This window comes from Galeopterus variegatus, unplaced genomic scaffold (genome assembly GCF_000696425.1).
Source record: "Galeopterus variegatus unplaced genomic scaffold, G_variegatus-3.0.2 Scaffold25, whole genome shotgun sequence".
Lineage (NCBI taxonomy): Eukaryota > Metazoa > Chordata > Mammalia > Dermoptera > Cynocephalidae > Galeopterus > Galeopterus variegatus.
In genome coordinates, this window is record NW_007726136.1 from 1,455,815 (window position 1) to 1,527,903 (window position 72,089).

General features: G+C 39.6%; 4 protein-coding genes across 4 annotated transcripts; 2 read left to right on the forward strand and 2 right to left on the reverse strand.

Annotated features, from left to right (window-relative positions):
• Window positions 1-4,094: 4,094 nt before the first annotated feature.
• Window positions 4,095-5,042, reverse strand: LOC103587471 (olfactory receptor 3A1). The gene has a single exon (XM_008568935.1). It carries the CDS (start codon window positions 5,040-5,042, stop codon window positions 4,095-4,097), a length of 948 nt encoding a protein of 315 aa, XP_008567157.1.
• Window positions 5,043-26,711: 21,669 nt separating this feature from the next.
• LOC103587479 (olfactory receptor 3A1-like) lies at window positions 26,712-27,741 on the reverse strand. The gene has a single exon (XM_008568947.1). The coding sequence runs from the start codon at window positions 27,654-27,656 to the stop codon at window positions 26,721-26,723; it is 936 nt and encodes a 311-aa protein (XP_008567169.1). The 5' UTR covers window positions 27,657-27,741; the 3' UTR covers window positions 26,712-26,720.
• An 18,797-nt stretch (window positions 27,742-46,538) lies between these two features.
• LOC103587573 (putative olfactory receptor 3A4) lies at window positions 46,539-47,483 on the forward strand. The gene has a single exon (XM_008569072.1). It carries the CDS (start codon window positions 46,539-46,541, stop codon window positions 47,481-47,483), a length of 945 nt encoding a protein of 314 aa, XP_008567294.1.
• Window positions 47,484-62,795: 15,312 nt separating this feature from the next.
• On the forward strand, window positions 62,796-63,743 carry LOC103587486 (olfactory receptor 139). Its single transcript, XM_008568961.1, has one exon. The coding sequence runs from the start codon at window positions 62,796-62,798 to the stop codon at window positions 63,741-63,743; it is 948 nt and encodes a 315-aa protein (XP_008567183.1).
• Window positions 63,744-72,089: the final 8,346 nt, after the last annotated feature.

The window sequence follows — 72,089 nt, forward strand, 5'->3', positions numbered from 1 at the left end:
AATAGAAAGGCAGAATACTTAACAAATTTTAACTTTGCTTTTGTATTTCCTTGTACACACGTAAACACACAAATTACTTTCATGAATTTAACCAGTGGAAGCAATTTCAGATAAATGGAAAGATATACAAATGTTCATCTCAGTATTATTAGCAATTGCAAAAATAAGAAGTAACTTAAATTACATCAATAAGGGCTTGGTAAGGTGGATTATAGTTTATACATAAATTGGAATATTATACAGACTTTAAAATGAACAAGATAGATTTGTAGGTAGACATGTAAAGAATTATAGTGCATAATGTAGACAGAGAAAAAGCAAATTACAAAAAGTTTGATGTTTTGAATATGTGTGTGTGTGTGTGTTCACTTCCCTGGAAAGCTAAAAACCAAACTATTAAAAATAGTTACTTTTAGGGCTGGCCTGGTGGCGCACTCGGTAGAGTGCAGTGCTTGGGAGTGTGGCGGCGCTCCCGCCGAGGGTTTGGATCCCATATAGAGACTCGTTGAGCGCGGTGCGGGCGCGACACCGATGGTTGCGATCCCGTTATCAGTCACGAAAAAAGACAAAAAAAAAAAAAAGGAAAAAAAAATAGTTACTTTTAAATAATGGTATATTGTAGGGCTGGTGTAGAAGGGTGGTGATGACATATTATACTGCTTGGACTTTTACAACATTATGCATTACATGTATAACAAAATGTTTAAGTAGTGAAGAGATTTACAGTTTGGAATAAAAAATAGGAGATATATTTCAAAGGAAAAGGAACCTCCCAAATTGTTGAAACCATGTGGTCCTGGAGGGTAGACAGGGAGCTGGGAATCAGTGTCCTTGGTCCTTCTCTATGATGCTGAACCCAGTTGCTCTGTTCAGTCCTAGTGACAATGCTGAGACAACACCATTCCTTGAAGCTTGAGATGAATGGTCAGAAGGAAGAAATGTCTGAGTCACAGGGATCTTTGGAGGCAAATGGGTAGCTCTGTTTTACTGCAGTGTTAAATGTTGGTGGGTAAAAGAAGCGATGATGGGAGATGTGGAAACTCTCCCAGGGTAAACAGTGCGACAGCCCCTCTGTTCTTATAGACTGGTAGAATGAGGGAACATTAGCAGTGCAAGAACCTTGGTGGTTGCCTTGTGTCTTCTGTCTGCTACAGGATCAGAGAAGGTAAAGAACTTACTCAAGGCACGAACATTAAGGGTGAGAGAGGTGATGAGGTGAGAACCACAGCACAGGTTCTTCCCAATAGTTCTTTTATATTTTTGGTGGCTGGCCACAGGAATAGAACCCGAGACGCTGGTGGTGTCAGCACCATGCTCTAGCCACCTGTGCTAACTGGCCAGCCCACCTAACAGTTTTCTTGAGCCTTGGAGGAAGCTCATTCCTCATATGCCTGAAGTTTGTGTGGTGGCTCAAAAAGAATCAGAAAGCAGCCATCTTTTCCCAATGTCTATTGACACTGTTAGCAGGCATGACCTAAAAGACAGGAATGTAAGCTGGGCACAGAGTTAGTCACAACCTTTGATAACATCTTAGTAACGTAGCTAGATAGAATAACCAGCACTCTTTTTCTCCTGTATTTTCCCATCTGGTAAACCTTTCTCCTGTCATTCCAAGAGAACCTCTGTTTAGAGAAATGGAAAACACCTCCCTTGTGCACTTTTTAGCACTTTAGCAAAACTTAAAATATTATTTTCTTCTTAGTAGAGAGGATGAACTACAATAAAGGTGTCAGAGCAGCCAGAACTAGTGATTGCCAAGCAACATTGAATGGGCAGCCCATCCCCTGTCCCTCACACTCTAATCTCATTGCCCACTTTCTTTCTCTGATCTTTTAACAGTCTCAAGGCATCTTACCCAACTCTTCCCGTATTTGTCATCTCCCACACTATCTCTGTACCCTATTTGGTCCTCTCCAATATCTCCATTTAAAAGGAATCTTAGCCAGAGAATGGCCATCTTTGGGGTGACTAAGACAAAGAAGAAAATTTCAGTTAGCCATTAACTTGAGAACCAACAATTTTTATCAGCACCACACTCTCCTGAGAACCAACAATTTTTAATTCCTAAGGTTAGTAGAGGAAATAAGAAACTAACCATGTGGCTGAAATTGCCCTGAGATGAAATCATGGCCCAAAAAGATCCTTCTCAAAGGTTTATTTCTGTTTAATTCATATTACACTCTCTTATGTTGATTTACTTTAGATTTCCACACCTACAATTAAGGATTGAAAGTAAGTCGTCTTTTTTTTTCTAACCTCCCTCAATCAATTGCCAACAGAGGAAATACAAGAGAGAGGCAAACTACCCTAGCTGATTATTCACTCACCTTGTTGCTTAAAGGAAATTTGCATCTGCATTAGTTACAGGTATGAGTCAGGTATTCTTATGTTCTGGTGATGCTTGACTGAGGTTAGTGTCTTTGAGCTCTCCCTAGGAGATAAGGATTCCAACCCTGAAATAACATCAAGGGTTTGAAGCTGACCGGTCCACCAACTGCAGACTCCATGACGCCAAAGCACCCAATCCATCATGGGACCCCGACATCTGACTCAGACCTTCTACTGATCCCATGACCAGCCATTTTTTCTGCAGGACAAAACCCTTACCTCACTTTTTCGCCTCTTCCCCTTTATAAACTCCAGAACAGGCATCAGAAGGTGGGATGATTTTAACCTGGTTTGTCAGCCTCCAGATGCTAGGTATGTGAATAAATCTTCCAATCCTTGCACCAGCTCTTGGAATTTCAGATCATTTGTTCAGTGCAAGGGGGAAGCCAAGCCTAGCTGCCGGTACTCCTAACTCCTCAGTACTAATTTTCTGCATTAGTCTGTTTTTGTGTTTCTATAACAGAATACCTGAAACCGGATAACTTATAAAGAAAAGAAGTTTATTTGGTTCATGACTGTGGGACAGCTACATCTGGTGTGGGCCTCATTGTCAGGCAGCTGGCAGGTGCAAGATCACATAGTGAGTAAAAGCAAGAAAGAAGGAGGGAAGAGCGGTGGCAGGGTCCTTTAAACACTCATGGGAACTAACAGAGTGAGAACTCACTACCTCCCCTCACCCCAGAGAGAGCATTGATCTATGCATGAAGGATTCACACCCATGACCCAAACACCTCCCAACACTGCCACATAGGGGATAAGAGTTCAACATGGGCTTTGAAGAGGGGACAACATATTTAGACTACATTAGCAGGCATCATGGGAAAAATAAAATAATTCTGCTCTGTATACCTATGTTTTATAAAGAAATTAATCATACCTAAACTTGAGGAAAAAATATGACCCTGGGTGGTGTGAGTTTGGGGGTACTTCTAGGAACCCGGATGATACGGATTAAGTGTGTCCACCAAAATTCATGTATTAGAAACTTAATCCCCACTGTGACAGTGTTAAGAGGATGGGAAATCTTATTATGGTAATTGAAAGGTGGGACCATTAAAAGGTAATTAGAATGTGAGGACCATGCCCTAGTGAGTGGATTGACCCACCCATGGAGTAATAAGTTGATGGTTTAATGGATGGTAATAGGCATGGCTCTGATACGGAGAGTGAGTGACCAGGTTAGCTATCTCTTGCTCAGCCATTTTTGCCATGTGATACCTGCATCGCTGTAGAGCCACCACCGAGAACAAGGCCCATACCAGATGTGTTCCCTGGACTTTGGACTTCTCAGCCACTAAAACTGTAAGAAATAAATTCTATTATTTTATAAATTACCCAGTTTCAGACATTCTGTTATAAGCAACAGAAATGGACTAATACAGCAGGCTACATGCAACTAAAGAGTCATTCCCTCTGGGACATGAACCTGTAAGCATTCACAGCTTCCTAGATTTCACCTCTACCCAGAAAAGGGAGGACACAGAAGTTGTAATTTGTCAAAGGGGCTGTCCGAGCAGAACCTATATACCCATTGCCTATATAAGGAGAGCTTCTTTGGGAAACAATAACTCTTCTCCCCCACAGAGAGTCATTATGTTCAGAGAGAGAGATAGAGAGCAGTTCTGAACCATTTGTCCTAGTCCCTAACTTTAGAGGATATTTTCTTTAGTCCAAAAAGACACAGAGAGGAAGGGACACTTAAGAACTCAAGACACTGACCGCCTCCCTGTGAGAAACCTCCAGAGGGCGCCGTGCACATCAGGGTTCCTGAGGCTGTAGATGATAGGATTCAGCATGGGGTTGATGACAGTGTTAAAAATTCCAACAGCTTTGTCCTTATCTGAAAGCTTCACTGAACCTAGTCGCATGTAGTTAAAGATACCTGAACCATAGATAATGGTGACCACAGTGAGGTGGGAGCCACAAGTGGAAAAGGCTTTCTTCCTTCCCTCCACAGAGCGGATTCGTACAACTGCAGCTGCCACGTGGGCATAAGAGATGATAACAAGAGCCATGGGGGTACCTGCCATGATGAAACCCACAGCAAAGAGCAGCAGTTCATTGAGTTGGGTGCTGGAGCAGGAGAGCTGGAAGAGCTGTGGGAGGTCACAGTAGAAGTGATTGATCACATTGGGACCACAAAAGTGGAGTGTGTATATGGCCACAGTGTGGGTGAGTGCATTAGTGAAGGCACAAGCCCAAGACACAGCCACCAATATCCTCTGGACTGTCTGGCTCATGCGAATGCTGTAGGTGAGGGGCCGGCAGATGGCCAGGAATCGGTCATAGGCCATGGCTGTCAACAGAAAGCAGTCCACCCCAACCAGCAGATGGAAGAAGAAGAGCTGGGAGAGGCAGGCTCCATAGGGAACTGTATGCTTGTGGGATAAGAGACGACCCAACATTGGAGGAACAGTGACACTGATGCACCCAACATCCAGCACTGATAGGTTCCCCAGGAAGAAGTACATGGGGGTGTTGAGTTTGGGCTCTACCAGGATGGCTGCCAGGATGCTGAGGTTGCCCCCTACTGTGACCAGGTAGGCTAAGAGGAAGAGCACAAAGGCAACTGGCCACAGCTCTGGTGACTCCACCAAGCCCAGCAGGATGAACTCAGTAATGGCTGTTCCATTGGCCCCAGATTTTGGCTTCATGAGTTCCTGCAAGGTAACATCCAGGGAGGAAAAGAATCAGTTCTTTCAATTCATTTATTTATTCAAGAAGAAAAAAGAGAAGAAATAGACCTCCTTCTACATGCCCAGCCTTCTGCTAAGTTCTCTTTGTCCAAGAATTTTCCCATTCCCTAGGCCACACTGCACCTGTTAACTCTCTCACTACATTTACCTCAGTACCTTTACTTTACTCTTAGGTACAAGGACAGGTGACATTACCATTGCGGACCTCCCTCCCTCCCCTAGATGAAAGAACCTATTTGTAAAGATTATGGAGGACAGCACCCTTGAGGAAAATAAGCAAGAAGTGTACTTCTGGCTTGAACAGAGCAGACTAAATCTGGAACTTTCTCTTCTCAGAACTCATTCCTTCTCAAAACAAGCAAAATAATAAACATATAGATTCGATATTCAAGAAAACTAGTAAATGTCTAAAATCCCAATTTACAAACTAGATTGGACAGTGGAGATAAAATAGGAGAATGGCAAGAAGCAAAGAGAAAAAATCCATGGCTATAGAAGAGCTAGACAAGTACAATTCTCTAACAAAAAAGGGAAGCTGGTAAGGAACAAAATCAAGAGCACTAGCTTGCAATAATGGGAGTAGGATGCAAAGTATGGCACCACGATCTTCTGTGATCCTGAGATGGATTCAAGAAGCAGGGCTCCTTGGGCTAAAAGAGGAATCAAATACACTGGCAAGTTTTATTTGCAGGCTATAGATAAGGCATGAGATTAGGGATGAGAGATAAGGAAAAGACACCACAGCAGCTCTACAGTTACCTATTGACATTGACTACAGGCAAGTAAAGGGTAAAATAACTTTCTTACAATTTTGAATCACAAGATAAGTTCCTGCTAGCCTGAAACATAATCTCAGCCTCTTTTGATACAAGTATCTTGCAAATGTCTTATTCAGCAAACATTTGCTTTATTCAAGGATTCATGAACAAACGAACACAGAATCTATACAAAGGTTGCATAAGAAAAAGGAAGGAAAGAAACAAGAAAAACAGATGGAAGATAAAATTCACTCCAAAGGAGAAGACTGCCATGGAACAGATAAAAATTGTGGCAAAGGATTACAACCAATCTAAAAAAAAAATAAGAAAACATTTCTCTCTACAAAATAGGAAGGAAGAGTATAAATATAAGAGGTAAGGAAGAAGAACATGAAATATGAGCTGGAAGATGACAGGAAAAAATGTTAAAGAAATCTAAAGTTACTACAGAATGAAAAGACGGCATGATGGGAAAAACTCAGATAGGTACAGAAACAGTATTTGAAAGGATACAAGATGAAATGGAAAAAGAGGAAGAATAATAGATATGGGACAAAGAAGATATAACATATGTACAATTGGAGTCACCAAAGAAGGATATAAAAATAATGGGAAAGAACAATTATTTAAAAGTAAATGTTAATAAAAAATTTCCAGAAACAAGAGAGTATTTGAATCTACAAATTGAAAGGGTGTACTTTGTCCCAGGAAGAACTTGTACAGAGTTCCAGCACTGTTATATATCAATGTCATGTTATTGGATTTCAGTGAAAAAAATAGCCTGTCATTTCTCCAAAGTAGTATTCAAAGCTGAAATATAATGGAAAAATGCCTACAATGCCTCAAAGGAAAGAAAATGAGACCCCAAAATATTATAACTATCCAGACTATTGTTCAAGTATAAAGTTAATTTGGCAATGAAAAAATTGAAGAAATATTGTTAACATCAGCCATTGGTAAAAACAGAGGCTTAAAAAAGAAAACAGACTTCAGTCAACAGAGAGAAAAATGGAAAATATACAGTATATGAGCTGATGATTAGTTTTAAATTTATTTTACCATAGAGGTAAAACTAAAACATTTAGAGAAATTATAGGTATAAAATAAAGCATAAATGTTTATAAAATCTGAAAAGGTTAAATGGTTATAATTAACAGAAAGGAAGAGAGGACATTGGAGGAAGTATAAATGTGCTGATTTCCCCATCTTCTGTAGCTGAGTGTTAAAGGATAACATTTGAACCTGATAAATTGTGTAATAGAGGTGTAAGTACATAATGAGTATAAAGGAAAAGATTAAGATAATGAAGTCAATAAATCACATGGTACAGGAGAGAGTGGAAAACGTGGAAGAAAAGAAAATATACTAATTTTATCATTGATTATACTAGGGAATTAGTAGATATTGTCCCAAAACATAGAGTTTTAGAACTCCAATTTATGTAGTTATTAAGTTATCCCTAGAACAAATCTTCCAAATTATGAGAGGAAACACACATGTAAAACAAAGTAAAAGAAACAGAACTTACAGTAATAGAATTTTTAAATAATAAAAGTAAAAAGTGTAACATGAAATCATACAGTAAAATTAGCATCAAATATATGTATAACAATAAAGTTGAATGGTTTAAACTCATGTAATAAAATAAAAGAATTTCAGATTGAATCTAAAAAATCCAACTCTAGGCTGATGCCAAAACAAAATTAATTAGAAAGGTTGAAAGGTCAAGGAATACCAGTCAAATGTAAACAAAAGTAAAGCAGGGATCATGATGTTAACATAAGATCAATTTCAATTCAAAAAAGGCAGTAAATGAGAAAAAAAGAAGAGCACTCTGTAATCATAAAGGGTGCAAGATACAACAGTTATGACAATGAATGCCCCAAATATATAGCATTGGTACATAAAGCAAAAAGTACAGGATGTTCAAGGAGAAATAGCCAGAAACAGTATAACAGTGGCTTTCAGTCCATAAAGAGTTAAGTTGACAGAATAAAGTAAGGCCTTTAAAATATCCTCAGTATAATTATTCAAGAGGTAAAACTAATTGATAATATACACCTTTCCCAAGTGCCAACAAAACATTCATCCCTTAAAAGAGAATATATAAAACCAGAAATTCAGCAATTTTCAAAATAATAAATAAGATAGACAATATTTGATCACAACCCAATTAAAAATAAATAAAAAAAAAATAAAACCTAATATTTAAAAAAACCCTTAAGAAACAGTTGGACCAAACAGAATGAAAACAAAAAACTAAAGAATATCTGGAGGAGAGGAAAAGGGAGATAGTGAAATCAACACACATTAGAACATAGGGATTAAATCAGTGTTCAGAAGAACAAAATCTCATTCCCTGTAATGTTCCAATTTAGGGTTGGCTGCAAAGGGAGTTTGCATGATAGTTTTAAGGAGTAAGTGAAGCAGCAGCCCTTATGCCCTGGAGTTTGGAGGTGGAGAGGAACAGCAAGGACACAGGAGTGTTGCAGGTCCAGTTTGTTCTTTCTTTTTCTTGCTCTGTTTAGAGCTCCCCTTCCTAACTGCCGCCCTGCTGATCAAGAGTGGCCAGATATTTTTTCTTTGCTGTAAACTCTCAGAGGTGGTAGCCATGAAGAGTCAATACCCTCCAGATTTCCACACAGCCCCCTTCACAGTTCCAGTCCACCAGCCGGATTTGCCCACTTTCCTGCAACTTGCAACTCCTGCACCCACACCAGAGCTGGGTAGTGATCTTCTTTCCTCTTTTTCAGATTATTTCCCCAGCTCCTTTCACTTCAAATGTAGTTTAAAGTCGAATTCCTATAATAAATTGTTCTAAATACTCATAGTGTTTCTACTTCCTCAATGGAACTCTAATTAATGTACATAATTGATATAAGCATAACCAAAAGACAGCAAATTTGGAAAAAATATTTGCAACCAATACCAAAGACAATGAGCCAATTTCTCTAATAAATAAAGAGCTACCTCTCATTTATATAGAACAACAACTCAATAGAAAACTGGGCAAATGATATTGACAACATTTTGAATATTTAATACAATATTCAAATATCTCTTAAATCAAGAAAATATGATCATGTTTGCTCTAAATTAGAGAAATGAAAATTAAACTACAACACAATACCATTTTTCTCCTATCATATGGAAAAGACCAAAAACTCTCTGATAAGTAAGGTTTAACTTGTCCATGACTGATGCTGTGCAGACTGGCCTTCTGCAAAGTTCTATGGAAATTGCCTGTACCTGAGTCTTAAGGTCCATGATCCTGTTTCCATGCTGAAGTGGAGTTCATGTCAGAGGTTCTGCCATATTGCAAAGCTGCAGCTCCAAGGCTTGGACCCAAGCCCTCTGACTACACCAGGGAGAGGCTGGTATTTTCCCAATCATGCAGTCTAAGAAGAGTGGGGTGATGTTCCAGAATGTAATGGGCATGGGGGACCTGCATTCTTGATACCACTCCTGTCTCTGTGAGTTTTCTCCCAATAAATGCTGTTCTAGCAGGTCTGGTATACATGTCATTGAGCCATTCTCCTTTATTTGTTTGACAGGATGTGGGTAAACAGGCCCTCTCAGAGGTCATCAGTGGAATACAAGTTGATATAACTTCAAAGGAAAAAGGGCAATTTGGCAATATCTTTTAAAATTATGGATTTGTTTCTCATTTTACCTGGCAATTCTACTTCTGGGGATTTATTCAATAGATATAGGGTTACATACAAGAAATGACATACTATGAGGTTATTTGTTGCAGCATGGTCTGTCATAACTAATAATTTAAAATAATCTAATATTCATCATTAGAGGGCTGGTTAAATTAATTATGATATATTATTAAACAGAAATACCATGCAGCAATGGGGAGAAACAAGGCAGCTCTGTCTAGGTGGATTTAAAATATCTCAAAGCTTTATTATTAAATGTAAGATACAACTTATATAATGAATATGGTATGCTTTGGTTTGCATTAAAAAGGAGGGAAAGGCACACATAGACATATATACACACAGACAGACACACACACACATCTATTTTCCTGTAAATATATATCCAGAAGGACACTCAAGAAACTAGAAATATTAATTTTCTCTGGAAAAGATTGCATGGGTGAGGAACAGAGTGATAGAATAAATGAATGAGTAATAAATCAGAAAAATGGAAGAAATATTAAATAAATTAATTTAAATGAGCAAATAGACTGAAACCTAGGCAACTACAGATATAAACAAGAAAATGCATGAATACAAACAATTAGGAACTAGGAGGAATGAAGAGCCAAAGATGCAAAGGAAGAAAATTAAATTTTAAGAGAATATTCCCTATAACAGTATACTATTTAAATGGAAATTTTTAATAAAATAGGTACAATTATAGGAAAATACAAATTAAAATATTTCAAAAACAATACAAAAACACAAATAAACCAGAAATGGGGAGAAAGTGAGGAAAAAAGTTGTCAAAGAAATAATTATGGGGCCGGCCCGGTGGCGCACTGGATAAGTGCGCCGCTTGGGAAGCGTGGCGGCGCTCCCGCCCGAGGGTTCGGATCCCACATACAGACCGGTTCCCGCTCACTGGCTGAGCGAGGCGAGTGGACAGTGGAACGTGGGCTGCACCGGGGGCAGGGCTGGGATGATCCACGGGTGTGTGTGCTGCTTGTTCCTGCCACACACATCAGGAGGGGGGTGGGCTCAGGAGGTGTTTGTCCTGCACCTGTGCAGCCTTGCTCTCTGGAGGCTTCGCTCTCGTGTGGTTTCCCCATCACCCTCCCTCCTTCAGATCCACTCTCAGGTCTCTCATTCAGACCCTCCCGTGTAAACTGGCTTTGCAGCAGCTGCATTTTTCATGGGTATCAAAGCTTTAGGCTAAGGTTGGTGTATTGGGCACCAGCTGGTGGAGCAGGGCTCTGGAAATCATACCATATTGGCTCTTTCCCTTCTCAAGGACCGCGGCCCCAGATGGGATTCCCCCTTCCTTTACCGCAGCTTTCATAAGCCGCTTACATTGGAGCCTACTGCTGCATCAGTCCGGCAGCGTGGGGATGGCATATCCCTCGGGTGCAGAGGCCTGCATTGGCTCAGGATGAAGGAGGAGGTGATCACATGGTCGGCGCACTTGGGGTGATCACCGTTTAATGGAGGAAGCAGGAGGCAGGAAATCGCCCAGGGTCATGCAGGATGACCCATGTAAATGTGCAGGTTTACTCCATGTGGGGGCTAATTATGGAGGGTTAGTGCTTAATCTGCTCACTGCCTCCTGCATTCTGGGTCATTCCCTCCTGCTGCTAGGATGCTCAGGAAATGGGAGCTAGTTCAGTTATTAATCTCAGCCTAAGCCAAACTGAATTACACATATGAATATGAATTACAGATATGCTGGGATCTTCCTCCCCCAGTGCAGAGTGTAATTCCCACCAGGACCAAAGGGCTGTGGTTTACATGTGCTGCCAGTCACTTTTACTGGTTTGGGTAATTGCAAATTGTCTGTACAGACCTTGCTGTCTGCATATATACACTGTATGTCTGTACACATCATGTCTTACCACGGTGACTGGAACCAAGACTGGCAGGGCTGGAAAGGCTTCCTGAAGGATGAAGTTCTTGTGGAAAGCACAGTTTGAATGCCAGCTCAGCCACTAAGTGATGTGTAACCCTGGTAATTATACTAAACAATCCCATTCTCAATAGCTACAAGAAAACCCAACTTAGAAATAAGTTTAACTAAAGGGGTGAAAGATCTGTACACTGAAAACTACAAAACTTTGATGAAAAAATTGACACAAATAAATGGGAAGATATTCCGTGTTTAGGGATTGGAAGAGTTAATATTGTTAAAATGTTTACACTACCAAAGAAATCTGCAGATTCAATGCAATGTTTATCAAAATTCCAATGTCATTTTTCACAAAAATAGAAAAAAACAATTTAAAAATTCATATGGAACCACAAAAAAACTCATATATTCAATAAAGCAATCTTGAGCAAAAAGAACAAAGCTGGAGTCATCACACTACCTGACTTCAAATTATACTACAAAACTATATGAAAACAACATGGTACTGACATAAAAACAGGCACATAGACCAATGGAAAAGAATAGAGAGCCCAGAAATAAATCCATGTATTTATGGCTAATTGTTTTTTGACAAAGTTGCCAAAAAGCACACAATGGGGAAAGGGCAGTCTCAATAAAAGTTGTTGGGACAAGTGGATATCTTCATTAGACCCTTATCTCTCATCACATACAATAATGAACTAAAAATGGATAAAAGACTTAAATGTAAGACCTGAAACTGTAAAACCACTAGAAGAAAACATAGGGGAAAATCTCCATGACATTGGTCTGGATATGACCAGTCTTGGCTATGACCCTGAAAGCACTGGCAATAAAAGCCAAATTAAACAAATGGGATTGTATCAAAATAAAAAGCTTTTGCACAGCAAAGGAAGCAATTAATAGAGTAAAGAGACAGCCCATGGATAGGGAAAAAATATCTGCAGGCCATACATCTAGTAAGGGGCTAATATTTACATGCATAAGGAGCTCAAACAACTCAACAGCAATGAAACAACCCAGTTTAAAAAATGGGCCACAATAATCAACCACATTGTATATTGATAAAATGAAATAAAATTTAAAATTTAAAAAAATGGGCAAAAGACCTATATAGTCATTTCTTGAAAGAAGACATACAAATGGCTAATAGGTACCTAAAAGAATTCTCATCATCAGGGAAATGCACATTAGAACCACAATGAGATATCATCTCACACCTGTTAGAATAGCTGTTATCAAAAAGATGAAGATAACAAATGTTGATGGGAGTGTGGAGAAAAAAGAATCCCTTGCACTGTTGGTGGGAATGTAAATTAATGCAGCTATTATGGAAAATAGTACAAAGGTGTCTCAAAAATTTAAAAACAGAATTACCATATGATCCAGCAATACCACTTCTGAGTATATATCCAAGGAACTAAAACCATTCTGCTGAAGAGATATTTGCACTCCCATATTCATTGCAGCATCATTCTCAATAGCTAAGATACAAAAGAAACTTAGGTGTTCATCATCAGATGAATCGGTAAAAAGACTACAACAGATGCCCACTCTCACCACTCCTATTTAACACAGTATTGGAAGTACTAGCCAGAGCAATCAGGCAAGAGAAAGAAATAAAGGACATCCAGATCAGAGAGGACAAAGTCAAACTGTCTGTGTTTGGTGATGACATGATCTTATATGCAGAAAAACCTTTAGACTCTACCAAAAAACTCTTACAGCTGATTAACAATTTCAGTAAGGTTGCAGGATATAAAATTAACACCCCAAAATCAATAGTGTTTTTATGCTCCAATTACAAACTAGCAGAACATGAAATCAAGAAAGCAAGTCCATTTACAATAGTTGCCAAAAAAAAAAAATAAATAAATAAAAATAAAGTACCTAGGTATCAATTTAACCAAGGGGGTGAAAGTCTCTACAGTGAGAACTACAAAACACTACTGAAAGAAATTAAAGAGGACACAAAAAGGTGGAAAGACATACTATGCTCTCAGATGGGAAGTATTAACAGTGAAAATGTCAATTCTACCCAAAGCAATCTACAGATTCAATGCAATACCCCTCAAAATACCAATGACATTCTTCATAGAAACAGAAAAAGTAATCCAAACATTCATATGGAACAATGAAAGACCCCAAATAGCCAAAGCAAACCTGAGCAATAAATAAATAAATAAAATAAAATAAAGCTGGAGGCATAACACTACCTGACTTCAAATTATATTACAAAGCTACCACCAAACAGTGTGGTACTGGTATAATAACAGACACTCAGATCAATGGAACAGAATAGAAAACTGAGGAATCAACCCACATATATACAGCCAACTGATCTTTGACAAAGGTACCAAGAACATACATTGGAGAAAAGATTGCCTCTTTAATAGATGGTGCTGGGAAAACTGGACATCCATATGCAGAAAAATGAAACTGGACCTGTACCTCTCACCATATACCAAAATAAACTCAAAATGGATTAAAGACTTAAATATAAGACATGAACCCATAAAATTACTAAAAGAAAATATGGGGGAAACACTACAGGTAATAGGACTGGGCAAAGACTTTACGAATAAGACCCCAAACGCACAAGCAACAAAAGAAAATAAATGGGATTATATCAAACTAAAAAGCTTCTGCACAGCAGAGGAAACAATCAACAGAGTGGAAAGACAACCTACAGAATGGGAGAATATATTTGCAAACTATACATCTGACAAGGGATTAATATACATAATATGCAAAGAACTCAGACAACTATACAGTAAAAAAGGAAATAATCCAATTTAAAAATGGGCAAAGGAGATGAATAGACACTTTTCAAAGGAAGACATAGAAATGGCCAACAGGTACACGAAAAATGCTCAGCATCATTAGTCATCAGAGAAATGCAAATCAAAACCACATTGAGATATAACCTCACCCCAGTGAGACTAGCCATTATGAAAAAGACCGAGAATAACAAATACTAGCAAGGATGTGGGGAAAGGGGAACTCTTCTACACTGTTGGTGGGACTGTAAATTAGCACAGCCATTATGGAAAACAGTATGGAGGTTTCTCGAACAAATACAGATAGAAATACCATATGATCCAGCAATCCCACTACTGGGTATATATCCAAAGGAATGGAAATCATCATGTCAGAGTCATGACTGCACTCCCATGTTCATTGCAACTCTATTTACAATGGCCAAAATATGGAACCAACCTAAGTGTCCACTGATGGACAACTGGATAAAGAAAATGTGGTATATGTACACAATGGAGTATGAGCCATAAAAAAGAATGAAATTCTGCCATTTGCAGCAACATGGATGAGTCTGGAGAAAATTATGTTAAGTGAAATAAGTCAAACTAAGTAAGAGAAATACCACATGTTCTCACTCATAACTGCGTGCTAAGAAAGAAGGAAAGAAAGAAAGAGTGAGAGAGAGAAAGAAAGAAAGAAAAGACAACAATTCATTGAGCTTTCAGAAAGAGAGAACAAACCTAAATTCACTAGAGATGGGGAGGAGGGAGGGAGGGAGTTTGGGGAGGGACAGGTTGGGTAAATGGCATAAAGAAAAATCATCATTCATAAGAATGAATATGCTAATAATTATTTTTAAAAAAGAAAAATAACCTTGTCAACTGAAATGGATAGTATCTTAACTAATACAACTAAAATTATAATAAACATTAAAAAATGTGGTATATAAATAAAACGGAATACTATTCTGCCTTTAAAAAGCAAGAAATCCTGTCATTTGTGACAACATGGATGAACCTGGAGGACATTATGCAAGGTTAAATAAGCCAGGCACAGAGAGACAAATACTGCATGATCTCACTTACATGTGGAATCTAAAAAAGTCAAACTCATAGAAGTGGAGAGTGGATTGGTGGTTACCAGAGGCTGGGGGGGTGGGGGGCAGATGCTGATCAAAAGGTACAAAATTTCAACTAGACTGGAGAAATAAGCTTTAGTGATCTATGGCACAGAATGGTGACTATAATAAACAATAACGCTCTGTATATTTCAAAATTGCTAAAAGAGTAGGTTTTAAATGTTTTCACTATAAAAATGATAAGTATGTGAGGTGATAAACTTGATTTAATCATTCTACAATGTAAACTTGTATCAAAATATCACCTTGTACCTCATAAATACATAAAATTGTTATTTGTTGATTAAATATAAAATAAGTAAATAATTATCCTAGTAGCAATCTCTGTGCTCATAAAGCTGTTGAGAAAGGTTTTGCTTAAACTTTAATAAATAGGATATTCTCATGCTCTATAAACTGGCCTGTAGCACAGGAAAAGATATAAGAAGCCCAATACTTTTCATAAAGTTAGCATACAGATGACACTAAAATCTAAAAATTTTGGGTAGAAAAAATATCACTGAAGAACATTAGTTATGACTGTAGAAACAAAATATGAAATATAACTACAGGAAAATTTAAAAATCAGAATATTTAACAGAATAATTTAACCATTATTTAGTTACAACTCTTATAAGAAATTGGGGATGATTTAATATGTCAGCATATTTATATAATACATTAGATAAATTGCCTAAAACATACTTTTAGAGTTCAAGATCCATTCTTTATTCAGAAGAAAAAAACAGTTGTTATCTAAGAATAGAAGGATACTACAACATTCTTCCTAAAGAGAAGAGCAAATTATCCCATGAAAATCAGGAGCACAGACGGACACCCCCAATTACATTCATTTTTTAAAAATAGCTGTTTTAGAGTCATTAGCAAAGTTAATGCCAAAAATATAAAAATAAAGTTTATATGTTGGAAAGAAGAGAAAAGGGCTACTGGATTGTCTATAAGAAAAGAGTTACTAAAACAAGAGAAGCAAGATAAAAGCAAATACTCATATACAAAAATCCTAATCTCCTTATATACCATCAGTATATGTTGATGGGAGACATAATAAAAAATCCATTCAAAAAACACATTTTTTAAAAAGTGAAATTCTTATGATATAATGTTACATGATTAAAGCAGGGTGCAAAATTATAAAACATGGCTTTTATTACCAAACACATGCACACACAGAAATAATACTAGAATGAAACACCAAAATTTATCAGTAGTTTTAGTAGCAATAAAGGTGGTTATTATTGTCTCCGTTCAACGCTTCTCTACTTCCCAAATTGTATACGATTAATGCTGATTATTTTTTATGATATTTAGTACCATCTCCCGGGGGCTGACCATGACACACCTACTAAATACATCACAATAAACTGACTGGACAAAAGAGAAACCAGAAATCCCTTTCCCTACAAAATTCACCATTTAGGCTGCCCCAATGTCTTTGATACTGACACAGTTTCCTTGGGGAATTCCCTGATAACACTCACAGCTAACCATTACTGGGACATTTCCTCTGAGCTAGGGACCATGCACACTGTTCTAAATGCTTTACATGTATTAGCTTACTTATTCCTCCAACGTCCCCATGAGATGAATATCATTTTTAATCCCTATTTTACAGAAAGAAGATCATAGATTACATAGAGCAGGTGGCACAGGCAGGATTTCAGCTCAGGCAGTCTGACTGCAGGGGCCCTGCTTGTAACCACTACACATACTACCACTCCAGGTGACCCAAGGCATCTGAAGGATCATAAAGCCACACCCTTCTCCTTCAACTCTCTGATTCTATCTGTGACACACTCTCATGATTCAAAGATCACTCCCACAGTCTCTATGGCTGTGCCAAGGTCTTGCTTTGCAGGCTACAGTAGCTCAAGGAGCACCTTGGGTGGGTAATGGCCATCAGCAGCTGCCCCCTGAGTTCCGTCTTTAATTTAACCCATGTCATCAGGTTGCAAATGCTGTGATTTCCTATATCCCCATCTTTGATTATACTATTTTCTCTACATAGAGTGTCCTTCCCATGTCACATGGTCAAGGTCTTCAAGACTCAGCTTAAATACTACTTCCTCCAGAAATATATCCCTGATCTGTACCTATTTTAAAGTGATAGTTATGTCTTCGACATTTCCAATGCACTTTCATTATATTCTACATGGCCCTTATCACTGTACCTCCTAGCACAATCATTTAGCTCTTTAGCCTAATCCATTTAGTTCAATTTAAGGACAAGATTCATGTCTGATTCATCTTTAGGAACTAATATGCATAAACCCATTTTACTTATGCTCGATTCCATAAATAATGAATGACTACAGTGGTTGACAAATAGGATTTCTGACAAACAGGACATCACTGTGGCCAATAGAAATGAGGGAAGGGTTTCTGAACAAGTTGGAATTTGTGCTAGACTTTGAAGGAATAATGATTTGGAGGAGGAAAAGAGCCTAGTGAAAGGCATAGGTTTCTACTACGGTGATGACTCCTCCCTTTGTCTAGACGGGGCATGCAGTTGTAGCATTCCACCCACTCACATGCAGCTTTTTATATAAACATCGTAAATATTTTTTACACTCAGAAGAAATATTTTCTAAAAACAAGCAAACCATGCCAGAATGGTATGCTCCCATAGTAGCTGCTGTCTGGCCCTCAATCAACAGGAGACAAAGCTTATGTAAGATCTGCACAATTCTGGATTGCCCATGGGACTATCCATCCAGGATGTCTGTGGCAGATGAGATCACACAAGTGATCATTGATGAGGAGGTCCTTCTAGATTACCACTCTTGGGAGGCCACATGAGCCCCGGGCTTCCCTCATGATGCTGTGTCCACTCCTTGCTCTGAAGCTCCAACAGGTCCTTTATGCATCAGGGCTGGTCTTGGGGATCTGGTCCAGCTGTCCTGGAAGGATTGAACTCTGTGCAGGGAAGCTGAACACTACGTCTCCTTCCCCTCACCCCTAACAGAATCTGAAAACAAACTTCACCTAAAAAAGAGGTGATTGTAAAGGTGCCTGGAAAAGGAGCCTCAACCCCCAGTATGGTGTCAGCTCTTCTGCTCACTTGATATGTCATCCTGAGCAAATCTTTTATTTTGGCTTTTGAGACTTCGATTGCACAACAGTAAAAAACCAGGAGGTTTGCCTCACTGAGCAGCAGCAAAAGTCCCTTCCTGTTACACAGGAGCAGAGGGAGGGCCGTGAAAGAACTCACCTTGTTAGGACACAGAGGCCAGTGGGGTTTCCTGCAAAAGGATGAAGAAGGTAAGAAGCCACACAGGCTCAATCAGCCACTCCAAAAGCGAACAAAGGGGCCATTTATATGGAAATGAGATAAAGAGAGGCTGACACCATTTATGTCATGGGGCTTTTCCACCACTGTGTTATCCTCTTGGGACCTCAAAAGTAGTCCCAAGAAGGCAGAGGAGGGTGTGGGGAGAGCCGAAGACAGGTGAATAATACAAGCCCTAACAAACACTGCAGTGGCGAAGCAGTGGGGCCTCAGCTCTGTGGCGATTTAGAATTTCTGCAAGGTCTTCATCTCCATCCCCTATATTAGCCTGCGGGCATAGTTCAGGGAGATATTCTAACAACTCCATTTAACATATGGGGACACAGAGAGCTGTCTGCCTTCCCAAAGTCACTCAGGGAACCAGAGGTGGATCCAGGACCAAATCTGGGTCCCCAGATTGAGGGATTTGCTCTCCCAGATGCCTACTCCAAACAAGACCTGGGGGCAGAGATAGGCTGACTCCTAAACCTGAGGATGAGGAGGAAAACTGCCTTAGATCCAAGGATGAGGGGAAACCTAAGAAGCGAGGCAAAAACTGGAGAAGCCCTTTCAAACTTCAAATTCCTAATGAGACCTCCAGAACAAAGTACGTTCCCACCCAGGACCTTATTAGTGAGGGCCGCAGGGACTGTGTCCAGGGAGTCCCATCATGATCTTGGGAGAGGTGGCAGAAGTGCTGTGCTGTGCAAGGAGGAGCTGGGGCAGGGGGCTGGGAAGTTGCCCCCCACTATCATTTTCTGGGCCAGGCACTTAGAAGCTGAGATCTACTGATAGAGATGATGAAAGAGGAAATTGGAGTGGTTGTGTAGAGCAACCTTCAGACACCCTCCTCAAACAATTAGCCATTCACCCAGCCCCATGTGATAGCATACGCCCTGTAGGAAGCCTTTGTAGATGGAGAGAACTGCTCTTCCATTTATCAGCGACTGTTAACCCCCTTTGGGCCTCAGTTTCCACAACTGTGAAATGAGAGTTATATCCCTCTTAGGTTTGCTGGGAGAATTAAATAAAGTAACACACATAAAGTTCCTAGTAGAGGACTGCCAGTGATGTTATTAACATAATATCAACTGGTAACATTTATCATGTGTTTAATATGTACACGACACTATACCATGAGCTTTATCTACATTAAATGCCATTCAACAATTATAGCAATTTTATGAGGCAGGTACCTTTGTTATTCCCAATTTATAGGTAAACAAATTGAGGTTCAGAGTGATTCAGTAACTTGCCTAAAGCCACACAGAAATTTGAGGAGCAGGGGTTCACAATTGCATTTGTCTGATTCTAAGGTACCTAATCTTAACTATGCTATGTGACTTACTCTCCCATTCTCTTCCAATTAGCCCCTTTTCCCCAAATAATATACTTTTAGCTTCTGATGTTTGTGATAACTACTGTTTCCAATATAACATGGACTATGTCCTAGGATTGATCTTAGGACATCCATATCTCAGTAATAGCAATCTCTGCTCTTTCCCTAATAGTCCAGTCCATAGGGATAAAATGGACTTCCAGCTGCTGCCTCCAGTGCAACTCTCTTGATCTCCCATTATATCTGCCACTTACTCTCACTGTAAAGAATTATAACCCTGACCCTGTGGGGAGCTGACCACCCCCTTATTAGGCTCACATTGTTGGCTCCAGGGATCCCACTTAAGGATGTCATATATAAATATTGAGGCTTTTCATTGTTTAGTGACATTTTTCTAAATATAAAACTATTCAAGTACTATAAGTAAAAAATTATAAATGATAGCAGAAGATAAAATATCAGCACAATTCACAGGGAAATTAAATATACTTTCCTAAGTAATTCTTAGGAAAAAGAGGAAAACTACTGCAGTATTGCACTAATGGAATAACAGGGAGATCAAGGCAAATCAGCCTTTATATGGATTTTCAACCTAGGTGCTCATTAACTTTGTGGTCACATCTTTAAGCCTTGAACCAGTTTAAAGTTGTATTAGATAGGTAATGCCACCAGATACCAGGCAGAAGCAAATCCTCTCTGGTAGAAGTAAATGATCTTTCGAAGAAGATAACTTCATCCTAGATGTAAAATTATTCATATAAATAACTTTTCACCAGCACATAACCTATTAGCATATAGTCAAAGAAAACCAGGTGTACTCGTAACCAAGGGCTACCATAACAAAGTAGCACGAACTGGGATTAAAACAACAGATATTCATTGTCTCACAGTTCTGGAAGCTGGAAGTCTGAAATTAATGTGTCAGTAGGGCCATGCTCTCTCTGGAACCTATATGGAAATCCTTCCTTGCTTCCTCCTAGCCCTGGTGGTTTGCTGGCAATCTTTGGTGCTCCTTGACTTGCAGATGCATCACCCCAATCTCTGCCATCTTCAGCACGTCTTCACATGATCATTTTCCTACAAAGACACTGGTCATATTGGTTCAGGGGCCCACCCTACTCCAGTTCTACCTCATTTTAACATAACTAATTACATGTGCATTGACCCTATTTCTAAATAAAGTCACATTCTGAAATACTGAGGGTTAGGAATTCAATATATCTTCTTTTGGGGGGGGGGGAATACAGTTCAACCCATAATAGTCACACAAAGAAACGAAGTATCTTGGTCAAGAATCATAGAAAAGAGTCAATGGAACAGATCCACAAATACTTTATATATTTAATTGTTCAAATAATAAGTGGCTATGCTGACTCTTTTTAAAGTAATAAAAACAAACTCACAAATATCTGTAAACAAAAACTATAAAAAGTGACTTAAAATAAAATTCTAAAATCAATAGAACTTTTATAAGTGGAAAAAATACAATAACTTAAAAATGCAATGAACAGTTTTAGCAGGAGAGTAGACAGAGAAGAAGATCAGAGTATAGACTAGAATAACTCATCCAGAATGTAGCACCGAGATATGTAAAAACAAAAGATGGGAAAGGAAGGCTGTCAGAAACATTAAGAATAGAATGATAGAGACTGATAAAGGCAACATTTAACTGGAGCTGTAAAAGTTGTTCAGAGGCCATGGGGAAAAGATAATGCTTGAAGAGATAATGACTGAAATGCCACAGTCATTGTCTCAAGACATTTGCCAGATTTTGAAACTGCATGGTGTGGGGGTCTGGAAAGCTGGGCTGGGGACCTTAGAAAGACAGCTATACTTCCTGCTATCTTTGGGGGCTGAGCATCTCAATTAAAAGCCCAGGAGAGGCATGCTCAAGGAACAGCAGAGACAGAGTTTTACTAAGACTGTAATCCTCCAGGTCAATCCCAGCTCAATCCCTGCTGAATCACAGTGATTTACCCTTCATTTTGTCAATCTAACAGAAGAAAGGGGGAACCTTGTCAGGTGGAATACAACATCATCTACAGTTCCTACAATTATTAGATAAACAAAGTATAGTATACAATATAAAATTACTAGACATACAAAGAAGCAAGAAATTATCATCAATATTCAAGAGGAAAAAGCAGGCAACAGAAACAAACTTACAGCTGATCCAGCTACTGGTTTAAGAAGACAAAGATTTTTAAACAACTATGATTAACATGTTAAGAAAATAGAAGAAAAGATAAACAAATAAACAGAAGGATAAATGATTTTACCAGTGGACTGGAATATTTAAAAAAGAAACACATGGGCATTTTGGGACTGAAAAACCTAATATATGGATTTAACAGTTTAATGAATGGGCTTAACAAGCAAGAGATTGGTTCATGAACTGGAAAATAGGTCAATAGGAAATATTCACAGTGAAGTTTGGGGAAAAAGAAATGTGTAAGAAAAAAGAGTGTAAGGACATGACATGCTAAAAAGGCCTAATACGCATATAATGAAAGTCCCCAAACAAGAGAAGACAAAGAATTGAGGTAGGAGCCATTGGAAGGGGCAAACCTAATAATTTCCCCAAATTGATAAAATTCATTCATTGACAGACTCAAGAAGCACTGCAAACTCCAAGCAATATTAGCAGATAGAACTACACCTAGGCACATCTTAATCAAATGGTAAAAACCAAAGGCAAAGAGAATATCTTAAAATTAGCCAGAAGAAAAAAAGATACGTTATCTCCAAAGAAGCAATAAATAATGTTGACTAGAAGACAACTGAATAACATCCTTAAAATGCTGAAAGCAAATAATTGCCAATCTAAAATCCCATACCCAATGAAGACATCTTTCACAGTAAATGAAAGAATGTGTTACCTGCTTGTACTAAAAGAACATCTAAAGGAAGTTTCTTGGGGTGGAAGTGGGAATGCCTGAAAGGAAATGAAAATGGAAAGAAGAAAAAAGAGCATCAGATAAAAATGCAGGAAGAAAAAATGAGCTAGAAAAGTGTAAACACATGGGTACATATCAATAAATATTGACTGTATAAGAAACAATTGTCACATCTTGCATAGTTTAAAATATATGTAGGACAAAATGTATGAAAACAATAATTCAAAAGACAGGAATTTAAGTCCAATTCTAGGAGTATCAAGGAAGTGGTAAACATAAGAATTTTATTAAGCCATAATAAGTCAAGGATAACTGTTTCCTCTCTAGACTAACCACTAGAAGAATCATGAAATAATATGAGGGTACCTCAGAAACTTCTTGGAAAAATAGAATTAAGAGATAATACAAATCTTCCCGTGAACTTTTTGAAGTACCCTCATATATAACAATTAAAAAGAAGGAAAGATGAAATAGTAATAATTATTAATTAGTCCAAAAGAAGGCAGGAAAGAAGGAGGGAAACATGCAAAACAGAACGACAAAAACCAGAATGACCACAGAGGAAATTAACAGTAATATGATAGATAGAAGCCTAATTGTGTAAGTAATTATATTAGATACATGAACTAAATAATTGAAGTAAACTTTTCTTGAAAGTCAGTTTTTAAGAAGAAAAAAAGAAGCCTACCTAATGCTGCTTACAAGAGACACTTGAAGATGTAAATATAGAAAGACTAAAAGTGAAAGGATGGAAAAACTATAACATGCAAATACTAACAGAAAAACAGGCCAAAGTAGTACACTAAATATCAGACAAAGCACACTTTAAGGCAAGTCAATTACTAGAGATAAAGAAAGGCATTTCATTTTGATAAAAGTCAATCCAATAGGAAAATATCACAATAATATTGTTTCAAAGTATACTGATCAAAATTGACAATTCTAAAAAAAGGAATAGACAAATCAGCATTTGAGGACAGCTTAATGGATGCTATTATTATAGTGGGAGAATTTAACTCACTTTCTCAAAAAAAGAGTAAGGATATAGACTATCTTAAGACAGCTAACAAAATTGACCTAAATGATCTATATTAAATACTGTGCCCAACGATAACAGCATTCAAGATTTTATTTTCTTGACATTCTACACAACAGTATACTAATCCACTGTTAATGACATCATGCTGATTGTATTTGATGAGTAGATATCAGCAAAAATTTCAGGTGCCAAAAAATTTTTGCTTCCTCACCCTGCAATTGTGAGCACTGCTAGTTTCTACTGCTTGGTTCCCAAGGGAGAAATGCTTGCATTCAGGGATACAATAATATGCATGTTAGACTGGAATTTGAAACTGCCACCTAGCTATTTTGGGTTCTTCATGCCACTGAACTAACAGTAAAAGAAGAGAGTAACTAGTAAATTCCAATTGCATTTAGTTGGACATTAATAAGAAACATAAATTCAGAGGAAAATAAAAATAAATATTCTTAATATTAGCATGGGGAAGACATTTTCTTATAAGTTTGACACAAAGTCCATGACCTTATAAAAAGAATATATTTGAAGACATAAAAATATAAAACTTCCAATTGATGGAAGATACCAAAAATAAAGATGAAAGAAAAATGGCAAATTGGGTGAAATGTGGAATTACTTGCAAAATGTATGTCAAAAGGTTAATATCAGCAATGTATAAAGAGTTTCTACAAATCGATAAGAAAAATATTAACAGTTAAGTGGAAAAAGGGGCAAAGGACATGAAAAGACAATTCTCAGTAAAGAAATACAAATGAATTGTATTAGTCAGCTCAGGCTGCCATAACAATATGCCATGGATTGATTGATGTAAACAACAGAAATTTATTGTCTCACAATTCTGGAGGCTGGGAGTTTGAGATCAGGGTGCCAGCATGGCCAGGTTCTGATAAGGGCTCTCTTCCTGGCTTACAGATGGCCATCTTTCACTATGTCTTCTTATAACAAGGAGAGAGGCAGAGAGGGAGAGAGAGAGAGAGAGAATCTTTTTCTTCTTCTTATTATAAGGTCATAGTCCTATTGACTTAGGGCCCTGCCATATGACTTCATTTAACTTTACTCCCTAAAGAACATATTTCAAATACAGTCACATTGGGAGTGAGGGCTTCTACATATGAATTTTGGGAGAAACACAATTCAGTTCATATGTTGGATAATAAGCATTTGAAAATATATTCAGCCTTATGCAAACACGAAAGAAAAACATATTAAAATAATAAATAGTGATTTTCAACTATTATATTGTCAAAATTAGAAGAATTTACTTATAACAGCCATGGCTGTCAGAGGTTTGGGGAACAAGCAGTTTCATTCACCATTGGAATAATAAAATAGTGCAAAATTTTCATAGGATAAGAGGAAAACATATATTGATAATCTAAATTTTTATTTAATTCAACTCAGGAATCTTCTTATCAGAACTTCTCTTATGGATATATTTTCAGAATAATAGAAACACACCTCTAAAGAACATTCTTTATGTTATTTATTATAATTGCAGTAAATCTAGAAATAATCTAAGCTCCATCAAAAGAAATATGATTAAATAAATTATGGTTTACTTATAAATTAATGCTAGTTAGCCATTAAAATGGGTAAGGTAAGTTTTAAGTATCTGACAGGTAAAAGAATCTACCACTTACTATGTAAACAAACATGACATAACAAATCCCTACTGATATGAAACATACATACACATGTTTATATACGTATTGAAAAACTACAAGGGTAAGTACCAAAATCTTAAAAATGACTTTTGGAGAACTGAATTTTCAAGAGCGGGGACAGAGAGGGTAAATATTTTGTCTTTAACTTTCTACTGGTAAAATTTCATTTTGTTTTCATTTTTATAAGCATAATTTCTAATGAAAAATTTTATTTTTGATTATATTTTTTATTGGTTATGAATATTCATGAGATGCAAAGCTGATTGTCAACACTTGTGCCAAAGATGTGATGCCCAGATCCATACTGGCAGCATGCCCATTACCACAAATTGCAATTATACCCCGTTATCCAATTATCCCCGAACTCCCTCACCATCCCCTTTCCCTACACTCCACTTTGTATCCCTCTGCAAGTCCAACACACCACTGTGGTCTTTCTTTCCTTCCTTCTTTCTCTCTTAGCTTCTACTTATGAGTGAGGACATGTGGGATTTATCCCTCTGTGCTTTGCTTATTTCACTCAATGTAAATTTCTCCAGGCTCATCCATGTTGTTGTAAATGGGAGAATTTCATTCTTTTTTACAGCAGAGTAGTAGTCCATGGTATATATATAGATATACCACATTTTCCTTATTCAATTGTCCATCGATGGACATTTAATATCGTGAATATTTCCATTTTGGAAAAAAAAGAAGAAATCCAAAAGGAAATATAAATATCTACTGTTAAATATCCTAGAATCTTGCAATGTAGACAGGGTACTGGAAATCAGTGCCTCAAATTATACTGTACAAGTTCTGTATCCTTAGGTGGGATCCTGTGTAGAAACAGGTGGGGGAGCTGCTTTCAGGAGAAACCTGTTTGCAGGATGTGCTAATACTGGGCACCAGGCTGTGACTTTCTTTATTCCAATTTGGAAAGAATCTTTGCTGGTATTTGGGGGAATCCTGACAGGAAAATAAACCAAGGATCCTTCCTGTAGGACCATGAGCCTCCCAGGATACAGAGCCTCCAGGGTTCTACCTCCATCTGGATTGGGAAGAGTTCCTAGGACCAAATGATGACTAGCGAAGGGTTCTGTTCTAGAAAATCTGCACACCTATTATCTGGTAGAGTCTCCTTGATGAAAAAGAGTCTTACTTACTAATAAAAGTCATCTTGCTCAAAGGGACCACTTGCCCTGGTTTCTACCTTCCTAAGACACCCCTTATGCCAACGCTCACTTCCCTGTGAGCACCCTCCGCAGGGCACCCTGCACATCAGGGTTCCTAAGGCTGTAGATGAGTGGATTCAGCATGGGGCTGATGACAGTGTTGAGGACACCAATCCCCTTATCCTTGTCTGAAGCCCCCGCTGAACGCAGACGCATGTAGCTGAAGATGCCTGTCCCATAGAAGATGCCCACCACAGTGAGGTGGGAGCCACATGTGGAGAAGGCTTTCTTCCTGCCCTTGGCAGAGTGGATTCGCAGGACTGCAGCTGCCACATGGATATAGGAGGTGACGATGAGAATCACAGGTGCACCTGCCATGAGGATACCCAGACTAAAGAGCAGCAGCTCATTGAGTTGGGTGCTGGAGCAGGAGAGCTGGAAGAGCTGTGGGAGGTCACAGTAGAAGTGGTTGATCACATTGGGGCCACAAAAGTTGAGTGTGGATATGGCCACAGTGTGGGTGAGTGCATTGGTGAAGGCACAAGCCCAAGACACAGCCACCAATATCCTCTGGACTGTCTGGCTCATGCGAGTGCTGTAGGTGAGGGGCCGGCAGATGGCCAGGAATCGGTCATAGGCCATGGCTGTCAACAGGAAGCAGTCCATCCCAGCCAGGAGATGGAAGAAGAAGAGCTGGGAGAGGCAGGCTCCATAGGGAACTGTATGCTTGTGGGACAGGAGACGACCCAACATGGAGGGAACAGTGACACTGATGCACCCAACATCCAGCACTGATAGGTTCCCCAGGAAGAAGTACATGGGGGTGTGGAGCTTGGGCTCCACCAGGATAGCTGCCAGGATGCTGAGGTTTCCCCCTACTGTGACCAGGTAGGCTAAGAGGAAGAGCACAAAGACAACTGGCTGAAGTCCCGGTATCTCCACCAAGCCCACCAGGATGAACTCAGTAACGTCTGTTCCATTGGACCCAGATTCTAGCTCCATGAGTCCCTGTAACAAGGCATCAAAGAGGGGAAGGGATCAGACTTCCCATTTTAGTTATTCAATCAAAATATATCTACCCACGTTCATATGCCAAGCCCTGGGTAAATTCCCAAGGGTCCTATGGGTATTTTCTCAATCCTCAGGCCACACCTCACCTATTAACTCTGTCTCTGCCTTCACCTCAGTGTCCTTACCCAACTCCCACATGGGATGTCTGGTGCCATGACTACCTTGGACTTCCCCCCTTTCCTTGTGAAAGGTACATAAATCCATTCTTCCTTTGTTTCCTAGAATGAACAAATGAGGTCGTCCTAGCAAAGAACTATATGAGGAGATTTGGGGAAAAAATAAACACTAAAAGTAAAAATGAATAGAAAGTTCACTGTAAAGGAACACAGCAATTGATTGTAAGTCCTTACAAATCTACTACAAAGAAACGGGTATGTGAAGGATTGTTCAACATCACTAATCGTTGAAGGAATGCAAATTGAAACCACAGTGAGATATCACCTCACTCCTGTCTCAATCGCTAATATCAAAAAGACAAACAGTTAACAAGTGTTGGTGAGGATATGGAGAAAAGGGAACCCTTGCACCCTGTTGGTGGGAATGTGAATTAGTACAGCCATTATGGAAAACTGTATGGAAGTTTCTCAAAAAACTAAAAATGGAACTACCATATGATCCAGCAATATCACTTCTGGGTATTTACCCAAAAGATTTTACATCAATTTTCAAAGAGACGTCTGCACGTTCACCTTCATTGCAGCCCTATTTGCAATAGCCAAGTTACAGAATCAACCTAAGTGCCCATCACGGATGAATGGATAGAGAAAAGGTGGTTTATAGACACAATGGAGTGGAGTACTAGTCGGATTTAAAAAAAGAAAGAAATTTTGTCATGTGCAACAACATGGATAGAATTGAAGAACATTATGCTAAGCGAAACAAGCCAGGCACAGAAAGACAAATACTGCATGTTCTCACTTACGTGTAGAGTCTAAAACAATCCAACTCAAGGAAGCAGAGAATAGAATGGTGGTTAGCAGAGGTGGGGGTGAGGGTGGGTATGGGAAGATGATGGTTAAATGTGGTTAAAGGATACAAAGCCTCAATTAGACAGGAGTAGACAGGAGGAATAAGTTATTTTTTCTCTGAGATACATTGCACAGTGTGGTTCATAAAGTAAATAATAATGTATTGCACATTTCAAAATTACTAAGAGAGTAAATTTTTTAAATGTTCTTGCCACAAAAAATAAGTATTTGATGTGATGGATACGTTAATTAGCTTGCTTTAACTATTTCACATTGTATTCATAAATCATCACATCACTTTGTATGCCATAAATATATACAACTATAATTTGCCAATTTACATTTAAAAATAAAAAATTAAAAAACCCCAAAAGAAATAAAGTAAATCTCTGGAAAATCTAAGGAAGAAAAAAAAATAAAGTGAGGAATCAAAAAGTCATGATACTCACAGACCAAAAATAAATTCAAATAATCATGGAATACTGTCTGCTCCTAAGTTTGAACAACTGATCCACAAACCATCCCCAAACCAAATAAACCACCTACAACTGAAAAAAAAGGAGGGAGAGGAGGAAACACTGCCAAACATGTCCTTGCATGTATAGACTCTAGGCTTATTCTTCTACACAAATTATTTTAAACTGCCAGATAATTTCCACATCATAAAAACTTTCCCTAGCTTAGAAAAAAATGAAAGCCTTCCCATTCATTTCTCAAAGTTAGCAAATCCTGATACTAAAATGTAACAGTGATAGAGAAAAAAAGGAATCATTATGCACTACCCTCATTTGACAATATGCATGCAAAAATCTTAGGCACAATAAATAAAACCCACCACTATTGAATAGACATTATAGGAAGGAGAGGATGATTTAACATTAGTAAATCTATTAATATACGATAGCATATTAATTGGTTTAAAAAGAGAAAAATTCTGGGCCAACCCTGTGGCTCACTTGGGAGAGTGCGGCGCTGGTAGCGCTGAGGCGGCGGGTTCGGATCCTATATAGGGATGGCTGGTGTGCTCACTGGCTGAGCGCGGTGCGGGCGACACCAAGCCAAGGGTTACGATCCCCTTACCGGTCACGGAAAAAAAAAAAAAAAAAAAAAGAGAGAGAAAGAAATTCTATAAAAGGCAATTCATAAATGTCATAAATGTCTATATCCATTTGTGATGTAGAGTAAGAAGGAAAAAGAAAAGAACCCTTGTGGTTACTTAGACCGGAAGTATACCACGTTGTGCAACAGGCATATCCATTGCAAACCTGTATCATTCATAATGGTAAAGTGGTAGTGATGCTTCTGTTAAAATCAGAGCAAGAATGCAATGGTCTTTGTTCCTTCAAATGTTTCTCATTATTCTAAAAGTTTTAGACAAAGAGAAACAAGGTGCTTAAATATTAGAAAGGAAAAGAGTAATTTGGATGCAACAAAGTTGTCTAAATAGAAAACTCAAGGGAGGAAAAAAACTGGGAAACTCAGAACTGCTAGAAAATTAAAAAGTGAGGTAAAAAGTAATTATATACAAGTCAGTAGATTTCTTACAAACCAACAATAATCAGCTATAAAACCCCAAATCCCCAATTCATAACAGGTGAAATCTTATGATATAAAAGTAAGAGTAAGGAGGAAATAAATTTACATCTGAAGCATGTATACAGGCGGGTACCTAGAAAAATGACTCGAAGGAGATCTCTCTCAGTTCCACTGACTGGTAGGAATATGGGAGATTCTGAATTCCTGTTTTCCCACTTTTCTTTTGCTTTCAAATGATCTATAATAAATCAGATTATTTGTATAATTATATCATAATTGAATAATTATAATTATTTTAGAATTAAATATAATTTTTTATATATTAATGTTCTGGTTCTTTAAAATCACAAAGATCCTTAAAGACCAGCAGAGTGACTCAGTGGCTCCTCTTTTCTGTCGTTTCCACCAGATTTAAAGCACTGCCACCTAGCAGATGAGGTAAAGGTTGGGAGTGCTACACATATCCCAATTTGCCCCACTGCTCTATGAAGTGATACAGTAACATTTATTTTTAAATGTAAATTATATTTATTAAATTAAATTATCATAATAATTATAAATCCATACTATAACAAAAGGATTATGTCTACTTTTAAAAAAAGCTACTAGTAACAGAATACCCAACTTGCATACCAGGTTCTGTCCAAATTAATTTAAGTGGTATCCATCAATGGAAGCTTATGGACTGTCTTTTTCTTTGTGTGCATGCTTTAGGAGAAGATGGATGTTTTCAGAATATGTTTACCTTCTGCTTATCAAACTAATTCCTTTCTTTGATTTTTTTTTTCTATCTTTTTTGATGGATCTTTTTAAATACAGTGAACAGGTAACATTATTGGACCCTAGAAATTTTGTTTTTTAAAAAGTGCAGTTTACAGCATCATATATAGTAATAATCAAAGTCTGTGATATATGAAACTGCATTTATCATGATCTAGGAATAATAAAAATATATTCCTAAGTACTGTAAAATACTTTATTTTATTTATTTATTTTTTAATTATTTTTATTTTGTCAATATACAATGTAGTTAGTTATTGTGTCCCATCACTGAAACCTCCCTCCCTCCTCTGTAAAATACTTTAAATCTGAGACACAATGTCAGTTTTCTATCAATTAAATAGATCCTGAGTCATGGGGGGGGGGGCCCACACCCAGGGCAATGTTCAGCTAGAATCCATTGGTACAGAATACCAGTTTGGTGCCCGTTAAATATCTTGACAATCATCCCTACCCACTCCAATGGCCTTCTCAGTGCATATAACTGTATTCGGCATACTCTAGATACAATGTCATTGAGTCATAGAAAGACCAAGTTGGTTGGGATCTGGGAGAGTATCTGTTCCCTCATTTTACTAATGAAGAAACTATGATAGAGCATTGTTGGATTAGAGCTGTTGGGGTTAAAGTGAATACTGAGTATACCTATAAAATGTCTGGTTTTCTATATTTTTAAAAAGTTGCTGGGCCAGCTCATTGTATGCTTGCTAACCCCCAAATAACTATGAGGCCATCATAGAAAGGATTTGCATGAGAACAACAAAAATGTGTCCACTGTCTGGCCAGCCCAAGATGACTGCCTCTAACCAAGTCTGTAAGTAGACACTTCCTGAGACCTATGGCGGGATCAGAAAATCCATGTTCTTTTGCAGTTCTCTCTGGAACTGGATGCACTCTTCTGACTGAGAAAGACCTTCCTGTGGCTGTGCCTTGTAAGCCTCCTTCTCTATTGTTTGCAGGCCTGTTGTAAGTAGCTCAGCTCATGAACTAGCAGGTTTCTTAGATAGGTCATGGTTACAATTTGCACCTTTATCCTTTGGTTCTGCTTCCCACCAACCACACAGCCCTCGCTCATCCTGTGAGAGCCTTTCCTCTGATATGTCTGCCTGATTGAGGTTTTCTAAAACTACCACCCAATGTCACAGAACCACAGGTCCCCCATGCATGTAGGTCCTTGAGGGCACTTCTCAGATAACCAACTGTATGTCTCCTGGTCCTCTGCTTTCCATTTTTCCCAGAGGAAACCAGCCTGCCTTCCATGCCTCTGCAGTGCTGTGTCTCACAGCCTTCCTCTTGTTGATGACAGGCTATAGTTCTCCACGCCTCCCCACCTTCCCACTGCCATATAATCATCATCCATTCTTGCTATTCTCTTAAAATAAGAACCTGGGCCCTTCTCATGTTGAGAGGTTTTATTTATAATAAAAGATCATGCATAAAAGAATGACAAATATAGAAAAACTACAGGAGTTTAGACTATCTTGCAAAGTCCTTGTCATGAATGTCCTGCTGCCCTGTTTGAATAGCCCCTGGAAACCACCCGAATGACCTCTGGCTCTCTTCTTCCATCCCCTGCTCTCTTGGCCAGAGGTTGACCCCTTTAGACCCTGCAGACATCCCTTTGTCTACACAGGTTCATTTTATATATGCAATTAAGGTTCATTTTATATATGCAGTTAAGCACAGCAGCCACAGATATGCAGAGACAGTTGGTGGAAGCCTCAATGCCAGAATCTGGAATTAGGTCTCCATAATTCCCCCCCCATAGGTGAAAACCCTAGGTCATGTTTGGGAGAAGCTGCATAGGGGATTTCATATGAGTGAGAGACATTTGATGTGGTGTCTCTAAGTTCTCTTAAAAAATTCTTAAATCAGTGATTCCTGTGTGTCATCCTCTGAACCTGATCATAATCCTAGAAGTCATTCAATAAATACTGTGTAAATTGACATATCAGTGGAAGTAAAACAGCTCCCATACATATTAGGTAATTAAAAAATAATTAAAGTACCTCCTACTTGCCCTCTCTAATCTACTTTAACTCAATTTGTAAGGCTTCACTTTCTTTGAGTTTGTACCTCTCCATCTTTGCTCAAACTGTTTATTTTATCTGGAATGTCCTCTGGCTAATTTTGAATTCTCAAATTACTTAACTCAAACGAATTGTTCCTCCTCTGTAAAGGTTTTCCTGGTCCTTTCCCATCTCAAACTCCTTTGCACTAAACTCCTGAAGCACTTGGATTGTAGACTTCAAGTCTCTTATCTCTGTTAACCTCTTGCTTGGTCATTTCTCCATAGAGCACATCTCCTCTGCTCCACAGTGGCTTGTGAACAAATTTATGCCTGATTTAGCTTTGCATTCTCAATGCCTATCATCATACTTTACATACAGTTCAATATTTCTGAAATAAATAAGTGAATGAACTTTGAAAAAGTGAGACCATAAGATCAACAAGATTTCAGTAATGGGGACATCAGATTGGGCTGTAGGAGATGGGAAAGGTTTTCTGGATGAGCTGGAGTTTGTGCAAGATGAAGACTGATAGGATTTGAGGAAGGACTGAGTTTAAGTGAAAGGCACAGAAGCGCTGCTTCAGGAATCTCTGCTCCCTTTGTCTAAATGGGGAAGTTCTGAGGACTCATTTGGGAACAGTTAAGACAGTAGTTAAGCCAATCCATTCACTGACATATGCCTTTTGATGGAAACAGCCCAAAAGAACTTGGGAATTAGAAAGGATCAACTCTATGAATAAATGAGGCTGGCAAGAAGAGTACGCACCACGTAGATGCCACGTAGCCCTCACTCCGCAGAGGCGATGCTTACTTGTCACCACCAAGATTCTAGGACGAGCACTGGCCTAGGCATCAGGAAGTCTGTCTTACATAAGGTCATGACAATGACCTTCACTAAAGAGGCCCCCCTAGACGACCACTCTCAGGTGTCCAGCATGAGCCTCAGACTGCCCTTATGGAACATTCGTGGATGGCTCCCTGCTCTGACATTCCCACTAAACTCTTTGTGCATCTGATGATGAAGACTCAGTCAGGCCCTCTGATGTAGGGATCTGGTTCAAGGTTGTTCCCTGAGGAATGGGTCCAGGCAGGAAGGCTGGATTCCATGAATGCCTTCTTACTCCAATAGAAACAGAAATCAGGCTTCATCCACAAAGAACAGGCATTTTGGAAACATGCCTGGCATAGGAAGGACCCAGATCTTTCTCCCACTTGATGTGTTATCCCAAGCAAGTATCTCATTCCCTACTGACTCTGCTGTGAAATAGGAAGTTTGACCCACTTGGTAGCAACTCAAGTGACTTCTCTGTTATTAGGGAGTAGAGGGGGGCCCTGAAGAGTACTCACCTTGTTACAGGTACAGAGGCCAGCAAGGTTTCTGTTGAAGGGAGATGAAGAGGGTGAGGCACTGAGCAGGCCCTGGCCCCAGAGAGCAAGGAAGGGCCGTATATAAGAAAACGAGTGAAGAGAGATGAGATTACCCTGTCACGGGGCTCCACCCACTGCAGTGTCATCCTCTGGGGACCTCAGAAATTAGCCCTCCCAGGAAGGGTTGGGGGTTTGGGGAGCCACAGACTGATAAACAACCCAAGCCTTTAATGAACCCAGTAATGATGCTTTTGATTTTCTCAAAAAGCCTTCACATCTAACTTCTTACTCCACCTGTCATGTTAGCTCCAAGGGGGTAACTGGAGGTTATTATTAATTCTATTTATCACACAAGGACTGAAGTCCAAAGAGTTTATTCATCAAAGTCCCCCATGGAGCTACTACTGGTGGGGCAGACTGAGTGCTTTGTTCTACCAGATTCCTGAGCAGAGAGAAGCTGATTCCCAGGCTTGCCTTGACCTGGAGATGAGAAAGAGACACAAGAAAGGAGGCAAAAAGGAGAAGCTTTCTCCAAATTAAGTTTCCAAGTGGGTCCTCAGAAAGGCAATGCTTTCCTCCTCAGGACCTTGTTAGTGGGGGCCACTGGGATTGCATTGGGGGGTCCCATAACGATTCTGGAAATGGTGGTAGAAGAGCTGAGATAAGTTGGGAGGGACTAAGGGGTCCTCAGGGATGTCACCCCCACTATGACCTTCTACATCAAGACCCTAGAATTAAAGAGTCCCAAGGATGTGACTAATGAACAGAGAATGTGGAGGGGCCCTCTAGCCTCCCTCAGTATCCTGCTCCTTGCTCAAACAGTCATTCCCAACCATGATGGAGACCTTGCATTTCCTTAGTTGTGGGACCCCCCTCTTTACGCTCTCCCAGGGAAGCCTGGCACAGTACAAAAAACATTGATGTGGTCAAATGTGATTGCTTTTCCAGTTATTTATTACAGTGTGACTTAGGACCAGCTGCTGAACTCCTTTGGGCTTCAGTTTCCTCATCTATAAAAAGAGAATATTTTAAGCCACACAGGGTTGGTCTGAGAATTTAAGTAACATATTTAAAGTCCTTGGCAGGGAATCAACAAATATTAGCAATACTAAAATGGCAATCACTAATATTTACTTTACTTTGATGCATTATCTTAATCTTCCCCACAACTCTTTGACGTAGCTTTATTATTTGCCCCACTTTACAGAGGAGGAAATTGAGGCTCAGAGAAGTTTAGTAACCTGCCTGATGTAATACATCTAGGATGTAGCCAAGATGGAACTCGAATCCCAAAACATGGTTTTAACAACTTTTCTATAAGACTTTCCCTTCTCTCTTCTTCCAGTTGCTTCACAAAGCAATTGCTGCCACATCATCTGACCACTGTGACTCTGCCTCTGCCCTCAAGACTCTGATGTCCAGGCCAGGCTTTTTCAACTTCTTCATAATGCAATCCTAGATGCCTCCTCCCAGAGGATGTTGGCCAATTGAGAAAGGGTTAGTGGCCATAGTTTCACCTTCAGATGTTTGCCATTGGTCCTGTCAAAGTGCCTGGATTCTGCCATGCAGCAGAAGAGCCAGGTCATACTCATTCTGCTCTGGACTCTAACTCCAGCTGAATGCTGCTGCCACCCACAGTACAACTTTCTGTCTCACTAGGCTGCCCCTGCCCATCATAGCATATCTTAAAGTTATGGCAATTAAGACAGTGTCATATCTCAGCAAATTTATAGAAATGAACCAAAATAACATATGAGAGGGTCTGGAAATAATATGAGGAAATGTGATAAACGGGATGGTTAGCCAACAGAGCAGTAGGGAAAGGAAAGGACTTTCAATAAACAGTGCTGGGGCCATCAAAGATCCACAGAGAAAAAAATGACACCAAATATCTTTCTCGCTCCATGCACAGAATTCTAAAACATTAAGCATATTCTATGAAACATCTTTATGCTCTTTTAGGAGATAAATATTTCTTAAATAAGTCCAGAGAGCATTAATCATAAAAAGACTGAGAAATTTGCCTACATTAAAATTTCAAACTTCCTCTCCCCAGAAGATAGCTATTTTCTAAGTGAAAAGACAAGATGCAAATTAAAAGGGATTTACAGTACAAAGAGGAATAACTACTGAATTATTCCATTTATATAGACCAAACATATACAAAACTTACTATGCTGTTTGGAAAAGAATATAGATGCAATAAAAGTTTTTATAAGATTTTTTTAAAAAAGAATAGTATTACCTGAGTGGGGAGATAGAGGAATAGGGTTAAGGAGGGGCATACAGGGGTATTCAAGGGCAATGGAATGTTCTATTGCATAAATTGGATGGTAGACAGGATATTCACATCATTGCTTTATTATTCTTTTTTTAAAGTCAAGCTTACTGAGATACGATTTACAAACAGTAGAATTTACCCTTTGTAGGTACGAGTTTTGACAAATGTGCACAGTTGTGCAACCACTGTTACCATCAAGATATAGAATATTTCCATCACTCTAAAAAGTTCCCTTGTGCCCCTTTGTTGTCAGTCCCATTCCCCCACTTCCATCCCCTGTAACCACCGATCTGTTCTCCACCACAGTAGTTTTGCTTTTTTGAGAATATCATATAAAGACAATCAGGCAGCCCTTTGTGTCTACCTTATTTCACTTAGCAAAATGCTTTTGAGATTTATCCATGTAGTTTTGTGTACAGTAGTTAGTTCCTTTTCTTCACCGAGTAGTATTCCACTATATGGATATACTTTATTTTGTTTTTTACTCAGTTGATGGACATTGGAATTATTTCCAGTCTGTGGTGAATATGAATAAAGTTGCCATAATTATTCACAAGCAAGTCTTTGTATAGACATATGTGTTTATTTCTCTTGAGTAAATACCAAGGAGTGGGATTACTGGGTCATATGGTAAATTTACATTTATAAGAAACTGTCAAACTATTTTCCAAAGTGACTGCACTATTTTTTATACCCACTAGAAATGTATGAAAATTTCAATTGCTCCACGTCATCACTTGTGAAAATACCACACAGTTTTAATTACCATAGCTTTATAATAAGTTTTTATATCCAATGTTCAATTTCTCCTTCCTTTTACTTATTTATCAAAATTTTTAGGCTATTCTCCCACAATTTATCATTGATATGAATTTTATAATCATCTTAATAAGTTCCATGAAAAATCATGAGAGATTTGAAATTATTATTCCATCGTTTGTTTTATCATTTTTATAATTGCTCTTGGGAATTCAACTGTAAACATATTCTCACTCTTGTGAATAATCTGCCTTTTCTCTCTGGCTGTTTTTAAGATAGTCACTCTCTCTTTAGGCTAATGATTGTCAAGGTGTGGATTTATTTTTATTTTATCTGTTTGAGATTTGTTGTGCTTCCTGATACTGAAAGTTCTTGTCTTTATTTAATTCTTCAAAGTTCCCATACTAACTTTTGAAACATCGCCTTTATTCCATTTTCTTTATTATCTCCTTCTGTAGCTCTATGTATATGTGAAATCTTCTTATGCTATTATTAATATCTCTTAACATCTCTTTTATAGTTTATATTCCCTTGTCTCTCTGTTTGTTATTCTGTGCAATTATAACAGATCCCTCTTTTACTTCACTAATTGTTTTGTCAATTGTTTGTAATCTGATGTTTAACTCACCCCTTAATTTTAAGTTAAATCATCATTATCATTTCTAAAAGTTACATTTGGGTATTTTTAAATGTCCTTGATCATTTCTTGGTAGTCTATTATTTCTTGATTACGTTTTCCTTTTCTTAGTGAAAACTTAGGTGAAATGAAATTTTCTAGTCTTTTCTTCTCTGTGTGTCTCATTTTGGGATAGGTTCTATGCTATCTTCAAATTGACTAAACTTTTCTTATGTAGTGTGTGTAATCTCCTGTTAATCCCATCCCGTATATTTATTTTATGTTCTGTATTTTCCTCTCTAGAACTTCAATTTGGGTATTTTCTAGGTCCTCTATTTCTCATTATATTCATGTTTTCCTCAGCATGTGTATATTTATAATAGCTGTTTTAACATTTCTTTTTTACTGACTCTGTCATCTGTGTTATTTCTGGGTCTGGATTTATTGATTTCTTTTTCTCCCTGCTTCTTGCCTAGATAATTTTGATTGGATGTCAATATTGTGATTTTGTTACATTCCTTTAAATACTGTTCAACTTTTTCCAAATACAGTTCTAGGACACAGATAAGTTCCTTGAAATAAGTTTGGTCCTTTCAAACTTTGCTTTTAAGTTTTGTTAGGGTGGGTCCAGAATGAACATTAGTTTATGGTTAACTTGACCCCATTATTGAAGCAATATTCTTTGTAGGACACTACACAACTCTGAGTAATGGCTGGTAAGCACATGAACTATTCTTGGCTTTATGTGAGCTTCAGATATTTTTTTCCTCCTACTCCCTTATAATGTTTATTCTCCCAATCTTATTAGTTTCCTCACATGCACGTACAGATTTCAACATAGCCAAAGACTGGAGAGGACAGCTTTCTGTCTCTGAAGCTCCTTCTTTTGCAGTAGTTTTCCCCACAAATTCTTGCTGCCATGGTCCCCTCTAACTCTGAACTCTGTCTCCTCAACTCAGGAGACCGCTAGACTCTGTTTGAGTTCTCTTTGCCCTGTGATGTGGCCTAGCCACTCTCTCTGGCAGTAAGGTGAGGCATTTGTATGGTTCAGGCTATTATTATAGAGATGAGGAATCATTGTCTTGCAATGATTGCTTGCTGCACATTGTCCAATGTCTGAAAACCATTGTTTTATATATTTTGTTTGGTTTTCTAGTTGTTTAAAGTGGAAAGGTAAATCTGTTCCCTATTACTCCATCATAGCAGAGTAAATAGTTTTCTAAGAAAATACAATTTCCCAAAATTATTTATGAAGATATAGAAAAACAGTGCAGTTGTGACTTAAAAACCAAGTATTGCCAGAGACATACCCTTTCCCCAGCCCCACAAAAAAATACAGATTCACATGATTTCATGGGGGAATTCTACCAGTCACTTAAAAACAATCTACATATATTCATACAGTTGAATACTCTCAGCAATAAAAGGAATAAGCAACTGATACATGTGACAACATGGACGAACCTAAAAACCATTATGTTGAATAAAGGAAGCCTTACATAAAAGAGTACATATTGTATAATTCCATTTATATAAATTTCTAGAACATGCAAAATTAATCTCTGGTGAAAAAATCAGAACAATACTAGTTACAGAACAGTAGTGGTTTTTAAATGGGAAAAGGTACAAGGAAACATTCTGAGGTGTCAGTAGTGTTCCATATTTTGATAAGTGTATGCATTTGTCAAAACTCAGTAAATGTATGCTTAAAATCTATGTGTTTCATTGCATGTTAAGTTCGTATGAACAAGAGCTGTAAATAAATATTTGAGTGATGTTTATAATATGCATGCTTACATGTTTAGGGGAAGGTGTACTGATGTCTAAGATTTGTTTGAAATGCATGACAGAGTAAGATAGAGTGATGGATGGCTGGGAGGATGGATAAGTATGTGATAAAATAAGTATAATAAAATTGCAATGGTAAAATCAGGAGATAGACTCACTGGTGTTTACTCTAAAGTTCTTTAAACTTTACTGTGCTTTGGAAAATTTGTACAATAAATTAAGGGGAAAAGTCTATCATTAGATGGAGAATAGGGCCAAATGTCTTGCTATCAAATACACCAGTCTTCATTACCTTTGAAACCACTTCTAAAAATCTGTTCTAAATGTAGAAGAGCCATATGCATAAAGGAAATCTTAAAGTAATTTATATATCTACCAATTAGGGAATAATCAAGTAAATGTTTTATTTACAACCTCTTTATTGAAGCTCTCTTTTTTCCTGGACCCAATGTGAGTCTGGAGGTGTAGCTAGAAGGGAATGTTACCAGAAGATAAACTTCCTCTGATCTTCTACCCATTGTCCTTGGACTTCGGCATATCAACTCTGTCTGCCCTCTTCCAGGAGGCCCTGCCATCCTTCATGCAAACTGACCTTGGTGGGACCCTCCCATCACTACCAGATTCTAAGGTAAAGTAACTTTCATTCTCAAGCTGAGAACACCAGTGCATGTGCAATATAGTGTTTTATTATGAAATGCATTAAAAATAAAACTAAGAATGCAAAGTATTATTAATCGAATAAAAACAATCAGAAGGAGAGATATCATAGAATCATCCAACTCTGTTGGTACCTGAAGTCTGGGCATTGTAGCAAGGTCATCCTATTGAACAAAATCTTTATCATTATCATCTGTTAGTAAATAAGATGCAATTATCATCAACATCACCATCATCACCATCAACATCATCATCGTCATTCTCATAAACTCTGATATAAATTAAATGGTCTAAAAACTTAAGCAAATTTGCTTCCCTCCCACTAGCTGATCTTTATTACACGAGGACTTTGAATTTGTCACATGCTTACATTTTAAAAAGTCTTTTTTCCTTTCCTTCATAGTTGCCTGAGTTAAAATATCTCTGTTGACAAACAAGCCACCAAGCCTTGGAGCCAGTCAAAACTCCCCTTAAGAAAAGGATATGGGGGCTTCTGGTCAAGATGGTGGAATAGACAGTCCTCAGCATCACTCTCTCCCATAAATCAACCAATTTACAACTATAAAAAAGCAACAACATCCAAGCTGGGGCCACTAGAGCTCAGGGGAAGAGGAGGAGAGACCTACAGAGTGCATGAAGGCAAGAGAAGCCATGAAGAGAGAAAGAAAAAACCGCTCCGACCATTTCATGCCACGGCTGCTTCAAGGCTGGAGCTGCTGGGCACATGGAGCAGGAACTGGTAAAAGCCACAGCTGTGCCCTTTGGATGGAGTTTCTTGGAGGCAGCAGGGGAGAAGAGGGCCTTGGTGGCCCCCAGGACAGCAAAACCACTAATAGTGTTTCCGTGGACCCACATAGGAGCAAGGAGCCACAACAACTGAAAAAAAGGATCCACTCAGAGGCCAGTGAGTCATCACAAGGGACCAGCACACAGCCCATCCCATGGGAAGTGTTAGCAGCACCAGGAGTGGGGGAGAAAGGCCCACTAGGGCAATACTGGGACACAGCAAGGACAGCTGACTGGCACCCCAATCAGCGAAGGACCACTCAGAGGAGACTTGTCAGGAATATAGAATTGCATGGGGTGCAGTTTGATGAAAAGACTCAGGCCCAGATCAGAGATTCTACACAATCCAGGTGCAACAGGTCCCTGGAGAGCCGGAAGTACTTATAAAGACAAACATTAAAACCTGAGCTTCACAAAAAGCCTTTCCAAGGGAATCAGCAGCAAAGCAGCAATTTAGCTAAACCACAGAGCTCAAATACTGATCCTCACAGGAAGTTCCCCCATTTTAGAAGTAAGTAAAGGACAAAATATTAGTTCTGGCCCAGGCACACTGCCAGGGCCTCAGTGCCCGACCAGGGACCTGAGGCTTGGAGCCAGGGACTGGACCCCCTCCCATAACCAGGCATGTCACCAGCTCCAAGGAGCATGCCAAAAACATCACCTCCATGTGGGTGGCCCACCACAGCCACCACAATAACCACAGCTGCTGCGAAAGCAGCTAGATGCCACAACCACCATGCAGATGGTTTGCCAGCCACTGGAGTGCATTGACACAAGGAGAGTCACCAGCAGAGACAAAGAAAGGAAGAGGATGTCTCTTTCCACAAAGCCCATTCCAGAGTGACAGAAGATGTATCTGCTCTATGATAATATCGGGGGACCTGAACACACCTCTCAGCATTGGACAGATCATCTAGGCAACAAATCAACAGAGTAACCATTACTCTTTCAGAGGGAGAGAAGAAATCTAGGGTAATTAGAGGGGGGAGGGAGAGGTGAATGGGGAGAGATTGGACAAGGGGTGTAAAGAATAAGTATGATTTGCAGCAATATATATGCTAGTAATATTGATTTGATCAACATATGTCAATGTTGAACTCCCAAAATATGTATAATCAATTATGATTCAATAAAATTTTTAAAAAAGGATATAAGTAAAGAATATAAAGAATATTGGCAGAGAATATGAAGACTACATATTTCCCCTGTCCCTTAAATAAACTATAATTAATTAAATAATTTCTACTTTTGTCATCAGGTAAAAAGAAATTTTTTTTGAGAGAGAGAGAAATCTAGTTTTGAGAATGTGTAGTATCAATGGATGAAACAAAATCCTTGCCCAAATTAAGGGAGTAGAAACTACTTAGAAACTAGGACAAAATCAGAGATGCAAAAACTTGGTTGCATTATTATTTATAATAATGAAAAATTGGAAATAAAATATCCAATGGTTAAGTGAATTTTAGCACACACAAATGATAGCATATTAGAAAGTCATAAAATTTTGAAGAATAATACATTACATGAAGCTCAAATATAAAGAGTAAAAAATATGGAAATAAAATTTTATCCAATATAATATCTTTTTGTAAACAAAAAATTATTAAACACGTGTGTGTTCACAAACGTGCATAGGCAAGGTGATTAGGTGACAACTATTTGGTTAACCACTGGCTTCTTCATGAGGCAGTAGGTCCAAGTGGGCAGGGACTATGTCTGTCTTGGTCACCTCTTGATTAGCACATTGCCCGGTAAATAGTAGTTTGTTCGGTTAATAGTTGCCAAATAAATGAATGGCATATTTCCATCTCCATTAAACTGTGTGAGGAGGAGGAGCATCTGGCTTGGAGGAGGAGGAGCTCTGGATACTCATCCCTCCCCCATTTCGGTAGCTTAGCAGGAAGTTAGTTCAGCAGCTCAATGGAGGTGCAGGCTGACAACAGTGGCCGAGTCCCACTGGAGGCTCCCCTGTTTGACAAGTTTACTTCCTCATCTTAGATGCTCCCACTCTCACTTCCAGTTCCTACAAATATGTTGAGTGTTTGCTGGGGGGAAGAGTTCCTCTCTACTGTAAAGCTTGCCACAGTGTGTCCAGTCTAATGATGCTCAATCTGAGCCCCACTTCTAATGTGGGACAAGGAGAGCACAGGGGATCATTGTGCTCTGCTACTTTTCAGCTTGTTTCTCCACTGAGCCACGTGGTTCTACTGGTTCTCTGCATGTGCGCACGCGCACGCACACACACACACACACACACACACACACACACACACACTTTGTTCAAAAGGGGGAAACAGGATGCATTCTGTCGTGTATATCTTGAGGTTCCTGTGGGATGTTCAGGTAGAAATTTTCAACACACAGTTAGGTATTAGGATCAACAGTTTAGCATCTGGGATAGATATAAAAATTGAGGAACATCAGCATGCATTGCTTTCAGATTGATATTGGGCTATAGAGGAAGGGCACCTAGCCCAGCCGCAGAGCTCATGGTCAGTTTTCTGGAAGACAGAAGACCTGCAATGGGTCTTCAAGGACAATTTCCTGGATTAACAGTGTGTGAGAAAAGGAGACTCTGCAGGAAGAGAACACAGTCTTGGTCATGTTGGGAGGGTGCACATAATGGATGCTATTTGGGCTCTGTAACCCAGAGGTGCCCTTCCAAGGACAGCTGTCCACAGAAATCCAGTCTCATCCTAATTCATTGCTGACTTGTCCTTGTCCCATGACAGCCTTAAGCTTCTATGAGTCTCTTCAATTTATCCTGCAGGGAACTTCTCCCAAACCCACTAGTGAGAGCCAGCAGGAAAGTTTTATTCATGAACAAGGAATTGTTAAAATTGTATCTGATGCCTAACGCCACCTTCAACATTAATAAATGTACAGTGGTCCTGGTCTAGAAGATAACTCTAGGCTTTTGTCTTCCTTTATGGTGTTGGAGACATGAGGCTGGAAAATATTTAGAGTCAGGGTACTACAGGCTCTGGATTACACTATGGCAGCACAGAAAAGCGCGAGGCATTTGTTTGAGACTAGAGGAGAAGTTGGGTTTGAGGAGGGTTAAAGTGAGCTGTGATGTGAGGTGACTTTGTGAAATGATGGAGAGGACATGGCTCCAAGGATGGAATAAGAGCAAACCCAGCCCCAGGCTGCACCCTCCTCCCAGCCCCACAATGCCCACAAGGCTGGGAAGTCACATTCACTACTCTTCGCTCTCCCTTCCTCTCCTAAGACAATGTGCTGTAATAAACCAAAACCCCCAAATCTCAACTCCATCTCCAACACTGTGTTGCTTACTGGACTTTGAGACTTTCTGAGATTCATTTTAACTTTGTTAAATGCTGATAAGAACACTGGTTCATAGTAAGTGCTCAAAAACATTTTTGTTAAATAAATGAATGAATTTTGCCATACCTATAAAAGTCATGACTGGAAACATTTTGAGAAAGTGCAAAACATCTTGAAGGTACTAGAGATCATTAGGTCTTTGGCAAAGGCAGGTGTTTACCTGGCTCCCTCTGGAAGGTACTAATTTCTGAGGCCTCCAGGGGTAACAACAGGGAGGAAAATATCCCAATGTGAAAGTGACATCAGTCAAGTTGTTTGTCTCTTTGTCTGTCTGTCCTTTATAAGCCATCCCCTCTGTGGGGGCCACTGGGCAGTATGACTGTCCCTCAACTTTGCTCAAGAAGTGCCCGTCCCCTTAGGTGAGTGCCATTCCAAGACCCCCTCACCACACTCACAACTCGGTTTCCCTACAAGTGCAGTTCACTCTCTGGACCCTGGAACGGCTTCTCCCTCCCCCTCAAAAGATGCAGTGGGACTTGGGTGCTTGAAGCTGAGAGGTTAGAGAGAGGAAAGACTCAGTGATGACTACAGTTACTGGGGGGATGGCCAGGCTGTTCCCAAAACAGTTTAATCAAGAGTGGACTGAGATTGAAGAAGGGAAATTCAGATTTGCAGAGATTGAATTTAAGATAACCGTAAGAACATGTTTATGCAGAAAAGGCTATATCATTAGATGGTAGTTGTCCCACTGTGGACCTGAAGGCATTATTCTCAAGTTTTAATTATCAAGAAATGTCTTCCTTTGCTCTGCCCTTTTCCCCTTAAGGCTCTCCAAATCCAGCTTTTTCCTATATGGGGAAGACTGCATGTGAGTGACTTAAACATTTGTCCCTCAGCCAGAGAGATTGAGGTGGATCACTGTCAATTGTGAGTGTGACCACTTCAGGGCCAGGGAAAGGAAAGCATTATCTAAGGGATCGTGTACGTGGGCAGTCCACAGTACTGTAACAGAATTTGGCTATATCTGGTCATCAGGCCCACGAGAGTATACATATGAGATGATGTGTAATTAGAGCCAGGAGACAGAAAAGCGAAAAGCTACGTGAAGGTGGAATTGGAGGCAGAGGGGAATTCAGGGCTTGGGTAGTTGCTTAGCCAAGACTCTAGCCATGAGAAAGGTCAACTGCATATCCAGCGAGGTAGCTCTACTGGGAATCCCGTGAACCCACCTGCTGGCTCAAGCCTTGAAACTCTCATTCTGTTCAAAAGGTCTTTTTACATTCTTCTTATTCAGTAAAAGATCAGTACTTTGGAGCCCCAATTTCCCAGACTCACTATGGAGAAATACAATACAATTTACTATTTAGAAAATCTAAAAGGCTGGAAATCACCAGATATGGAGCCGGAGATGTCTTCAGTGATGGCTCCTCATTTATTTCACTATTTTTCATTTCATTTCACTTTATTTATGAAAAGTCCAGACCAGATCTCATGGCTTCACAAGCCAATTTTTCATAGCCTGGGTCATGGCAGGCATCTCACTACTGCCGTCACTTATGATGACATGTTTATGCGAAGGTTGCAGGGACACAGATTGGGAGGAGCACGCCTCCCCCCTTCCCCTGAAACTTCCCTTTCATCCTCTGGGATCTTGTGTGCCCAAACTACGGCCATGCCACCATCTGCAAACTTGTGGTTTCCTTCCTAGAACCTTAGCCTCGGGAAAACAATCTTTCCCTTTAACTTTCAAATGTTACACTTGTTCCCCTTTCTATTTCAATTCATCTATCTCTATTTGAGTCTGTCTAAATCTTAAACTTTCTTCTCCTTATATTTTATGTGTCCTTACATCCTGGGCTGCTCCTGGACATTGCTATCAATGTCCCATTGGTGGTGGTTATAAAGATCTTATTGTCTTTTTACCCCTAGTGGCACCTTCTCACTTTGCTCAGTCTGCTGCTGGTGGAAGAGAGTCATGGATCTGGAAGCCTCAGGAAATAATTCAGTGGTGACTAAGTTTATCCTGCTGGGCCTAACAGAGACTCCAGCTCTGCAGCCCATCCTCTTTGTCATCTTCCTTCTTGCTTACGTGGCTACTGTTGGTGGCAACTTCAGCATCCTGGCTGCCATCTTGATGGAGCCCAAACTCCACACCCCCATGTACTTCTTCCTGGGGAACTTGTCCCTGCTGGATGTTGGCTGCATCAGTGTCACTGTCCCAGCCATGTTGAGGCATTTCATATCCAATGACAGAAGCATTCCCTACAGGGCCTGCCTCTCACAGCTCTTCTTCTTCCACCTCCTGGCTGGGACGGACTGCTTCCTGCTGACTGTCATGGCCTATGACCGCTATCTGGCCATCTGCCAGCCCCTCACCTACAGTACCCGCATGGGCTGGGGAAACCAGCAAGCTCTGGTGGGCATGTCTTGTGTCTTTTCTTTCTCCAATGCATTGACCCAAACAGTTGCCTTGTCTGCTCTTAAATTCTGTGGCCCTAATGTGATCAATCACTTCTACTGTGACCTCCCACAGCTCTTCCAGCTCTCCTGCTCCAGCACCCAACTCAACGAGCTGCTGCTCTTTGTAGCAGCAGCCTTCATGGGTGTGGCCCCCTTGGTCCTCATCACTGTGTCCTATGCCCATGTGGTAGCTGCTGTGCTACGAATCCGCTCTGCTGAGGGCAGGAAGAAAGCCTTCTCCACATGTGGCTCCCACCTCACTGTGGTGGGCATCTTCTATGGGACAGGCGTCTTCAGCTACATGAGGCTGGGTTCAGTGGAGGCTTCAGACAAGGACAAGGGGATTGGCATCCTCAACACTGTCATCAGTCCCATGCTAAATCCACTCATCTACAGCCTGAAAAACCCTGATGTGCAGGGTGCCCTGCAGAGGGTGATCATGGGAAGGAGACCCCCCTAGCAAGACTCCCTTCCTCTGCCCTTCATGAATGTGATAGCTCCACTTGCTGCTTCTAAGAGGTATTATGATTAATGCAATTGGAGTGTGGGTATGATAAGATGGGGTCAGAGACTGGCTTAGGAAGGAAAGTGCAATAGAAATGATAATAGCTATCGCTTATATCATGATCGCCACATGCCAGGCACTGTTCTAAGTGACTAGCATCTCTTAGCTCATTGAATCCTCATAACCTTATGAAGTAGACAAGACTTACAAATTATGGATTAAGAAACTGAATGTCAGAGATGTTGAGTAACTTTCCCAAAGTCACAGAGCTAATAAATGTCACAACTGGGATTTGGACCTAGGCAAACTACATCTGTAACTATTGCCTCTCAAAAGTAATAAACCGTTTCAAGGAGGAAGAGTATCTATACAGTGGAGAGGAGGGATGGGCAACAAAGAATTAAAAAAGAAAAGAAATATCAGCATGATGGGAAAAAACTATTTAAATAAATTGAAAATATGAATTAAGAAATTTCTGTTCCTTTAATAAATTCACGGTTTGTTCCAGAGCATCTGGTGCAGGTTGAGGATATTGCTGAATGCCAATTTCAACAAATAAACCAACCAAAGAAAACAGATTTTAAAATCCAATTCTGAGGGAGTAGACACTGTTTAGAAAAACCGTAGAGGTGAGGTAAAGTATTTTCATATTGAACCAAGAACAACAAAAAATATATATGATGAAGTTACTTAGAGAAAGAGGTTTGGCTCATGTGGAAAAGTCTTCCTGACTGAACGGACACCTTTGCCACCTCTGACTTAAACCCGAAACCAGCCTTCTCCGTCTGTATTGCTGTAAGGAGCAAGACACTTCACCTACCCAGTTTACAGCTTTCAACAGCGTTTGCCATAATGCAATAAAAATGCATGCTTATTAAAAAAGTTAGAAAGTACAAAAATAACAAAAAATGAAAATCACCCATAACTTCATCATTCAGAGATAATCATGGACATTTAGCATATAAGTTTTAATTTTTTTATTCATAATGTATGCTTACAAAAATAGAAGTATTCTATACCTAAATCTCTGTAATCTGCTTTTTTCACTTAATAATATGCGTGGATATCTTTCTATGACACTAAATACCGATCTTCCTCATCTTTTTCTATGGTTGCCTAGTATTTCTTTGAATAAATGCAGTGAAATGAATTTAGTAACCCATTAGTGAACCCGTGTTGGCTCAAATAATCCAGGTTGCATGGGATGCTGCCACACACATTCTTTTGCACTCATCTGTGCACACTCTCCTAATTCTGGAGGTAAGTCCCCTTGAGTGGAGCGCCTCGGGCAAAGATATGAACTTTTCCAAGGCTCTAGAAAACATATCGCCAAATTGCCACTCAGAAAAGGTAGAACAAATCAATGCTTCCATATTGCCAATTACTTTTATCTTTGCTAATAGGCCAAATTTATAACTCAGTGCTCTTTAATTTGAATTTACTTACTAGTACAGTTAAACATAAATATATATATATATAACAGTTATATATATATTTAAATAATTTATAAATAATTATATATCACATAAATATATATGTTATAATATATATATAACAGTTGTGCGTATATATATATACAGTTAAATAATATATATTTAACAGGAAAAATATTTTTATATAAATATGTGTAACACATATATTTCTAAGATGTTTCTCTTCTTAGAAATTTTGAATTGCTCTTATTAATGGAATTAATTCCTTGTTTCATGGATATTTCAAATATGATATGTCTTTGCCAAAGAAAACTTCTAAATTTATACATGGTCAAATTAGTCAATCTTTTCTCCTATAAGATTTTGGTATCTGGTTTGGTGTTATGCCTAGAAAGAAACTTTTTAAACTTTTGAATGGACAGATTCATTGATTCTTTTCCACTGATATGAAATGACATCTTTGCCACATGCTAAATATCCTGATAGTCTTGGGTCTGTACTTGGGCTCCCTTTTCCAGAACTACACTTTTTAATCCCTATCGTATTACAATACAAACTAACATGTGGTTGTTAAGGTCTTTTCCTCCTTTCTTTCCTTCATTTTTTCCTTCATCCCTCCCTCCTAACCTCCCTCCTTCTTTCTTTCCTTATCCATTTTTAAAATTCTGCAAATATGGAATAGTGTCAATGCATAAATTTAGGAGAAACTCACACCTTTGAATTATTGATCTTCCCATTACAAGAAACTCACTCAAGTCTTCTCTTACAGTATAAGAGATTTTTTTAAAATTAAGAACTTGTGAAACAGAAAATTGAATTTCCCTGACAGGAGGCACATAGAAGTTATCCAGAGTGATTCAAGGGGCTGGAAGGCAAGGCTCTGAGCCAAGCGTCGTGAGTATCTGCTTGTTCTGCAGGAGCTGGCTGCTGAGAACCTCTGAAGCTACCACACACCACCTGAAACTCTGGAGAAAGATTCCATGTGATTTACTGTTCTGATCATTAGAAACATTTGAAGTTAGAAAAGTAATGGAAATAAGCCATTGTTGTGTGTTTTACAGAGTCTACCAGCTAACAGACTCCTGGCTATATCCAGAGCACAAAGGTGTCATTTACAATACTTCAGAGTAAAACTTATCAGATTTCCCATGGTTTCCAACTCTTCTTGTAAATGAAATCTGTCAATGATGGTCCCACAATCTTATTTGTCAGCAGTCATCTAGGGCTAAGTTTCCATGGCCTTCTTTGGAGAGGGCAAGCACTCTTTGCTAAAACCTTCCAACTGACCACATTATCTGCCCTGTCCTTGAAGACATTTGACTTTGTCATCCCTGATTTAGACACTTGATTTTGGGATGTTCAGCACTACTGATAAAGGTTGTATCTGTAATACATATTTTTTTCCTAGAATTTTCTGGTTCCATGTGAGTCCTAAATTTATAGTACAGGTAACTTTTACTAGCACATAAAAGGTACTCAAATAATACTAATGAGATGAATCATTGTCTGATTTTATGGAAGATAGTCTCCATATTTAGGCATTATCTAGGGAGAGAAAAGAGGCAGAGACTTGTCATTAAGTTGGACCTGATACTAAAGTGGCCTGACATATTTCTCTAAAAGCATAACTCTATTAAATTACTAATTGATTCCAAAAGCATTCATTGAGCACCTAAAATGTAGTGGAAATAATACTAAGTATTGAATTCAGAAAAGAGTCACAAGCTCTACCTTCAAGATGATGCCTTGGTATTAGAGGGAGCCAAACAGGCCAATTTACAGAAACACAAAGGGTTATAGGTGCTATGTGTCAGGTGGCTTACACGCTCTTTGAAAGTAAAGCGAGAAGCCTTTTCTGGCAGCGTATGAAGGTATTAAGAGAAGGCATCCTGGAAGAGATGGAGATTGAGCCATGCGTTAAAAGGCAGTGGGTATTTGCCAAGTGGACTAGGGAGGAGGTCATTCCAGGAAGAGTGTGACCTCTTCCAGGGCCCTTTGAGAGCAGAGGTGGGAGTAGGAGATTGTTGCAGCAGGGAAAATGGGAAGTCAGGGACAAAGAACGCAGATGAAGACAGCTCTTTCGAGAAGTTCAGCTGTGATTGGATGAAGGGTAGTACCGAGGTAGTCAACAGAGGAGCAGCATATTAAAGGGGAGTTGGATTTTGTTTAGTTTTGTTTGAAGATGAGAGAAACTGCATGTGTATATGATGATAGGGAAACACCAACAAAAAGGACCACAGTTAAGATGCCCAGGAAAGAGGAGGTCATTGATGGAGTGAGATAGAAAGAGATGTGAGAAAATGAAACAGTCATAACAGAAATGCTTGATTTTCTGTATATTAACATATTTATTGATTGGGAGAAAGAACTCACTAAAGTATTTATTGAAGGAAATATGGTAGAATATAATAACTGGACTCTAGGTAATTGTTATCTCTAATTTACTTTGCTAACAAATGATTTTGTTAATAATTGATTCATTCAATTGTTAACAATGTCTACTCATTACAACTGCCCTCGAGGAACTCATAATACACAGAAGATTATAATAAAACACATTAGTTACAATGATAGAGTTCGTATAGCTTGTTATAAAGCCCAGAGACCTAATAATCTCTCATCCACAGAACTTTCAAGCATTGAAAACCAGGAGTGCCTTGCAATATTCATGTAAAGTTTAAATTTTAAACTATAGATATGTAACTTCTTTTTACTTATTCATTCACCCAGTAAATCCTTATTGAAATCCTATTAAACGTTCAGCACTATGCTTGACACGTGGGTACAGAGAATAAAACTCAGTCGCTACCTTCAAAGAATTCAGTCTGTTGTGGCAAAGTGCTGTACCAATGTTGGTTATTAATACATAATCATTATCATCGTGTAGTTTCATCTGAAATATCTCTTAGAATTACTGTCAGAGGCATAAATTTCTCTCTTAGAGGCTTGCATGAAAACTCTAAAAACAATGTGAAGTTAAGCATATACAAATATAGTGTAGACAGAAATATATATACAGTATTTAAATATAGTAATAATAATTAGTATATAGTTGTATTAAATATAGTAATAATTTAGTAATATAGTAATAATTATAATTAAATATAGCAGTAATAATTTCTTACATGCTAGTACTACTTCCTTACTCACAAACACATTAGCATCTTATTTGATTTTCAAGATGGCCATGTCTGACCTACAGTGTAGGCACCATTATTACTCTTTATTTTACAGATGAAAAACCTGAAGTGCAGGACACACATGCTTGCTCAAGGTTACAGAGTTTTGAAATAAATCATAGAATGTAACATGTTGAAATCTGGAAGATGGCTCCAAGGATGGGTAGAATATTTTAAACAATTTTGAATAAAGTTGCATGGAGTCATTACAACTGTTTGTAATAGAGTCTACTAGAAAAATATTATCATGTTCTTCTTTAATAAAATAAGCAGCATCTATATGAAACCTAGAACAAAACAATACACTTAATGGCAAAACTCTAGAAGGGTCTCCTATAAACTCGAGGCCAAAGTACAAGTGCCCATTACTGTTATTTCAGTAGTTTGAGAGATTTTGCTAATTTGCGTGATTTTGCATATTGAATTACCTCATTCACATTAATGTTTTTATCTGCCCTGATGGTGCCTCATTACCAAACTACAGATGCATATATTCGTCAGTCTAAAGGACATTTCCACATGCATTGCAAACCAGACATCATGATTCAACTCATCTCCTCCCCCGCCTTGCTCTTCTTCTGATATCTGTTCATTTGTACACCATCATCTGGTCACCTAATAATTTAATTTGATGGTTACCTTTCCTTGACCCTCTTAGCATCCTTGACTGTCTCATGCAGCATGCACCTACGAACCAATAAAAATGAACTGGAAAGTATCCACAAATATTGGAGTTCTGACACCTACTCTGTAGCATTCCCTCTTTGTTTTCTCTCTGATCACATTTCCACCCAGCTCTAAACTTTCTTACTCTGAAATCTTACTTTCTCCTGCCTCTGGCCCCTACAATTGGTGTTTAGCCTTGGTCTCTAGTATTAGAACTTCTGTTTTCTCCTATGCCTTTTCACACCCAGGCCCCTCCTCAAGGGGCCCAGCCTTGAGACCTTGAGTTGCTCAGTGTTGGCCTCTTGTCTCATCCTGCTATCCAGGCCTCTTTTGCAAGAGGACCTCACAGAATTGTTGGAGGTTCTGTAGGTATGTTCTCCAGCCCTTACTCTAGGATGTGAAAACTGCAGGCAGTCACTGGTTCATCGTGGGTTGGGAATCTCTATTTGCTGACCAGAAACTGACAGGAATAGCCCAGTGCTTTGGAACCAGTACTGAAAATTCCTGCAAGAAGATGAGGATATAAATCTGGCCTATATTTAGCTTGTCCTGTAATGGATCTGGCACAAGGAAGCCCCATCTGGGTAAAAAATACACGTAGCCACAATCTTCCCCTGATTAGTATCTTGGAAACTTTATCAGATGGCCAGTGTGCTACCCAGTGGTCCCTGATATTCCCCATCTGGAAACTTATTAGCATACAATCACTTAGTGCAGCCAAACCCTATACTTATTGGTGCATCCATCATTTCTATTAATAAATTCCTGAAGCTCTCATTTTACCTGCCTCTTTAATATATTTTAATCCTACTTCAAAATTATAACCAGGTAAATTGCCTCTAGCTTGTGTCTAAATAGGAGGTAGAAGAGTTGCTTTATACTACAAGAGTACATCATTGATGGCCTGTGACACATACTTTGATATGCTGCCTTTATGAGCCTGACCACAAGTCCACTTATCATGGTCATCTTTGATTTGGTCTTCATTGATTACCTTTTTTTCTTGAGAATGAGTTGCATTTTCCTGTGTCTTTGTATGTTGTGTGATTTGGAATTGTATCTTTGACCTTATGAGTTATACATTGCAGAGACTTTGGATTCTGTTATGTTCCTTTGAAGAGAGCTAATTTTGTTGTTGTTCTTGTTTTATTTTTTATCTATAATTTATAGTTGTTATCTACGGGAGAGTTGTCTTACTAGGAGCTACTCCTCCATTAGCACAAGCCAGAAGCTTTCCGAGCCCCTTAACTTGGGACAAAGATTCATCAGTCCTTCCACTTCCCTTGAGGAAACCCTCATGCTTTTCATAAATAAATAAGAAACTGGGAAGCTCTGGCTGTCCCAAGACTGAACAATTCCTATGTAATGACAATATGAGAAGGCTGGCTGACTGCCTATGGGACAGCATGATCACATGTTTTCTAGGCCCCGCATCTCACAAGGTCCTGGTCTGGCATCTCTAGGCTGACACTAAGTGCCTTCCTGAGACAGAAATTTAAATGCTTTTTCATTTGGTATTTAGCTTAGGAATATGGATCATGCTGGATACTATATTCACTGAGCTGAGGTAGGAAACCCTTAGAAAATTAAACCTATCCAAAGATTCCAGAATATCACCAGTACGACTGCTTCCCCTCTGGTCTTGCTGTTCATTGGTCCTCAGTAAGAGTAGTGTCATTGGAGAATAGAGGGTGGAAGCAAGTTTGCAATGGGTTAAAAAACAATTAGGAGGTGATTGGGGGAGGCAGCCAATCAAGACTATACTTTCAATTTTTCATAAAAAGGAGGAGAGCTTGGAAGGATATTAGGGATCAAAGGAGGATATTTTTAATAAAGAAAGACATGAAATGACTAAGAAGAAGAAAGAATGAAAGTACAAGAGATACAAAGATTATTGTTTAAAGCACATCTCTGCTTGTATTGGGGGAGGGCAGGACGGGGAGACCATTCACATCAGCTTTCTTGATCTCTGTGAAATAAGAAACAAGGTGATGTAGTAAGAGGATGGATAGTGAGGGTTGGTGGGAGCAGTCGGGGCTTCGGGAGAGTAGTAAGGTGAGCACAGAGGGGAACGGGAGAGGGGCCTGCCTGGGCAATGTGTATCTTGAACTTGGTAGATTAATGAAACCACAGGATTTTACTCAAACAGTTCATTTTTCAATGGAACAAATGGATATGGATGTGGAAAGACTGAATATTGTGAAACATTGATTCTTCCCTAATTATAGGTCTGATTCGATTTTAGTCTATGCTCAAATGAACCACTTTATAAATTTGAAAAACATAGTTTACTTGAACAAAATGAAGAAGATAGGTAAAATTATCATGAAAGAGAAGATTGATGACAGAAGGTATCTTAAAATATAACATAAACTTTCAAAAATTAACACAGAATATTACTGGTAAAGAATTAACAAACAGATCAATGGAAACGTATCAACAGGTTTAAACTCCTTTTACCTACTACTGTAATAACTGCTATTACTACTAATTATATTAATACCTATCTCTTAGCAGGCTTACCATATGCCAGGCACTGTACCAACTACATTGAATAGATTATTTAATTTTACTTCTACAATAACCCTGTAAGGTCTTATTCCCATTTTAAGTGTACGTAAAGTGAGACTCTCAGATGTTAAGTAATCTGCCCCAAGTATACAGCTAGCTAGCAAGTTGAGAAGCCAGAATTCAAAGCAAGACAATCTGATTCCAAAGCTCACATTCTTAACCATTGTACTGTACTGCCTCAGGGATATGCATTAGTCGGCTTTTCATAAAACTAAAAAGTGGAAATAAAAACTAAAATTTCAACAACTGTAGAATTATTTTAAAGTATTCATCATGAATTATGTTTGATGAGATGATGAGAACATTTAAATTTTCTTTAAAAGTAGAATATTGGCTTGCTGACCAAGAGGCCCAAGTGAGTACACCAGGCCTGCGCTGCACCCGGGCTCAATGCAGGGACAGGCCCACCCACACTGCAGGACCAGAGAGGCCTGCCTGCCCACCAACTGAGCAGCCACCCAGGTGAGTGTGCTGGATAGCACCGTACCCAGGTACAACACAGCTGCAGGCCTGCCCAGACTAAGCACTGAAGAGTTCTGCCCACTGACCAAACAGCAGCCAAGGCAGCCCACCACACACTCAACTGCACTGATACAAGAAAAGTCACCAGCAGAACCTATAAATAGAGGAGGAAGTCTTTCCCCTCAGAGCTCACTCCAGAGTGATAGAAGAAACAAGTGGTCTACCAGATAACCAAACATCAGCATAAAAATAATAGAACCACAAATAAACAAGAAGATATGATACCACCAAAGGAATATGGTAATTCTCAGGTAGCAAACCCCATAGAGCAAGAAACCCTTGAGATGTCTGGAAAGGAATTCCAAACACCGATCTTAATAAAACTCCAAGAAATAAGAGAAGAATCAATTAGAGAACACAATGAAACAAGAAAAAAATATCCGGGATATGAAGGAGGAAATTTACAAAGAGATTAATAACTTAGAAAATAATGTAACAGAATACCTAGAAATGAAGGGTTCTCTCAATAAAAAAAATGAATAACAGAACAGAAAGCTTGAGCAGCAGGCTAGAGAAAGCAGAAGAAAGAATTTCAGAACTTGAAGATGGTCTTTTTGAAATAACCCAGGCAGACAAGGAAAAGGAAAAAAGAATTTTAAAAAATGAAGAAAATTTAAGAGAGCTAGCAGACAACAGACAAATGCAGCAAGAACATACATTGGGGAAAAGACTGCCTCTTCAATAAATGGTACTGGGAATATTGGACATCCATTTGCAGAAAAATGAAACTGGACCTGTACCTCTCACATATACCATAATCAACTCAAAATAGATCAAAGTCTTAAATATAAGACCTGAAACCATAAAATTACTAAAGGAAAACAGGGGAAACACTCCAGGAGGTAGGAATTGGCAAAGACTTTATGAATGAAACCCCAGAACACAAGCAACAACCATAAAAATAAATAAATGAGATTACATCAAACTAAAATGCTTCTGCACAGCAAAGAAACAATCAACAGAGTGGAAAAACAACCTACGTAATGGGAGAAAATATGTGCAAACTATACATCCAACAAGGGATTTATGTGCAGAATATGAAGAACTCAAACAACTATACAGTAAAAAAAAATCAAATTAAAAAATGGGCAAAGGAGATGAATAGATATTTTTCCAAGGAAGACATACAAATGGCCAACAGGTACAAGAAAAAAGGCTCAGCATCACTAGTCGTCAGAGAAACGCAAATCAAAACCACACGGAGATATCACCTCACCCTGGTTAGCCTGGCCATGATTGAAAAGACCAAGAATAACAAATGCTGGCGAGGATGCGAGGAAAGGAGAGCTCTTCCACGCTGTTGATGGCACTGTAAATTAACACAGCCGTTGTGGAGAACAGTATGGAGGCTTCTCAAACAACTTTACAATCAACATTATGCATTAATTAAGCCAACTTTTAAAAAAGTTATACCTTAAAAAAAAAAAAAGCAATGTGAAAAGTCAATGAGAGGAAAAGGTGCCAGAATCAAGTTCTGATCTGTGGCCCAGCCTCAGCTCCAGCATGGACCTGCTCTCTGGCCGTGGCAAGTCACCTAAGACTCTGGATCTTATTTTTCCCATCTAAAACCCGGTAACTGTATCTTCCCTTCTTTTTTGAGACATTAAGAGACTGGAATGATGTCAGGTACCTAATATTTCTTAATATAGTCCAAAATATTAGACAAATGAGAGAAAACCTTAAGGACTGAAGTTGTTTGTCTGCCTTTGGATTCCTGTGCAATCCCTGGGGGGTTAATTTTTAGAGCCTCTAGGTGCTAATTAGCTCCTACATAGACAAAGCACCAGGCTAGATTCTCTTGGCCCCTGCCTCCCTCCCTTTATAAGCCTTTTGGAGACAGGCCACCTCGGGCCAGCTTAGCTGTCACTCCCCTCTCTACAAAAAACCCCACCCAGAGGGTCCAGAGTGCACACAGGAAGGTGAGTCCCCCATGAGCTTTCCCACTGCTCCGAGCCTCCTATTCCCTTCCTTCTTGAGCAAAGGTGGATGAAAATTACTCATAATCTTCACATGGCTTTTTTCTGGTTGATAGGAGAATGAAAGACTGGGTGATGCTTGGATTCAGGGAGTGGTAGTGAAATACAAGGATGAGGTTTTTCACTGTACGTGGTTGGAAGAATGCAGAACTGAGCTGGCACATACTTAGAAGAAAGTCAGAAGGGACTGGTTGGGAGAAAGAGCAGAGACACAGAGAGAGTCCGGGGAGAGCCAAGGTGGCTATTGAGGTTGATCCTGGCAGAGAGAACAACGAAATCAATATTTATAGATTGACTCTTATACACCTAAGTTAATCTAGGGAAAATGTAGTACAGCCTTTCATATTACACAAGGGAAATGAAAATATATATATACGTATACATACATATACACACACACATTCATATTCATATATATGGTAAGGGTCTTGGGAGACAGCAGGGGTTGGTAGAAAAAGAACAAGCTCTCCATTCAGAACGGACTCTGACATATGTGACCTTAAATTAGTTAATTTTTGAGGCTCACTTTTCTCATCTGTAAAATGATTACTTACATTTGGGAATTTGTGTAAAATTTAATGGGCTAACATATAATGGAGTAAAGTGGAGTAACATACCTGACAAAAAGTTTATATTCAAATAAATGCTTGGCTGCTGTTTTCTCTTCCTTCTCACCTTCTGTCTTTTCTTCCTTCTTTTTTCCTTTCCCCAAGGTCTCAATGCTAGTTGTAGTAGAAACTTGCAAATAACACAAATACCACAAGCATCTGCACTCCAACTCCAGAGCTCTTTCCACTGTGCTGAGTTGTCCTTATGCACCAAAAGAACGAGGGAGAGGGACTTGGCATGGCTTTGTGGATGGAAGTTACTGTGTAGAGCAAATTGGACCTGAAGGCCTGGGCTAGACTGACCCTTGTATGGACAGGCAGGGTGAGACATGATCGGAGAAGTGGGGAGTGAACAAATTTAACCCGGATAGAAAGATGTAGCTGCTGCTCAGAGCAAGGCTGAACTCTGTCACTATGCTGTGCTGCTATGATTTCAAACACAGATTGGGATTGTCTTAATGTTGAACTGGGAAATCCATCTGTGAAGACACTTCCTAAGGTGACAAGGGTTTCTCACAAATACCCTCTGTCTTCTCGCCAGAATAAATAACCTGTATCATCAAAGTGCGTCTGCCCAGGGATGGCAGGTGTTGGGATATTCCTGATGAGTCCCCTTGCCACCTTTGATCAGATTCCCTGGCTTAGATCTTAGCTCCCACTTAATAGCTATGCAGATCAAAACCACTCAGTCACTCTCTTTCAGAGGAGTAGAGTGAAGCATTGAAGAGCATTGACTTTGACACCAGGCTGCCTGGGTTTGAATCCCAGTTCCACCTCTCACTGGCTGCATAACTTCAGGCAAATGAACTTACCTCTTTGTGCCTCAGTTTCCTATCTGTAAGATGGAGATTATACTCGGACCTACTTTGTAGAGTTTTTTGAGAATTAAATGAGGTAATACATGTAAAATGCTTAGAACATAGTAAAGTCTAACCAAGAATTAGTTATTATTATAACAGCCTGAAATGTATAGCATTTCAGCTTGTTTCAAGATAACATCTCAGCTTGTTACAAAAGTTCTTAAAGCACAGAAAGTATAGCAATATTCAATATAAAATGATTGAATAAAAATATTAGTTATTATCATTATAAACTATCTTATAGGATTTTTGTAAGGATTGAATGAGGTAATACATAAAAGCAACTTAGGCAGAATAACTTGACAAATATCGAGCAGAATTGCTTGATAAACGTTGCATATCACTGGCTGTCATCTGATTTCACCATCTCCAGGGAACGTCAAATGCTCCTACACTAACGTCAAATGCCACATTTTGCTGGGTCTCCCCAGCAGTCAGGGGGAGATTTTACGGGAAAAGCTCACAAGAGAAGAAATGTATCTTCTCCAATGATGGAGCAAGAATGGATGAGAAAGGGATTATTGCCTGTTTGCTTTTTACACAAGGAAGGAAAGGGCTAAGATTAATCCTCAGGCTCTTTCACCCACAGTAATAACTCTGCTTCAGATTTCTAGTTCCTTCATTACAGCCAGCCTTCCTGGCCCCTAGACAAGATGCTCCCAACCACCTGTCCAAGAATATCCACTTAACTTCAGAGGGAAAAGAACTAGCATAGTATGTGTGGGTGACATTTTTCTTCCTCAGCTATGCTCAGAGAAGGTCTTTTTCTAAGACTTTTTCAATGCAGAGTGGCTATGAATCTGTTATTTTTTCTCTATCTTGTATTTTAGTGAATGTAGGAATTCCCATGTTTTCAGCAAGACCTCTTTCTCTATTAAGGAAATGTGTTAATTTTCCCTTTTTAATTTGCTGATATTGATGAAATCTGAAGTCATGTTACCTGCATGTCTTGTCTCCTTTGTGACACTGGGACATTTCCTGTCCTGTATTTCCTGAGCCCAGAGAGCTCTGTCTTCCTAGTTTCACTGTCTCCTCCCCAAGTCCATCTGACAGCTCTGTTATGCCTGTGTTGTTCTGAACCCAGGCAGATTCAACCTCTCTGAGAACTCTACATTGGGGAGTCTTCCTGCCAAACTAGATTGTGGTCTCCTTGAAGGCAAGTGTGCCTTTTCTCCCTACTTTGTTGCTTCCACAGAACCCTGGCCAGGACAGCTGTATTAGATGGAGAAACCATGATGCCTGCCCTACCTCCCACATTCTGGAGGGGGGTCTCCAAGGCACATGTTTAGGTCAAGACAGGCATTGCTACTATGCTCTGGATCTGAGTGCAGCTCCTTATAGAACTGAAATTTGCCCAAGCCTGGGGTCATAATAGAAAACATAACCTGCGCTTACAATGTCTGAAGGGCCAGTGGCTGGATTCCCACAGAGCAGATCAGTAGTGGTCCCAGTTGGGAGGTCAATTCTGCAAAGGAAGGCACTTGTCTTTTTCCCCATGAGGTTCAGCACTGACTTAACAGAGTGTGAGACCAGCAGATAGCCAATAGCTTTTCTAGAATAGGACAAGACAGAAGTGTCGAGGGTACTGTGGAATCTCCCCTGGTAGCCTATTAGCATAACCTACACTCTGTCTTGTGCTATCAATTTTGAGTGGCCTTATGTGTGACTTTGGGCAAGCTACTCCTCTTAATGGTTCAATTCCATGTCCCTTTCCTTATATGCAAGTACTAGAATAACTCAGTTTGTTAATTTTCTACAACATCAGAGAAAGAAAAGATGAATTAAAGACTGGGGTGCCTAAGGAGCACTTTCTTTTTCTTTTTTATTTCTTTTATTGAAGCATAATTGATTATGTGGGTACAGAGTTGAACATCAATATCTGTGTACAATTCATGATGATCAAATCAAGATAATTAGTATTCTCATCTTTACAAAATGTCATCCTTCTTTGTGATTCTTAACCAGTTTCTCACTAACCCCCTTTCCCGTCTCTAATTACCACAGTTCTGTTCCATAAGGAGGACTTTCTTAAGGAGACAGGACAATGATCTGAGACTGAGCCTTTAAGGATGGAGTTTTGGTGTGAGGAAGTGGAAGAGTGTTCTAGATAGAAAAGAGCACTGGCACAGCCATCGAGAGAGGGTGGCCCAGAATATGTAAGGGTCCAGAAGAAGGTACTTTTCCAGAGCCATCTGTTAAAGTCACACCTGAAGGACTTTTGCCTTCATGGGTTTAACCCTCAATTGTCCAGGCATCTGTGGAAATATCATAACTTCCAACATGTGTGTGATAGAGTGGAAGTTAGCTAAATATTTCCTGAGACTTTAATTCCCCTCTTTTCCCTAGGAAAAGTTCCTGATCTTCCACCACAACCACACACATACACAAATCAACAGTCTTCCCCACATCACTTAATAGCGACTCCATTTTTCCGGTAGCTCAGGCCAAGGACCTTGAAATCATCCCTGAAACTTGTTTCTCTCACATCTCATGCCCGATCTTTCAGTTCTATTATCAAAATATATCTGAAACCCTATTAATTGTTGAATGAAAGGACGGATGGATGGTATCTTGGTTTCCTTGAGTAGTTGTGATTAAGCCTTAGGAACACTTAAGCCTTAGGAATACATTTTTCTCTTTATCATCCACAGTGTCATTTATAAAAGCACAACAGCAACACATGTCCAAGTTCTTTAAGAAGGAAAATGTGTTAAAACGTGGGCTTGGAGTCAGACAGTCCCAGGTTCGAGACCCAGCTCTGACAAGAGCTTCACACCCTTGGGCTTCTTATTTAACTTTTCTAATCCTCAGTGTCCCAATTCCATAGAGATAATAGAAGTTACCCCATAGAGTTTATAAGAAATAAGTGACAGAATAAATACAAAGTGCTTACACAATACAAATTGTATACACTTGGAAAATGTTAGTATTTTCCTAAATCGCCTTCATTCCTCCGTGTATTTCTGTCTTTGTCCTGCTCCTTGCTTCTCTCTTTCCTTACTCTTTTTCATCTCTCTTTGATTTCGTGGGGTCTTGGCCTCCGCTCTTCTCCTTTGTGTTGCTACTCTTCCTACACTGTGCTTTCTAGAACCTCTTATGTTCATTTATTCATTGAACTAGTTAGAGATGCTAATACGGTATTAATAATAGTTAAAATACTGAAACTCTCTTACAGCATGTTGGTAAATGGCGACTGTCCTGAGTACCCAGAGCAGTTCCTTCTGCCCCAGCCCCTTCCCTGGATCTCTCCCTGAACCAGCAACTAAAGGGTCAATGCCTGGCACAGTAAGGGCTGCCAAGAGCCTAGTCAACCTCCAGAGTGGCGTTTGTTCCAGTTCTTAGGTGTTTCCCCAGCACCCGGTAGACATAGATTAAATGCCTACTATGTGTCACTCTCCCCCTTTTGGCAGGTCCAAGTCTTCTCTTCCCACTACAGCTCTCGGCGGTGGCCTATGGAGCCAGGTGCCTGGGAGAACAGGACAGCTGTCACCGAGTTCATACTTCTTGGCCTGACAGGGAACATAGGACTGCAACCCATCCTTTTTGCCATCTTTCTCTTTGCCTATATAGTCACAGTTGGGGGCAACTTCAGCATCCTGGTTGCTGTCTTTGTGGAGCCTAAAGTGCACACCCCCATGTACTACTTCCTCGGGAACCTGTCTCTGCTGGACATTGGGTGCATCAGTGTCACTGTTCCCCCAATGCTGGTATGTCTCCTGGCCCACCAGTGCAGAATTCCCTATGCCGCTTGCATTTCACAGCTTTTCGTTTTCCACCTCCTGGCTGGTGTGGACTGTCACCTCTTGACAGCCATGGCATATGACCGCTACCTGGCCATCTGCCAGCCCCTCACCTACAGCACCCACATGAACCGTGAAGTCCAGGGTGGCCTGGTGGGCATTTGCTGCACCATCTCCTTCATCAATGCTCTGACCCACACGGTGGCTGTGTCTGTGCTGGACTTCTGTGGCCCTAATGTGGTCAACCACTTTTACTGTGATCTCCCAGCCCTCTTCCAGCTCTCCTGCTCCAGCATCCACCTCAATGGGCAGCTGCTTTTTGTGGGGGCCACCTTCATGGGGGTGATTCCCATGATCCTTATCTCAGTGTCCTATGCCCACGTGGCAGCTGCAGTCCTACAAATCTGCTCAGCTGAGGGCAGAAAGAAGGCCTTTTCCACATGTGGCTCCCACCTCACTGTGGTCTGTATCTTTTATGGAACGGCCTTCTTCAGTTACATGCGTCTGGGCTCAGTCTCAGCCTCAGACAAGGACAAGGGGATTGGGATCCTCAATACTGTCCTCACTCCTATGCTTAACCCAGTCATCTACAGCCTCCGGAACCCTGATGTGCAGGGTGCCCTGAAGAGGGTGCTAACGGGGAAGAGGACACCAGCATGAGAAGGTGGGGACATCAGAATGCCCCTCTGTCCTTTAGCACCCCCCCAACCTTCTCATGCTGAAGGCCTGGCTGTGGGGCCAGGGAGATCTTTAGGGATGGGTCAAGGGCTGGGAGGAAGGTGGATAGCAATGGTCAGCGTGGAATATGATTGGCCTTGGATTGGGGAGAAAGGCTGAAGCTTAGGTAAAAGAGTATCTAAGTTGCTTATAGAAAATGGATTAAAGACAGATGGGAGAAAATTTTCATGTGGATCAGGAAATGGGAGACAGACTAGTTTGCATTTTTTAAAATTTACTGACTTCAATTGAAATATATTTAAAATGTTAATTAAAACAAAATGTTTGCCCCCCTTTTTAGATAAACTATATTTGTATTGGAGTATGGGTCTAGTTTTTTAAAGATTCTATTTAAAAAAATAAGTCTGGGATTGTAAAGTCAAATTGGGGTTCGTTACACCCTAGAAGCGGGGTGTTGGTACCAGTCAGAGCACCCTGCCAGCATGTTCTTCGGAACAACACAAACAAAGGTGTCATCAAACACCTGTTCCCAAAGCCAGTGCCCCTTCCTGACTCACTCATCGGTAGGAACGGCACGTTTACGTGTCAGTGCACGAGCTGATCCTCACAGCCCCACCCACAGAAACATGAGAACGTTTCATCACGTTTTATGAGAAGAAGCATTAAGAAGTAGCATGTTTTGTTCTTATTTTTTTAATTAAAAATTTTTTTTTCATTGTACATGTTTATGGGGTACGATTTGTTGTTTCAAGACATGCACATAGTATATAATGATTTAATCAGAATAGTTAGCCTGTCACCTGAACATTTATCACTTCTTTGTGGTTATAACATTCAAGATCCTCTTTTCTGGCTATCTTGAAATATACGATACAATATTATTAGCTGTTGTCACCTAGAGCACCAGAACTTACTCTTGCTATCTAACTGTGACTTTGTAACTTAGTACCAGTCTACCAACCCTTCTCCAGCCTCCCTTCCCTCCCCCCACCCTCTTTCCTCTGGTAATCACTGTTCTACTTTCTATTACTTTCTGTTTTTTAAAAAATTTTATTTTTTCTTAATTGACCCATGATAATTGTATATATTTATGGAGTACAATATGATATTTGGGTACATTCATACTGTGTGCAATGATCATATCAGGGTGCTTAGTATATCCACCACCTCAAACATCTGTCACCTCTTTGTATTGGGAACATTCAACATCATCTCGACTAGCTACTCAAAGATACACAGGACTGTGTTGTTGACTGTGGTCTCCCTATATTGCTGTAGAACAGTAGATCTTGTTCTTTCTATCCCCCCACAATTTTGTATCCACTGACCACCCTCTTCCCATCTCCCTGTTTTTATGTTTAATGGCAAAGTACCATTATTTATATTGGGCATTCTGTTTAATTTATATGCACAGATAATTAGTGAAGTTGGAGATTCTGTTAAGGAAGGGAAACCAGATAGATACATTGTTTGCAGTGAGTACTGGAACCCAAGATTTTACCAACAAGGTGATACTACTAAGGCAGTCCGGAAAGGAATTGTCAACAGAATGATAGTCTGTTTCATACACTATAGTGGCCATTTCTAGAATTTATTCTGTGAACCACTTCAGACACTTCCCTGGCCAAGAAGTTGGAAGTCTGAGAAGACTGACCTTACCTGATATGCTTATTAATTGTTTGAAAAGGGCAGCAGGTAACCCTTAAGGTGTCTGAGAATATTGCCCAGTCGAACAGAGGTACCACGGTCATTCTCCAAATCCAGATGTCTCCCGGGTCCCACTGAACATTCCGATGGACTCTCTTACACCCACACTCTTGTGTTTTTGCAGGTAGCTGCCTCCCCTGTCAGGCCCCAGGCCATCCCATCAGCACTCCTGAAACAGCCTCTGAGCCCTGTGCTCCTCCCCAGCTGAGTGCTGTCTACAGCACCCCACTGACCTCCTGGACTAATGTCTACCCTGTGTCATTTCATCCTCCAAAGGCCACCAATGGTTTTCTGTCCATCACTATATCAAATCTAGACCTGTGTTAGGTGTGCAAGGCTTTCTGTCATTCCTTCCTGGCCTCTCCACCCAATCTTTATCTCTCAGCCACAGTCTCTCACTCAGGTGACTCGTGCCTCCCACTGCTTGCTCTTAATCCCCTCGGAAACAGTGTGGCCTGCACAGCAGGACACCGTCCTAATCTTGTCTGTATTCCTTGCACCCGCTTTTGTTCTCCCCAACGCAATTACAGCTCCTTAAGGACAGATCCACGTCCTATATTACACTGTGTCCTCCAAACACCAAGCAGAGTGCTGAGTAGATCATTGATGTTCAAGCAATCTGTGGATTAATTGATAAGAGAAGGCATGGCCTATGAAAGGAAATTTGTCATCTACAGAGGAGGCCAGTGAAACTGCTAGATGTTTTCAAAATACTCTATAGGGCCTAGTACTAGGATGGTATAAAAATACACAGGGAAAGTTTTTTTTTTTTTTGTCTTTTGTCTTTTTCCGTGTCTGGCAATGGATCGCAACCCTCAGTGTTGCCCCCGTACCGGACCGGGGACCAGCAACGGGATTGCAACCCTCGGGGTCGCTCCCGCGCCTCGCTCAGCCAGTGAGCGGGAACCGGTCTGCATGTGGGATCCGAACCCTCGGGCGGGAGCGCCGCCGCGCTTCCCAAGCAACGCACTTATCCAGTGCGCCACCGGGCCGGCCCCCACAGGGAAAGTTTTTAGAAAGAAAAACATTCTTCTGATGAAGTAAAGACAATAATTGAAGTTTACATAACAGGGAGAACTTTCCTGGCTTTGTACATGAACTGCAATATCATTTCTCCTCAAAAAAAAAAAAAAATTGCTTGAAGCTAAAACCAGAGAAGTGTCTCCTTCTCGCAAAGAATTAAGAAGAAAGCATTTCATGAAAGCTAAGCATAGAGCACCAGGGTGGGAAAATCCTGTATCGTCCAAAGACTGGGAGCACCTTACAGAGGGGGGGGACAATAATAATAAATGAATGATCATAAGTTATGCCAAAGTGTCTTTCTTATTTTATATTCTAAAATTAGTAGTTTTTAACTCTGCCATGCAAATATAAGTAATTCATGTTTTGTGTAAGCACAGTAATTTTAATAAAAAGCATATTTTTGTTTTAAAAGAAGCATGTATTGACACAAAAATATGTACAGCACATATTGCTAAATTTAGAAAGTGATGATGGTGTGACATGCATATGAGATGAAACAGTCCTGGAGGACAGGCCCCACGCTGTCATTCCCTCTGTAATGGAAAAGGACTTTCAGTTTTTTCTCCATGTGCTCTGGTATCATGTCAAGTTATTTTACTGGCTTCTGTAATGTAAAAAAATTAAATAAATAAAAATTTAAAAGTTCCAGTGGTGAAAATATGGGGGGTTGGGGTAAGGTGAGCTGACTGTATTGTTTTTGCTCCAGCCTTCAAAGCATCCTCTGTCATCCCCACCTTTGAGAAAACCAGCAAGTCGGCCAATCCATCCACCATAAGGCCTCTCTGTTCACTTGATCAAAATTCAGAGGCCTGGAAGAGACATGAAGTGTCATCGGTCATGTTGTCCATCCCTCCTCTTCTGAGTTAGAGTCAAACCAAACCGCCCCAGTCCTTGAGGGAATACCCTTAGTAGATCTTTTTACCCTCTTCCCATCTCCTAGCCCTGAAAATAGAAATCTCACCCTCTGTTCCACACCAGCCTTCATCCTGTACCACCACCAACATCCCCTCCCCCCAGCATCCCTGCCCTGCTGCCTAATTTTGAATCTTTTTAAGTAATTCCAGTCAAAGATAGTGTCTAAACTTGGAAGGGACAGATTGTGACCCATGTGGACATAGGTTCATGGACTCCTGACACTAAAAGGAACTTCTAGCAATATTTTGGTCCAGCCACCCCAACTTCAGATAACTCATATCCAAAGAAACATGTGGCAGACATTATCAGTGCTCAACACACCCGTGAACTTTGGAGGCTATTCACAATCTATCTGTCAAGCTCAGAAGATGTCATTTTATATATCAGGGGCACCTACATATGTCTACATGGAGATGTTCTCACATACACCTCAACAGTACCTCCTGTCCCCACATGCATGGAGAGCCTTACCATGTGTCCAGCACAGAGAAAGGCACTATTAAGACTCAGAAGAATTCTAACGGTAGTTCGTTTTTTCTTATCAGTCTATTAGCACATAACAGTATTTACAAAGCACTCTAAAGTCTATGTGCTCATTTGAATTTTGCAACAGCATAGCTGAATATCACCCACAGTGACAACCAGGGCCAGGACTAGAAAATAAGAAAGCCAGCTTTTATTATCCTCTCTTCACAGATGAAAAAGCAGAGGTAGACAGGCTAAGGGACTTGCCAGAGGCCATAGAGTTAGAAGGTAGATTGCCTCCAAGTGCTGATTCCTAATCTCACTCTCTCTAGTAAATCCCCAAAGAATTTAAAACTAACCAGCGTGCTACTGACTCTAGGTGCAGTGAGTCTCAGAGGTGGTAAAGGCAGTAGAGTAGAGAGCCTGAAACAGGACATATGGAGACCTAGGTTCTAATCCAGCCTCTGCTGCCTTAGCCTACAGATCTTTTTAAGTCTTCATTCCTTTATCAGCAAAATAAGTCCCTTCCAAGTACCTTGGGATTTTTTCCTTTACTCACTACATGATAGATACTCAGACCCACACAGGATGCCAAAAGCTGGGGGGAAATAAGGAACTGTGGGCAATTGAATAGACAGGCAACAAAGTTGAGAACAGGTGTGGAAATCCAGGAACAATTCATCCACAGCAGATCTCTGATGGTTCTTGGGCTTTAGCAACTGGAGAGATGCCCAGATTAGAGGCGGTAGCAGTGGGCCAGGCAGACATGTGAAGGCCTGAGAGGTAGCAATAATTGAAAAAGAAAGGAGTAAGCTCTGGAAGGAATCTTGGAACACCCACCAGAAAGTATTCAACCTTATTTTTACAGTTTATGTGTGTAGCATTTGGTGAGATAGTGATATCAGGACCCTAAAAGGGTTTAGACCTTTATTTGGTATTTACAGGTAGTTGTTCAGGCCAGAATACAAGGAAAAGCAAACATAAATCCAGCATCTTCTGTGTGGCAGGCTGTGAGCTGGAGAGCCCAGGCCCCTTGTTGCATTAAGTCAGCTGTGGTCAAGTGAAGACAGCATTGGACTGAGAAGTTAGGAGACCTGGGCTTGGGCTAACACTGCTCCTTGCCAGCTGTGTGACATTGGCAGATCTGCTCCTCTCCGTGGGCCCCGGTTGTTTCATCTATGACATGAGAATTATAACATGCACTTCAAATGATTTATTCTGAGGATTAAATGAATTTTATACATAATTATTAAGTTCACAAGTATAGCAGAAGGTGTTAAAATTCCATTGGGTTTGAGTTAAAGGAGCTACCACATTTCTAGAGTTTGTGTCCTTTCTCTAGTAAGGGCCAGAGCAGGGATTTCCCCCTCCCCAAAACTCCAGCCCTCCCTGTCAGTGCTGTGCCCTTTGTGCCATGTTAACCCTCACTTTCCTTGAATGAGGTAGGTGAGGACTAAAACCTACAGATGCTGCTAGTCCCTCCAGTGGGCACTGGGAGAGAGCGTGGTTAATCTCTTAGGTCCCCAAACACTTTAACATATTTCAGTGTGTTAGACAAGAGGCAACTGATTGATAAGCTTTGCCAACTTCCGCAACTAAGCAGGGCCTCAGGAGGCACCAGCCAGCAATTGTTCTAACGAAGCTCCCACGGAGACAGCCAGGGCCAGGGTTGGGGAATGAAGTCCTTATGAGTCCCACAAACAGAATCCTCTAATTAGCTCCCAAATGAGAGTTCAGGATAATGTGGCCTAGGGGCTGCGGGAAGACTGGGGATTTGCTGATTGTCTTCTGTACCTCTGCTAATAAGACCAGAGGGGAGGAATGACCAGAAAAAGTTTTCTTTCTTTTGGATCCTGAGTCTGAAACAAACTGGGACCTTAGAGAGTGGAAGAGGCCAATTAGCAATGGGTGGTTTCAGTAGCATCGTTAGTGAAACTCATTAGCAAAGTTGTGAGTAGCAGGAAGGCGTGTTCCAAAGGAGAATGAATGCCTGGGCACGAATGAGCCTCCTGCAAACCTGGCCTCCCGTTTCTGCACTTTTTGTCTAGTTTTTGGTATTGCATTCTTCCACCCTCCACCCTCCCTCATACCCCAGAACCCTACTGATCTTCCACTCTTCTTCTTGTCACAGACTGTTTATTTTTTAAATTCCACATTAATAAAAATCTGCTTCATTGTTTTTAACAGCTAATAACATTTTATAACTGCATCATGATTTCCTTAATCAACCCCCTGTTGTAGGTTGTGTCCAGTTCTTCACTGTTAAGAGCACTGCCTTGATTTGCCTTTGCACAGCTGTTTCCTCCAATGGATCAGATGCATGGGTATATTTTCAACCCTTTTATGAATACTGACAAATTATCAACTAAACGGATTGTGCCATCTAACTTTTCTGCCAATTCAATGCAAGAGGGCCACCTTCCTAACTCTGACCAACCCTAGATATTATCACTTTAAAAAAATCTTTGCAAGGAGATAAGTGAATCACTATTTTCAATTGCTGTTTTAGTTTGCATCTCTTTATGAGTGAGACTGAGATTTTCTTATATTAATACAAGTATTAACTCTTTATCATAGATGCTGCAAATATTTGTCTTATTATTAAATTTGTCTCGCATTAATGCTAATGGTATTTTTGATGAACAGACATTTTTATGTAGTCAAATATATATTTACTTTACGACTTCTGTCTTTGCTGTCACACTTAAAATTATTTTCGCCATTTCAAGTTTGTGTAAATATCATCTATATTTTGTACTACTTATAAATTTTATGACTTTATTTTTCACATCTTGTGTTTTACATTTTTATATGCAAACTTCATTTTAGTACATGATACGATACAGGAATACAAGATTGTTCCCAATAACTTGAATTGCCTCCTTTTGTCCAATATGAAGGGTTGTTATACGCTTGTGTCTGCTTCTGAATTTACATTCTGCTACACCATTCTGAATGAATACTACAATGTTTCAGTCACCACGGCTTTATAGCGCATATTCACATCTCATTCTGAAGATGCTTCCTTGTTACTCTCTTTCCTCCCAAATGTTCATGATTAATCTCATATGTTTCCTCTTCCAGTTTAACCATAGAATCATTTTGATGACTAGCATTTTCTACCATTGGGATCTTAATTATAACTGTTAAATTTATAGATTAATTTGGGGAGAACTAACAGCTTTGCAATATTGAGTATTTCCAGACAGAGAAAGGTATGTATGGTCTATCCATTTATTCGAGTATTATTTCTAGAAGAGTTTTGTAGGCTTTTAAAAATTAGAGTTTCAGCCTTTTATTGAGTTTATTTCTAAATAAGTAATAGTTTTTTTTACTATTTTAATATGACATATTTTAATATGAAATATGAATATTTTAGTTTTCTTGATACATATTGCTGAACCATCTGCCAATTGGAAGGGTTTTGCCTCCATTTTGAAATGATTTGTGTCCCACGGGTCAATGGATTAGAATAGAGAACATAGAAACCAACCCATACAGCTACAGCCATTGGATCTTTGACAAAGGCACCAAGTCTACACACTGGGGGAGAAACTGCTTCTTCAGCAAACGGTGCAGGGAAAACTGGATATTCATACGTAGGAGAATGAAACTAGACCGATACCTCTCACCATATACCAAAATCAACTCAAAATGGATTAAAGAATTAAATATACATCTGGAAACAATAAAGAAAACATAGGGGAAACACTCCAGGAAGTAGGAGTGGGTACTGACTTCATAAATACGACCCCAAAAGCACAGGCAATGAAAGGAAAAATAAACATGGGATTATATCAAATTTAAAAGCTTCTGCACAGCAAAGGAAACAATTAACAGAGTGAAAAGACAACCAACAGAGTGGGAGAAAATATTTGCAAAATATACATCTAACAACTGATTAATATCCAGAATATACAAGGAACTCAAACAACTTTACAGCAAAAAACCAAATAACCCAAGTAAAAAATGGGCAAAGTAGCTGAATAGGCATTTCTCAAAGGAAGATATACGAATGGCCGATGGACACATGAAAAAATGCTCCACATCACTCAGCATTCGGGAAATGCAAATCAAAACCAAACTGAGATACTATCTCACTCCAGTTAGGATGGCTAATATCCAAAAGACTGAGAATGATAAATGCTGGTGAGGATGCAGAGGAAACGGAACCCTCATACACTGTTGGTGGGACTGCAAAATGATGCAGCCTTTATG

Excerpts from the sequence above, each read along its gene's own strand:
- LOC103587486 (XM_008568961.1), top strand. The coding sequence starts at position 62,796 with ATGGAGCCAGGTGCCTGGGAGAACAGGACAGCTGTCACCGAGTTCATA.
- LOC103587471 (XM_008568935.1), bottom strand. The coding sequence starts at position 5,042 with ATGAAGCCAAAATCTGGGGCCAATGGAACAGCCATTACTGAGTTCATC.
- LOC103587573 (XM_008569072.1), top strand. The coding sequence starts at position 46,539 with ATGGATCTGGAAGCCTCAGGAAATAATTCAGTGGTGACTAAGTTTATC.
- LOC103587479 (XM_008568947.1), bottom strand. The coding sequence starts at position 27,656 with ATGGAGCTAGAATCTGGGTCCAATGGAACAGACGTTACTGAGTTCATC.